This window comes from Natator depressus, chromosome 2, assembly GCF_965152275.1.
Source record: "Natator depressus isolate rNatDep1 chromosome 2, rNatDep2.hap1, whole genome shotgun sequence".
Classification (NCBI taxonomy): domain Eukaryota; kingdom Metazoa; phylum Chordata; order Testudines; family Cheloniidae; genus Natator; species Natator depressus.
The window spans coordinates 100,976,483-101,048,571 of NC_134235.1; positions in this window are offsets into that span (position 1 = coordinate 100,976,483).

Genomic DNA, 72,089 nt, shown 5'->3' on the forward strand with positions numbered 1-72,089 from the left:
CTGAGCCTGACCTGTCAAGAGAGGTTAATCTAATGACTTCCCTACCTCCAGCTAGCACTAGAATAGAGCTGGATTTCTTCTTTACTACTGTTAAAAGCCCCCTTGTCTTCCAGGTTCATCTCAACTTATTAAAAAAATAAAGATGAGTCAGATGACAAAATGGACAGTGGCCAGAGCTAGGAGACTAGACATACCGTTTCTACTGATAAGGCTCATACAAATAGAGCAGCATCATATCTTTATTATGGGAATCTGATCAGTTAAGCTTTCCACTCTGAAAACATTATCTGAAATACAGCTCTGAAGGGCTTAATTAAGGATTGTTTGATAGTAATAACAAAGGGCCCAAATGTTTATTTTAACCAGCAGGTCTAATTTTTAAAAAAACTAATATTGTTTACGGGGAGGAGGGGTGAATCGCTATTGAAGTAAAACAACAAAACAAAAAATCCCGAACGAACCAAAAATATCATAACCATGTAGAGATGAGTTGTTTCTTTCCCATCTATTTTAATATTTAAGTTTCTATCCCTTTAAATAAGTACATGTGATGAAGGATATTGCACAATTTATTCTTTATCTAAGGTCCTTCTTATAAAATATTGAGGAGTACCTTACAGAGAGAATGACACTGAAAATAAAGAGAAGGAGGATGAATTCTGCTTGTGGCTCTGATGTAAATATGGAGTTATGCCAGTGTAACCAAGATCACAGTTTGGCTCACTGTGCTGTACAAAGAAAAGGGGAAAATGCTTTGCAGAAAGAGTTAGAACAGAGAGGGAATGATTTACAGAGTTGGGTACAGAAGCTTCCATACAGACAATAAAGGGAAATAACCTATTAAGATGCAGTGCTACAGCATACCCAGTCTTCCTCCTCACCAATAGTTAACCTGGCATCAAAAGGTCCTACAGGCAAGGCCATGCTACGGTGGCAGAGCTTTGTATGGACTCCAGCCAGAGCTGAGGAACCTCTGAATGTGTTCACTCTGGTCATGTTTTTCACTGTAATTTATTTCATTAAGCAGTGCTGTAGTATTCAACAAATAGAAGAATGCGACTTTAAAGCCTGCCCAAGTGCTATTTTGTTCCACTGGTGCTTTGATTTTTTTTTCTTTTGTACTTAGAGGCAGATCAGATTAATTTTACTGCAGCTGAAAATCATGCAAATATAGTTTAGAAAGAGGCATTTAATTTTTTATTGCTCTTGCACACAACACAAATAGCACCTCCAGTACTAAGACTGCTAAGTGTTTTTAGTGTTATTCCACTATACAGTACATCACAATGTTAATTTTCCACATTACTTTATTCCTCCTCTATCCCATATTTTACAACAGAGAAAACAAACTGCTTGTAATTACACTGCATGCCAGGACAAATTAAGTAAACACGCATTTTTAATGCTTTTGGCTGTTAGGGTAAGAAACAAAGGGCTCTGGTTAAGGTCAATATTAGAGTTATGCAATTGCTCTGGGATACAAAAGACAAATGCCAGTGATTGAATGCTGGTAAAATGGAAACTGTCCATTCAGTGCAGTGTTGCTGAACTCTTGAAAATAATGCACTGCCTTTGAAACTAGGTCACTTCTCTACTTTATTTTCATTTTCTTTCAGAATAATACCAATACCAATAATAAATAATAATAATAAACTAATGGGAAAATCTATTGTGTCATTAGTGAAGTGATAAATCAGCAAAAAAGTAAATTAGAGAGTAAATCTGGGCTCAGCCTATTGCTGTACATGCAAACACAACCCTTTCAGTACGGTTGGGTGATGCTGAGAAAGGCTAACAGCAACGATAGAGGAAACCAAATTTTGCTTTCATTGATACTTGTGTAAATCTGACTTAAATGGAATTACATTTAGAGATGGCCCTGGGGCACAAAATTCAGATGCAGGTCAGGATTGTGAACACCTTGAAGTTTGCGGGGGTTTCAGATCCCAGGGTTTTTGCTCAGCCAGTTATAGAGGTAGAGACGTGATCCAGGCTTTTGGTTCATGTCCATCTCTAATTTAGTGATAGATTCACCATTTCTCCTTCATTCCAAGCACAAGGCACCTACTTTGTCAACACTGCCTTTACTAATGAGGACACATAGCATAGGTCAAAAAGGAAAAAAAAAACCTCCACTTCATATTATCCTCGGGGAGAGGATGAGAGACAGAAAGAACTATATGTGATAGATGTTAGTCACATCACTTAAAGCACTAGTGGAAGGAGGACCAATACCATGGTGATGGGTCTGGTATCAAAACCTGAAGAAGCTGGGTGGAGGATTCTTTTGTAAAATTTTGGCAAATAGACCATTAAAACAGTCAAGGTTAAACCTCTAAGAAATAGGGAGAAACAGGGCTGTACTATAGGGCAAAACCTGTCCTGGACTATGTAAGTGATTCTGTTGCTGGAGAGATTCATTCAGCACCAGCCCATGTTGCCTTCACTCAGCTCTTCTTCCTTTTCTGTGTTTATCATACTACATCTACTGCTAGTTTCATGACATATGAGAACATTCAGGAGAAACACACAGCTATGCATCTGATCCAGCTCCTCTTAAAAACTGGAATGGGAGCTGGATCAAAGCTACTCTAGTAGGGTCTGCATTCTGAAATATAAATTCTGTTTTCTCCTTGATGAGAAAAATAAAACAGGCTGTCTAGTAACTCTGTTATCTTCTTTTCAGATTATATTCTCTTGCAAGAATAATTCAAGATACTAAGATTGTCGTGCTAAAACATTATGGGCCAAATTTTGTCCTTGGACATGTATGTGCATGATGTGTAATTCTGTGTGTCACTCCCATTCAGTGCAACCCTTGTGAGTGCAATTGAGGTTGTTGATCATGGTGAATTTGTGGAGATGGACTAGGAGTTTCAAAGGAAGCAGGAGAAGGAAAGAAAGGAAAAGCATGTCTGAGACACGGGAATAAAGTGAGCACCCAAGAGTTTGAAGTCAAGGTATGAGAGAGGCCAGGATGAAGAAAGACTGGATAAGAGGTGTGGGTCTTGACTGGGAGAAGGTCATAAGTGGGAAGAGGGCTAATAATGTGGTGAAGAAGATGACAACATAATATGACCATGTACTCGGATCCTGGGTGCTCCTACTTCTGTTAAACAAAATGTATTGGGCATAGATAAATGTTTGATAAAAAATTGCTGCACCATACCCAAATATTATCAGTCATTTTTAAATAGGAAAGTCCTTGGTGCTTGAAAGGAATTGCTGAAAATACTATTAATATCACCTATTGGAAATGTAATTGCTATTTAGTATTCTTACTGCCACATGTCATAATGTTAACTATAATAATATCTTATATTTATATAGCAGCTCTCAGCCTGAATAATTCCAGCAAATCAACATGAATCACTTCACACACCACTGAAATGCAACCACCTTTGCATATGTTTGCTAGCACAATGAAAATACATTCAATGGCTATGGTATTGATCCTAATTTAGTAGCTGAATATATTTCCAGGGAAGAGTCGTTAGTCGGCTAGCCATATTTCAGGATAGAGCATATTTTCTGTTGATGTGGGTGTCTCTAGATTCATTCATATAATAATGCATTTCTGAATGATATATCATATTTTGTTCTGCTATGTTAAAATCTGTACCACATGCACTGGCTAATATTGCATTCTATTTCATAGCAGTGTGTCTGTATATAAGAAAATCATTTTAATATATTGTTCACTTTAGTTTGCATATTGACCTCCCCATTTTTCATATCTTTATACATTTGGACAATTTGCATCATATGATCTTAGACTTTGCTGAATATGCAATCTGGAAATTTGCAGTACTGCATCACTAATTTTCTGAATGGAAAAGCTCTGTTTTCTAGAATCAAAGGCCTTGTAAAAGTTTCGTGAATAGGGCCCATAACCTATTGATCCCCTTGTATTTAATCCAATTCATTTTAGTCAGTGCACACAGTAAATAATGATACTGGTGTTACGAGGAGCTTTCCTTCCTTATGAACAACTATTCACTTGTATCTTACTATAATGATGTCACTGATTTACAAAGGTTGCCCAAGTTACCCTATTAATTAGAAGATGCATTATGTCTATTGCAAAACATTGTTCTGACTGTGAGCTATCACTGACCAAAGACCTCTAAACCACAAAGAATTCCATTTTGCAAAATCTAGTTAACATATCAAAGAGCAGTAAATGTGTAAATTGCTGTCATAAGGAATCTTTTATTGCTTTTCCTTTTCATGATGGCACCCCTCCCCCATCCCTTCTATTCTATCCACTTTGACGAGGTTACTCATTGGAAAGAAGAGCAGCTATTTATGTTCTTCAGATGTTTACCTTCCGCAAAAGACACTTCAAAGAGTGCTTATGGGACTCCCCTCACCCAGCAAACATTTAAACCCCATTGTTGTGATTGATGGATCCTTCCTGCAGATTTAATAAATATAAGCAGAAGCCAGATCCTTTTTTAGGCCAGCTGTCTGAATACTAGGCAAATAGCTCATGGGTGGCCTAGGTAGACAGGACTCTTAAAGAAATGCCTAAATGATTGTTAGATGCCTTCTTTTTGTGTGTGTGTTCTACAAGTGTGTTCTGGGAGCATGCCCAATATTTTATTCTATTTTCTGCTGCTGTAAATGGCATTGATCTCTTAAGTAACTCCCACAATCTTGTTTTGGTATTTTTGTGTACAAGAGTTGAATAAAGAGACAAGACTGCCTCATGTCTATTGAGATTGAGAACTAGGCTGAACTGGTTCAATGAATTGTGAGAGCCTTCAAAGATGTTATGAGGAATGTAAGTAGGTAAGGATTTTCAGAAGTTGATCTGAATGACTGGTCAGGGCACTGGTACTTAATTAAAGTTATTTCCAGAAAAAACCCCATCAAGACAAAGCATCATTTCCAACAAGGGCCTCAGAGCATCAGCTAATACTAACTGGATAATATAATGGCATCATGCTTGCATGGGAGTACTACGACTTGCAAGCACTATTTACTGAAGCAGCTTAACAAATGACTGTCTCTTTTGTTCAATACACCCTGGCCTATAACAGAACGAGATAGTTAAGGACAGTCAGGATGTTGGGTATTTCAATATGGGACCCATTCTGATTTATATATATATAATATATATAAGATGTGTGTGTTTGTGTGTACATGATCCCGTGTCTATGTGTGTGTGTTTAACCAGGTAACAGATCTGAAATCTCTTTTTTAATTTTTTATGTGAAATGAATGTAGCTTTCATAAAAAGAAAAGGCTAATAGCACTGACTTGAGTCAGGCATTCTACAGACTTCCACCACAATTGTGACACGTCAATGTCCTACTACAACCCTATTATTCAAGCCATGTAGCTCGTTGGAGTAAAGGGTGTCAGATGAATAAAGATTCACTAGCAAGCAGGATCTGATCACCAAGCTTATATATAAAAGCTCAGTTGTAAAGCTACTGCTCTACCCACTCTGCCATGTTTCCCCATGAAATCTAAATTATGTATTGCGTTTTCAGGTCAAATGCAAATTATTACAACTAAATTTTAGATTCAAATGCACTGCTGCTTTTCCTCTTTTCATGGGCAAACTTGCACAAGGTCTGAATATTGTGGGCCGAAAATGCAGTCTAAGGCATCCTGAGGTGCATAGAAGCGTAGCCTGTCTTCCAAAGCTGGAATGCAGAGTCACTCTCAGGACTGGATTAACACAGGATCCAAGAATCTGCTGGTCTCGGCTCTGAGCTTGAAAGGGTCTATGGAGTCGCCAAGTTTAGAACCAGGGCGGGAGGCACATTGCCAGAGAGAGCTAGGAGACTCAGGACCAGGAGGGAGCACTTGTAGGGCAGAGAGCCAGGATTGCGAGCTGCTTCCTGGTGCTTGCCACGCCTTATAGCTTCTTCACCGATCTGATTCTGGCCCTGACTGCTCTTAAACAAACAGCAGCAGCTGCACTATGAGATTGTGCAGTCTGCACGCCACATCCCTATCCAGTCCAGCACAGTGAAGTCTCCCTCCCACTTCTATTGGCCAAGCAAGCCAGAAAAGGAGGATGGGTTATGGCTAGTACCGTCTCTACCCTATCTCAGGTATTTGCTGTGACCCTGGTTACTTCACATCAGAAGGGTGCATCAGTCAGCAGCCAGCATGTGCCTAATCTTAAAAGGGGAGGGATCACAGCATATGTAGTCTTTTCTGTATGCCTCATGCTCTTTGCCCTCTACAGCCAGAGGGAGCCTTAGCAGCTATTGAGAAGAAAATGCTATGGCATCTTTGTCACACTGGACCTGGTGTTTCCCCTAAGTGACAGTTTTGCATTGATGTCCCAGACTTAAACCTTTACAGTAGCAACGGAATATTATATACTGGCGGTGCAAAGTCAATAAATACTGCAACTGTGTGAAAAGGTGCTGTTTGGGGCACTGGTTCTCAACCAGGGGCACCCTGGTGGGCCACGAGCAGATTTCAGGGGGTCCACCAAGCATGGCTGGCATCAGACTCACTACAGCCAAGGGTAGAAAGCCAAAGCCCTGCCACATGGGACTGTAGCTTGGGGCCCGAAGTCCCATCACTAGGGGCTGAAGCCGAAGCCTGAGCAACTTAGCTTTGGGGTGCCCCCTGCGGTGTAGGGCCCCGTGCAATTGCCCTGCTTGCTACTCTCTAACACCGGCCCTGGCTTTTATATGCAGAAAAACAGTTGTTGTGGCATAGCGGGGCCATGGAGTTTTTGTAGCATGTTGGCGGGGGGGGGCTCAGAAAGAAAAAAGTTGAGAACCTCTGGTTTAGGGAAAATGAATGTCTGCTCATAAGAGGTTCACCCTGGAGTGGATTAAACCCCTATATTCATTTCTTAGTTTGTCTGTGTATCGTCAGAGCCCACAATCCCAGACTGTCCAGTAGAGATGGGCCTGGGCTCCAAAATCCCAATTCAGATCCAAACTTCCCCAAAATCTGAGTAGGTTTGGATCTGGTGTTGCAATCTGGATCCACCTTCTGCTTCTCAGAGAGATTCTTCTAAGCCACTAGCCAGCTTCTTGTGCTGCCTTGAAATATGCTAGATGAAAAGGGCAAAAAGTTCTCTCTTCTGCCTGTTCCTCTCAAATATGGATTAAAGAGAATATGTTATTCTAATGCTACGTACCAGCCCTCAGCTGCAACATTTCTATCCATCTGGATCTGAACTTTCCCAAAGTTTGAGGGTATTTCCATCCAAGATTTTGGTTCACGCCTGTCTCTGTACTATACACAGATATACATCAGTCTCTGCGATTGCTATGAAAGCCTAGTGAGCACAGGTACCTTACGAACAAAACAAAACAAGAAACAAAATACGTTAGATTCATTTGAGTAGCTTGACTTTTCCCTGCCTCTTCTGCTTAGATTTTCTCTTAAACTATAGTTTAGTATGGAAAATGTAAGTTAAAAAGGAAAGCCCTGCAGTTTTTACAGATAGAGGGTTCAGGTTGTATTCCCCAGGGTGATAGCTAAGATCAGACTATTGCTTACTTGCCAAAAGGGGAAACCCTAGAAACAGGGATATCAAGGAGGTTCCTTTCTTGGTTTCTAAGAATGAAAGTTCAAAGCTCTGGTCATCTGACTTTCTGCAGGGAGTGCCACAGAGACTGGACAGACTGAATTCACCTCACCCAACCTGTAGGCAGGCTGCAATTCAGCCTCTCCATGGCTGCTATTCCAGTCTGTATCCTGGAACAGTGGCCTCTTCTCCTACACAGCCTACATGAGATGCTGGGATTTCAGGCCCTTTGATCGGTGTAAGTACAAATCCATTAGCTCCATCCACAGTCTATTTAAGGCCAATGTGCAAGGGAAGGGGTGAGGGAAGAAGACCTCCTGCCTGGCTGCTCACCCTGCTTCACACAGAGAGCTTAAGTAATGAAGAGGGCCTTGTGCATCGCCTACAGACTTGGGTGAATTTCATCCTGAGAGAATACTCTGTGAGACTTATGTATGTCAGCTACTTGTTTACATCTCCTCCATGTAAATTATGGAACTGTTTAAGGAAATCTTCCACAGGATTATTAAGACTATTCCTCTTTTGTCACTAACAAGAAAACAACAGCATGTATTGTATTTAAAGAAGTTGAAATCCATCTTCAAATAATTCCTAATTTCTTTATGCTGCCCCTCTGAAATTACATAGTGCATCAGTAGACGTGCGACAGGAAGCATTAAAGATGTTCAAGATTACTGATGTCTTGTTATCTATTTTGTTGGTTTGTTTGTTTGTTTCCCCTTCCAGTATGGAAAAGTCCTAGAGTATTTAATGGAGAATGAAAACCTTTCATTACAACTTTTAAAGCAACCTACAGAATGTTATAGCTCGGATATCATTCTCTATTGAATACCATAGAATGGTTTTAAAATTATTTAGAAAGGATAGTACTGTCTATTAAATTCAGTTAGTGTTTTAGTAAATTTTGTAGAATTCTATTCATAGTCTATAACACTTTATGAGTTCTATGCTTATTAAATTCTGTAGGATTTTTTTTCATAAAGGTCTCAAGGAACTACAGTCCTTTCAGAAAGGGATATAATGGTCCACAGTCCTGTTGTGTTACATAAACTCCCAAGTCTTCAGATTGAGCTTGAATTTCCACAATATTAATGCATCAGAGATCACAGGCATTGGGGTCTTCTAGAAAAGAAGAAGTCAGATACCTAGTAATATTTCTACTTAGACAGACCTGGATTCTCTTCTTAATCATAGCAAAATCCCATGAATGATCAGGGCATATGTACACTTTTTAAAATTAAAATGTGTCCTCTTTACAGTTTCTGACCGAGAGCTTTGAACTGCATCTGCGGGAAAATGAAGTTACAGCCTAAGAAGTTTGTTTGTTTTTTCAGTACAAGTATTGAAAATTCCATAAAGTCACAATAACAACTCTAAGCACATTCAGCTCACTTAAGTGGAACCTGATGGAATCAAAAACAAAACTGCAAAGTCACTTTCAGAATTAACTTACACTCTTTTTTTACTTTTTAAATACAGTTTTTCCAAAATTGTGTTAAATGAAATCATGAGTGCAGAGACTACAGCACCTCAGTTGGCAATTTCTGCTGATTAGGGGAGAGGATATGTTTATTTGTCACAGGAAGGGCAAACCTTTCTTTATGATCGCTGGTAGGACTCATGTTTTGTTTGTTTGTTTGTTTTTACAATCTGTTAAAATACCGCTGATTTTTATGTGCAATACTTACGACTGAAAGAACAATCATCCTTGGGGAGCAAAGTCCATGAGTGGGTGATGCAGTCTCACAGACTTTGTGAATGAACTTTCTGATAATTGCTGTGAGGATCTGTTTCATGCATTGCTGCTTAAGTTTCTTAACCACCTCTTTATTTAAATATCATATAATGTTTTAGACACTTCGTATTCTCTTCTCTCCCTTTTTTTGGCTGTTGAAATATAATTTTTTGCAACCTAAAAGCTTAGTATAATCACATACCTAACAAGACTACTTTGTTTTTGTCTTCATTCATCCATCTACCTGACTAGAGGCAAGTTCTGAGAGGGTCCCATTAACATCAATGGGACTTGCAGGTGGTCAGCACTTGACAGGATTTGCCTGAGGTATTTGTACAGCGCTCGGGACCATAACATCTGAATGCCTCACAGATAATTACACTTCTTGTTTTTAGGAACTGGAAATAGATTATTAGAGCTGGCTGGAACCAGAATGCTTTGTGGAGATGTATCAGTTTTGACAAAATTTTCAGGAAGAAGGGACAGGCTCTTTAAACTGGTTATTGAGCTCTGGCCTGGAATGTGGGAAACCCACTTTCAAGTCCCTACTTTGCCAAATTCAGTGTGATCTGGACTGAAAACTGTGCTCTGAAACCTTGAAATTTGCTGCAAAATGGAGTATTTGTCCTTGGGCCAGCTGTATATATTCCAGAGAGTTTATCCTGTAAGATTTAAAAATACACAGACTTATTATAGAAAACAATCCTCTACTGCCAGGGGGATATACTAAATGACCTAATAGGTCTTTTCCATTTCTAATTCCTCCAATGCTATGAAACATGCTTCTTTGATTGTTTAAGAGCATAAACTTTTTTCTCATTAAGTTCTGTCTTCATACTTGGACCTCTGAAAGGGAATTTGTCAGATCCCATCACACAGTGGAATCTGTTTAGAGTTGGGGCAGTACAACAAACCCATTGAGCTCTGCAAAAGTTGTAAGTAGCACTGATGGAGCTGCAGGATTTACAATTACTGGGCTGGCAAAGCCCACAGTTCCAAAACACAGTACAGTGACAGCCACCAGCACTCTAAAAACAAACAGAAGTGTTGAATGGTGAATATTTAAAAATAAAAATTGCACTGTGCATGGCTTCCCTACTGTCAAAAGAATGGAATTCCCACAGTGATGTGTAAACAACCCATCAGACAGGGGTAATAGGAGTAGTCTGTAAAATAGCTTTAATAAATTGACTAGTGATTAATGGTATACTGGCATGAGTGTGTGTCTATGCATATGCATTCATGCATGTCATGTATATTGTGAATACAAAGTCCCTATGTCTGCGGCTATGCACCATTTTTCTGGGAATTCATGTGTACAGAGAGGTATAGTGTCAAGATCGCCAGAGTGGTTTCTTGACACAGCAGGAAGATAGAGGAATAAGGCAGGTTACACTAATTTGTTAGGATTTACTGTGAAGTAACAAAAACTTCAGCACTCTTCCTGCAGGGCTGAGCGTTAAAAAAGTGTCAATGTTTGTTTCGTATCTCAGACATCAGAAGAGCATCTGCCTTTCATGGTAATGGTTAACTCTTGATGAAACTGAAACTTAATGCATTGTGATTAAAACCTACAGATATTGAGCTAGATTCCATAGTAATGCAGGTGGGCACAAGTCCAATTGGTTTCAATGGTGTTATGCCCACTTGTACCATTGATAAATTTGGTCCAATTAACAAAAGCACTGACTATTTTTGGGCACCTCTCAGCCTTAAACTCTTGACTGAAATGAATCCTGCACTACAGGTACAGTGTGTATTTATTTGCTGAAATTTCACCTTGTCTTTGAAAGAGCATCAAAGAGCAGTGCACCATTTCTGACAACTCCATAGAAGAAGTCGACTGAAAAGGGAGATTTTTCTCTTTTAAGCCTGAAAGAAGTAACTGTTCATTTCAGTCTGTTAGGCTTCTGTTTTGATCAGTCAAAATGTGTAACTCCTTCCTTCTGGATGTATTCCCAGAAAGCCATTCCGGACTGATAGCACAGAGGCTGGATCCTACGCAGTGCAGACACATAGTGCTGCACACATAACATCAAGGTAAAAGGGGATGAGTGTATTGGAATACTCATTGAGAGTAACGCATTGAGAGTAACACTTCATAGCCACCCAATTACTCCTGTCCAGGGACCAGGAAGAAGCCTACAAAGAAGCTATAAATAATCACTTCATTCATGTCTGTCTCCTCAGATATTCGCAGTCTTCTCCCACACCTTTCTCCTTCTTTTACCCCACTCTCTTCAGCACGAGGGAATGGGCATGCAAAGGGCTTGTGTTGTATCTTCTATGGAGAAGACTGTATCTTACTGCTTAACCTTACCAGCTCCTGTGTGTAGCTTCTTACACTTGCACTCCCTGTTACATACCACACAGACTTGCAAGGTCAAGTCTCTAGAGTATAGAGAATAATTAATAACGTTCCATGGTACACTTATAGTTACACTATAATTATTATCACACTGGCTGTTCATTTTTGTTTGGGGGTTTTTCACTTTGTTTACATTTAAACCTTGTATCCATCATCAATAGCATTACTATCACTATCTACTGCACTTTAGCACCAAGGAATGTTCAATGTGTGAAAGGGTATTCTAAATGAGCAAGGGGGTCAGATGAGCTGCTTTCTTTCTATGTCCATTTGGTTACAATAAGCTTGCATAAAATAGACATGTAAAACAGGGTGTCTGGGTAGAGCTGGCTGGAAAACAGAAAACATTTTCACTGGAATTTTCCCCTGCTATTTTTGTGCCAGTCCCATTTTGATGGAAATTCTTCAACCATCTCTACCTCTGATGTTATTTGAGTTAATTAGAGATGGACTCTATTTGAAGCCCAGATCCAAAACTTTCCAAATAGTGGAAATGCCTGGATCCAGATCTGAGTGTTGCTACTCCAGCCTATCCTTATAATATGCCTAAATCAGAATCCAAACCTTTCTGGATTTGAGGAAGTCGAGATTCAGATCATTATCTGAATCTAAATTTTATGATTCATAGGATTAACAAATAATTGGTTTCACTGTTGCAAATTACTTCCTCTTTCTCCCCCAATGTAATGAGCTATCATCTAGGTTTTTTGCTAAATAAAAGGCAAACAAGGCCACATTTTCAAAACATGGCCTCATTTATGTATGCAAATGATGGTGCTTGCAAAAGTATTTGCAAATCGCCTAAAGCTTGATTCTGTAACTTTTATTCACTTTGAGAAGCATTTACCTCCATGAGCAATCCCACTGAAGTACTCACATAAGGAAATACAACTCCATTTACATTTGGATTGACAAATCAGGGCTGTCATAATTTGGACGTACAAATGAAAGTACATAAAGAATTGTAAGAGTAAACGGTTTGGCACCCAAACCAAATCTGCACAATTTTGGAGGCCAAGGGGTGGCCCCTTTGAAAATTTGCCCCATTATGTTTTTATTTTACTTCAGCTCAGCTCTAGGGCAGAATATGAACAAAAGGCTGCTAGGCAGCTCTCCAACACCACTTTCTACAAGCCATTACCCTCTGATCCCACTGAGGGTTACCAAAAGAAACTACACCATTTGCTCAAGAAACTCCCTGAAAAAGCCCAAGAACAAATCCGCACAGACACACCCCTAGAACCCCGACCTGGGGTATTCTATCCGCTACCCAAGATCCATAAACTTGGAAATCCTGGACGCCCCATCATCTCAGGCATTGGCCCCCTGACAGCAGGATTGTCTGGCTATGTAGACTCCCTCCTCAGGCCCTACGCTACCAGCACTCCCAGCTATCTTCAAGGTACCACTGACTTCCTGAGGAAACTACAATCCATTGGTGATCTTCCTGATAACACCATCCTGGCCACTATGGATGTAGAAGCCCTCTACACCAACATTCCACACAAAGATGGACTACAAGCCGTCAGGAACAGTATTCCCGATAATGTCACGGCAAACCTGGTGGCTGAACTTTGTGATTTTGTCCTCACCCATAACTATTTTACATTTGGGGACAATGTATACCTTCAGATCAGCGGCACTGCTATGGGTACCCGCATGGCCCCACAGTATGCCAACATTTTTATGGCTGATTTAGAACAACACTTCCTCAGCTCTCGTCCCCTAACGCCCCTACTCTACTTGCGCTACACTGATGACATCTTCATCATCTGAACCCATGGAAAAGAAGCCCTTGAGGAATTCCATCATGATTTCAACAATTTCCATCCCACCATCAACCTCAGCCTGGACCAGTCCACACAAGAGATCCACTTCCTGGACACTACTGTGCTAATAAGCGATGGTCACATAAACACCACCCTCCACCGGAAACCTACTGACCGCTATTCCTACCTACATGCCTCCAGCTTTCACCCAGACCACACCACACGATCCATTGTCTACAGCAGCTCTGCGATACAACCGCATTTGCTCCAACCCCTCAGACAGAGACAAACACCTACAAGATATCTATCAAGCGTTCTTACAACTACAGTTCCCACCTGCTGACGTGAAGAAACAGATTGACAGAGCCAGAAGAATACCCAGAAGTTACCTACTACAGGACAGGCCAAACAAAGAAAAGAACAGAACGCCACTAGCCATCACCTTCAGCCCCCAACTAAAACCTCTCCAACATATCATCAAGGATCTACAACCTATCCTGAAGGACGACCCATCACTCTCACAGATCTTGGGAGACAGGCCAGTCCTTGCTTACAGACAGCCCCCCAACCTGAAGCAAATACTCACCAGCAACCACACACCACACAACAGAACCACTAACCCAGGAACCTATCCTTGCAATAAAGCCCATTGCCAACTGTGTCCACATATCTATTCAGGGGACACCATCATAAGGCCTAATCACATCAGCCACACTATCAGAGGCTTGTTCACCTGCACATCTACCAATGTGATATATGCCATCATGTGCCAGCAATGCCCCTCTGCCATGTACATTGGTCAAACTGGACAGTCTCTACATAAAAGAATAAATGGACACAAATTAGACGTCAAGAATTATAACATTCAAAAACCAGTTGGAGAACACTTCAATCTCTTTGGTCACTCGATTACAGATCTAAAAGTGGCAATTCTTCATGAAAAAAACTTCAAAAATAGACTCCAACGAGAGACTGCTGAATTGGAATTAATTTGCAAACTGGATACAATTAACTTAGGCTTGAATAAAGACTGGGAGTGGATGTGTCATTACACAAAGTAAAACTATTTCTCCATGTTAATTTCCTCCTCCCCTCCCCGGCTCCCTGTTCCTCACACGTTCTTGTGAACTGCTGGAAATGGCCCACCTTGATTATCACTACAAAAGGTCCTTCCCACCGCCGCTCTCCTGCTGGTAATAGCTCACCTTACCTGATCACTCTCATTACAGTGTGTATGGTAACACCCATTGTCTCATGTTCTCTGTGCATATGAAATCTCTCCACTGTATTTTCCACTGCATGCATCCGATGAAGTGAGCTAAAGCTCACAAAAGCTTATGCTCAAATATATTTGTTAGTCTCTAAGGTGCTACAAGTCCTCCTTTTCTTTTTGCAGATACAGACTAACATGGCTGCTACTCTGAAACCTCACATGATTTTGTAATTTTAGAATCTGTACAATGAAAATACTCACCGTATAATAGATCTTTGTGAAAATGCTGCCATTTAAGCATGGGGGCCTCTTACTATTCTGCTGGTGGCTTATTAACAAACCAAGTAATTGGAATTGCAAAAACAGCCTATTTGGGAGTGTTAACTAACACTCCTTACCCCTGTCACTCTCCATCTTCCCTCTCTGCCCCAACTTCCCCAGCAGCTGATGACAATTAAATCTATGGATGTAAGGAACTCACCTCACACCACTCTGCTGTAATTATAACTTTGCTGCCGACTTCCAGATCTGACAGGCTCCGTCTTGTCTGCCCCTTGATGCTGTGGCATTTATTTACAATCTCAATAACATCTTGCAGAAAATGAATTGTACCAGTGCCAGGGATCAGTGATTGATATATTGTGAAATGTTAATAGGAGCAAACATTGAAAGACAGAGAATGAGGGACCAGGATAATGGACAATTATGCAAATTTTTCAAAGAACTTTAAGGAGGTGAAGTCCTTTGCAAAATAAATAAATAAATAAATAAACGGTTGGCATTTAACAATGAAACGTAAAGCACAAAGAGGAAAGGAAAACAGAAAGCTCATTGAGCTTTTGTCCAATGACCACTGCATTTCCTGTGCAAAAGTGCTGGGCTATTGTACGCTCAAGCTCGTGTGCATGCACATATACACAATGGAACCCATTTACACTGAACTTCTGTACAAAGAGAATCCCTGTGAGGGAAAGTTTAAAATTGTTTCAAGGTGCTCAAATGCCAGGGTGATGGGTGACTTTATACAAACAGAGAGTGTGAATTCCAATTCACTTGATAGTGGACCACCGTATTCTGTGAACAGTGTGAAGTTACCCGAGCCCCATTCTCTCTCTCCTACTCCTTCCCAGAGGGTGTGTACTGGTCCAGGAACTGGTGAAAGTTCACCATGTAGAATGTTTATAAGGTGTCCTTCTTGCTGAACACTGAGAGGATTTGGGGGAGGTGCAGTGATCTTTGATTACAATCCATGGGCTAAGCCACACATTTGTATAAGGAGAGCTGTATCTGCGGAGTGGATCTGTTGCTCCTGTCCATCCCGCTGTAGAGGTTCCCATCTCCCGTTCCCTATTTCCTGCATAGCTCGTTAGCACACGGCCCATTTACTCACACAGTGCACAAGGACCAGGATTATTTGGCCCTTCATAATACACCATGTGTGTTCAATACTGTGTATATAGTGTGTGTATCAATCAAAACGGTTTTCTTTATTAATAAACTTGGTAATGATTTTTAAAGAAAGTTGATGTGTGTACATTATTGCTTGTATGTGCATTGCTTGTTTTTGCTTTGCATTGCTTGTATGGGATACAGTAATACCAGGGTACAAAATATGTAGGAATGACAGAATAGGGCACACTGGTGGGGGAGTGGCACTATCTGTGAAAGAAAGCATCGAGTCAAATATAGTAAAAATCTTAAACGCATCAAACTGTACCATACAATCTCTATGATAGAAATTCCATGCTTGAATAATGAGTATATCAGTAGGAACGTAGTACTGACCACCTGACCAGAATGGTGATCATGACTGTAAAACTCTCAGGAAGATTAGAAAAGCTATAACAATAGAAAACTCAGTTGAAATCCTCCATTATTACTATCCCCATATTAACCTCAGGACAGGATGCAGAAATAAAGTTTCTAGACACCAGTAATGACTGCTTCTTGGACCAGCTAGTCCTGAAACCCACAAGGGGAGAGGCAATTCTTGATTTAGTCCTAAGTAGAACACAGGATCTGGTCCAAAAGGGGAATATAACTGAACCATGCTGTAACAGCGATCACAATGTAATTAAATTTAACATCCTTGTGTAGGGGAAAATACCAAAGAAGCCCATCACAGTAGCATTTAACTTCAGAAAGGGGAACTATACAAAAATGAGGAAGATAATTAAACAAAAATTAAAAGGAACAGTTATAAGAGTGAAATGCCTACAAGCTGCATGGAAACTATTTAAAACACCCATAATAAAGGTTCAAATTTAATGTATACCCCAAGTTAAAAAGAATAGTAAAAAAAATGCCATCATGGCTACACAACAGAATAAAAGAAGAAGTTAGAGGCAAAAAGGCATCCTTTAAAACTTGGAAGTCAAATCCTACTAAGGAAAATAGAAAGGAGCATAAATTCTGATATGTCAAGTGTAAAAGTATAATTAGGCAGACTAAAAAGAATTTGAAGAGCAACTAGCAAAAGACACAACAACTAGCAGCAAAAAAAAATTAACATCAGAAACCAAACAAACAGTGGGGCCACTGGACAATTGAGGGGCTAAAAGAGCACTCAAGGAAGATAAGGCCATTGAGATGCTAAATAAATTCTTTGCATCTGTCTTCACTGCACAGGATATGAGGAAGATTCCCACACATGAGATTTAGGTAACAAATCTGAGGAACTGTTCCAGATTGAGGTGTCAGTAGAGAAGGTTTCAGAACAAATAAACAATAATAAGTCACCAGAACCAGATGGTGTTCACCCAAGAGTTCTGAAGAACTCCAATATAAAATTGTAGAATTACTAATTGTAGTATGTAATCTATCACTTAATTCAACCTCTGTACCCGATGACTGGAGGATAGCTAATGTGACATGATTTTTTTTAAAAGTCTTCAGAGGCAATCCTAGCAATTACAGGCCAGTACGCCTAGCCTCAGTACCAGGCAAATTGATTGAAACCATAACTAAAGAACAGAATTATCAGACACATAAATGAACATGATTTGTTGGGAGATTTGTTTGTTGTTTGCAAAGCGAAAGCATGACTCACCAACCTACTAGAATTCTTTGAGGGGGTCAAAAAATATGTGGACAAGAGTGATCCAGTGGATATAGTGTACTTGAATTTTCAGAAAGCCTTTGACAAGGCCTCACACCAAAGGCTCTTAAGCAAAGTAAGCAGTCATGGGATAAAAGGGAATGTCCTCTGTTGGAAAGGTAACGGACTAAAAGGTAGGAAACAAAAGGTAGGAATAAATTTTCCTAATAGAGAGAGGTAAATAGCAGGGTCCCCAAGGGCTCTGTGCTGGAATCAGTGCTGTTCACCATATTCATAAATAATCTGGAAAAAGGGGTAAACAGTGAAGCAGCAAAGTTTGCATTTAGTAATACTAAATTACTGACATTAAGTCCAAAGCTGACTTCAAAGAATTAAAAGGGATCTCACAGAACAAGGTGACTGGGAAACAGAATGTCAGATGAAATTCAATGTTGACAAATGCAAAGTAATGGATATTGGAAAACATAATCCCAACTATACGTACAAAATGATTGCGTCTAAATTAGCCATTACCACTCAAGAAAGGGAACTTGGAGTCATTGTCGATAGTTCTCTGAAAACATCTGCTCAATATACAGGGGCAGTCAAAAAAGCAAACAGAATGTTAGGAACCATTAGAAAAGGGATAGATAATAAGATAGTGAATATCATAATGCCTCTGTAAATCCATGCTATGCCCACAACTTGAATACTGCATGCAGTTCTGGTTGCCCTAGCTCAGAAAGGATATATTAGAATTGGAAAAGGTACAGAGAAGGACAACAAAAATTATTAGAGGTATGGAACAGCTTCCATATGAGGAGAGATTTAAAAGAGTGGGTCTATTCCACCTGGAAAAGAGATAACTGGGTGTGTGTGTGGTGGGGGGGGGGGGATAATAGAGGTCTATAAAATCATGAATGGTGTGGAGAAAGTGGATAAGGAAGTGTTATTTACCCCTTCACATAACACAAGAACCAGGGGGTACCCAATGAAATTAATAGGCAGCAGGTTTAAAACAAACAAAATGAAGTACTTCTTCACATAATGCACAGTGAATCTGTGGAATTCATTGTGAGGGCTTATTGTGAAGGAGAAAACTATAACTAGATTTGAAAAAAAATTAGATAAGTTAATGGATGATAGGTCCATCAATGGCTATTAGCCAAGATGGCGAGGGATGTAACCCCATGCTCTGACTATCTCTAAACCCCTGACTGCCAGACGCTGGTACTGGATGACAGGGGATGGATCACTCAATGGTTTCCCTGTCCTGTTCATTCCCTTTGAAGCATCTGGCATTGGCCACTGTCAGAAGACAGGATATTGGTGTTTTAGTACCCTTAACCCACACTCCTCCTCCAGCAGGGTCATTGGTCTGACCCAGTATGACCATACTTATGTTCTTAGATCAGAATCAGGCCCTATTGGTTCTCTCCTTCCTTGTGCATCATAGAATATTCTCTCCCCTCTGTTTAAAACCCCTTGGGTAGCTGTATCAGCCGTGGGAGTGAGGTGAGTTTTTTTCTATTAGAATTTGTTGAAGGAAGCTAAAGAGTAATTCCTTTTTCACTCAACTTGACAGCAAGTGTAGGGTGATCTCAAGCATCTCCAGTAACCACTGATGTAAAAAAGTCTCCACCCACAAGGTGAGAGAATAACTCCTGGGGGAAAGAGTCCTGCTGGAGAAGTGGAGAGTGGGTTAAGGGTACTTCTTAAAGTGAGGTCAGAGGACACTACAATAACCAACCACTGTAGGAACGCTATTTGTTCTGAATCCTGCTGAATGCTCTCAGTCTCTGCTGTTTGCTACGAACACCAAAAACAAAAACAAAAAACAAAAAAAAAGGAGAGAAACGTAAAGGAATCGAGGTAATTGAAAGTGTTAATACATGCCAAAAATGTACAGTGTTCCCAAATAAGCCATACCAGTGCTCTTCTGAATAGAGTTGCCCACTGGATTGGGACCAAAATAATTCCCCCAGGTTTGTTTTTTCTCATAAAGCGGCTGCAGTTTTTAAGACAAAGCCCATGAAAATCAAATCCTGCTCAGATTTTGGAAATTGATTAATGATTAAACATATTTAGATTGGTCCCTTGCAAAGTAGTAAAGATTTGCTGATGACACAGTTGCATTCTTAGGGGAAATGGATGTTAATTACTGTCTAGACATTTTATTACTACAGTGGGGCACTGGCCGTTGACCATCTCTCTCTTTCTTTTTTTACACAATAAACTGTAGGTCAGGCTAAATTGTTTGTTTGTTTCTGCAGAAGATAACAATATGGTTTCAGGGTGGTATGTAACTGAGAACTTTGAGAGATACCAATCTCATCTGTCCTGAGAGAAATTCAACAGGCAAATGTGCATGTGACAAGGACTGTATCTATTTTATGAACCGTGACTTGTAAAATAAAAGTTCATCTCCTGTAATTTTGAATAGATCCCACCCCACCAGCTATGCGATGTCATGCATGCATTTGGTAAATGTTTTGTTTTGTTTTTTTCCCCTTTGTCACTTTTATAACATAGTGCAGTAACAGTTTAACTACTTTAAGTGGTGGGTTAGAAACTATGAGTGTACTCACAAAATGTTACAATATACAGTTAAGATTCAAGCCAATGTCATATGTGCAGAGATGATAGGCTAATCAGTATTAAATCTGTTTGTGTAGCAAGCAAGTGGTTAAAGATTAATTCTGATGAAATGTACAACCAGATGGCTCCCTGTTATCAGAAGTCTTCTCAGAGGCACATGAATTAACTCACTGAGCCTGATTCTGATCTCACTTACCCCAGTTTTACATCAGTGGAAATCCATTTACTTTTGTTGATTTAGTCCTGATTTACATTAGTGTAACCAAGCCCACTGTGTCATAAAAAAGAAGAATGGGCACACCAGATCAGACCAATGATGCATCTAGCCCAGTATCCTGTCTTCTGACAGTGGCCAATGCCAGGTGCTTCAAAGGGAATGAACAGAACAGGGAAATTATCAAGTGATCCATCCCATTTTCCAGTCCCAGCATCAGAGGCTTAGAGACACCCAGAGCATGGGGTTGTGTTCCTGACCATCTTGGCTAATAGTCATTGATGGACCTATCCTCCATGAACTTATCTAATGATTTTTTGAATCCAGTTATAGTTTTCATCTTCACAACATTCCTGCGCAATGAGTTCCACAGGTTGACTGTGTGTTGTATGAAGTACTTCCTTTTGTTTGTTTTAATCCTGCTGCCTATTAATTTCATTGGGTGACCCCTGGTTCTTATGTTATATGGAAGGGTAAATAACATATCCCTATTCACTTTTGCTATACCATTCATAATTTTACAGACCTCTATAATATCCTCCCTCCCCCGATGTCTTTTTTCCAAGCTGAACAGTCCCAGTCTTTTTAATCTTTTCTTATATGGAAGCTGTTCCATACCCCTAATCATTTTTGTTGTCTTTCTCTGTAGAATCATAGAATCTTGGGGTTGGAAGGGACCTCAGGAGGTCATCTAGTCCAACCCCCTCCTCAAAGCAGGATCAATCCCCAACTAAATCATCCCAGCCAGGGCTTTGTCAAGCCTGACCTTAAAAATAGAAACTGTACCTTTTCCAGTTCTGACGTATCTTTTTTGAGATGGGGCGATCTTAACCGCATGCAATATTCAAGATGTAGGGATAGCATGGATTTATATAGTGGCATTATATTTTCTGTCTTATTCTCTATCCTTTTCCCAGTGGTTCCTAACATTCTGTCCACTTCTTTTCATCTGCCATTTCATCTGCCATTTTGCTTCCCAGTCACCAGGTTCTGTGAGATCCCTTTGTAATTCTTTGTTGTCAGCTTGGGACTTACCTATTTTGAGTAATTTAGTATTGTCTGCAAACTAGCCACCTCACTGCTTACCCCTTTGTCCAGATCACTTATGAATATGTTGAACAGCTCACGTGCCAGCACAGATCCTTGGGGGACACCACTATTTACCAGTTTCTATTGTGAAAACTGATCATTTATTCCTACCCTTTGTTTCATATCTTTTAACCAGTTACTAATCCATAAGAGGACCTTCCCTCTTAACATATGACTGCTTAGTTAGCTTAAGAGCCATTGGTGCGAGACCTTGTCAAAGGCTTTCTGAAAGTCCAAGTATGCTATATCAACTGAATCACACTTGTCCATGTGCTTGTTGACCCCCTCAAGGAACTTTAATAGATTGGTGAGGCAAGATTTCCTATTACAAAAGTTGTGTTATCTCACTTAATTCATTTAATTCATTTAATTTCTCTGCAGTGTCTTTGTCTTACGTGAGTACTCCTTTTACACCTCGATAGCTCAGTGGTTTGAGCATTGGCCTGCTAAACCCAGGGTTGTGAGTTCAATCCTTAAGGGGGCCGTTTAGGGATCTGGGGCAAAAATTGGGGATTGGTCCTGCTTTGAGCAGGGGGTTGGACTAGATGACCTCCTGAGGTCCCTTCCAACCCTGATATTCTATGGTTGTCCAGGGGCCCCACTGATTATTTGGCAAGCTTCCTGCTTCTGAAGTACTTAAAAAGATTGCTTTTAGTTTTTGTGTCTTTTGCTAGTTGCTCTTCAAAATCTTTTTTGGCCTGTCTTACTATACTTTTACACTTCACTTACCAGAGTTTATGCTCCTTTCTATTTTCCTCAGTAGGATTTGACTTCCAGTTTTTAAAGGATGCCTTTTTGCCTCTAACCATCTCTTTTTACTCTGTAGGTTAGCCATGGTGGCACTTTTTTGGTCCTCTTATTGAATTTTTTTTTTCATTTGGGGTATACTTTTAGTTTGAGCCTCTATTATGGTGTTTTAAAATAGTTTCCATGCAGGTTGCAGGCATTTCACTCTTGTGGCTGTTCCTTTTAATTTCTGTTTAACTAGCTTCCTCATTTTTATGTAGTTTCCTCTTTTGAAGTTAATGGTTAGTTTCTTTGGTGTTTTCCCCTCTAGAAGCATGTTAAATGTAATTACATTATGGTTGCTGTTACTGAGTGGTTCCTCTTTTGGACCAGATCCTGTGTTCTGCTTAGGACTAAATCAAGAATTGCCTCTCCATTTGTGGGTTCCAGAACTAGCTGCTCCAAGAAGCAATCATTAATAGTGTCGACATATTTTATCTCTGCATCTTGTCCTGAGTTGAAATCCCCCATTTTAATGGGTTTCCTGGTTAGTAGCCTCTCTAATCTCCCTGAGCATTTCACAATAACTGTCAACACCCTGGTGAAGCAGTTGGTAGCATATTCCTACTGCCATACTATTATTATTTAAGCATGGAATATCTATTTTGATTGATAGTTTGATTCATTTAAGATTTTTACTATATTTGACTCTGCCTCTATCACATATAGTGCTACTTCCCTACAAGCAAGACATACTCTGTGATTCCTATATATTTTGTACCCTGCTATTACTGTGTCCTATTGATTATCATTGTTCCACCAAGTTTCTGTGATGCCTATTTTATCAATATCCTCATTTAATTCCAAGCACTCAAGTTTACCTAGCATTTAGATTTCTAGCATTTGTACAGGCACTCCCTACAAGCCTTACCTATGGTGAGAAGAGCCTCTAATTAACCCTAATCAAAACAGATGCATGCTCCACAAAAGGGGTGACAGGAATTATTACAGTAGTGCTCTAGTTGTAGTTTACCATGAGCAAGATGACTGAGGGAAACCTTATGGTGGCTTGGAAAGAGAGCAATTACAGAGCACACATTTGTTTTCTAGTTCTTCATAAATGTTCACACCTGTTGAGAACATAAGGATGACGACAGATGCTGTATCACCCACCTGTTCCAAATACCTTATTGTATAGTTTAAGCCTGTGAATCTTAAACCTAAATTTTTTTAAATACTGAAAACATAATAACACCTAGCTCTTATCTAGTGTTCTTCATCCTTAGGTCTCAAAGTGCTTTACAAAAGAGCTAAGTACCATTTTACAGATGGAGAAAATGGGCTACAGAGGGGCGAAGTGACTTGCTCAAGGTCACCAAGAAAGCCACCGGCAGAGCAAGGACTAAAAGTCAGGTCTCCAGCATTCCAGTCCAGTGCTCTGTTCACTAGATCATACTGCTTCCCATGTTGGTAACAGCTAAGCAAAAATTAGAAGAAAAAAATTGAAAATAAAAAAAGAGAATTACTTGTCTCAGAGGAGAACCCATCTCCTTCTTAATGGCACATAAGAAAGTTTAAAGAAAATTCAAGACCTGACACAACAGTAATCTGCTATTCCTACCACAAGGGATGACAATGGCCTTATCGCAGATGCCCAAGCCTGTGAATTCAAAACTGTGTTGCAGACACTTTGTGCAAGCATAGTCACACCACAAAGGCCTTGACTTTATTTTCAATACGCACTTCCTCTCCTCCCCCCAAAGAAATCACCCTGGCCAGACACCCCTTCCATCACAGAGCCAGTTCCCAGCAGCCCGAGACACAGAGCAGAGACTGCAGGAAAACAGGTCACAGGAGACAGGCAGTGCATCAGGGGTGGGAGGAAGCATTGCTGGGACAGACCTGTATCTCTCTGCCATGAACTCCATGGGGACTATAACAATGGGGAATACACATTATAGCAGTTCCAGGCCTATGCTAACTTCCACAATGCTCCAGACCAGCCCCCAAAGCCCCTGAACAGGAGATGCATAAATCATCTCGTCTCAGTCCTGTTCTGGGGCTAGTACAGGGATGAATCTAGGCCATTGTTTGGTCTTTAAAAATTAAATCTTTGTTCCATTGACTTCACTGGGATGCAGGGCATGACTCAAAGATTTTAAGCTGTGAGATGTTGTGGCCTTGCCTTCCAAAGTGTGTGTGTGTATCTGTACATACACATTACAATATTTTATAGCAATGCCTCCTTGCCCTAAAACACAATAGCTTGCAATAATTTCATGGCAGCATTTGGAATCCTTAATACAATATATTTCTGTTTGTTTTGTTTTAATGGAGGCTATCCCCAAAAACTTTGTGAATTAGAGTTGATCAAAATTCCTTGAATTTTCAAAATTTTGACAGAACTATTTTCTACCAAAAAAAATTCAAAACAGTCTACTCCCCCCCCCCCCGAAAATTCCCCATTTTGAGCAGCTCTCATGTAACGTCATTTGCATATGTTGTCTTCTTATATTCATCTTTTCAAGGCCCAAACTTCAATGAAATCTTGGTGAAAATTTCTTGGGAGGCAGTTTATTCTAGTGGACCTTTTCCCTGTTCTGCCATTGACTTGCTGTGTGAAGTCGGGAAAGTTGCTTACCCTCATTTTATCCATCTTTAAAATGGGCATAACCACACTTACCTACATTCTAGGGGTATTGTGAGGTTCAATGGTTGTAAAGCACTTTTGGGTGTATGTAAGATACCACAAAAGTCTGAAGTGATGATGGCATTATTTTCAAAGCTGTGTAAAACATCATGAAGTTAGCAAAACAAAAAAAGGTGAAAATAAATTCAAGTCCTTCCTTACAAAAACCTGCAACATCCTTGCAGAGACAACACACTGTAATAGAGAGATCTGCAGGATATAACAGGGCCTTGTCTGTGTTAGAAAACTATAAATGGATCTAGTTAAGTTGCTGCAGATCTCTAATTTACACACCTAAACCAGTTTAACCTTTGCTTAAATTGGTTTAGCTTAATTCAGTATTTTAACAATATAAGCTAAACTGATTTAAAGGCTAAACCAATTTAAGTATGTTTACATTAGAGGTTTGCACTGGTTTAATTAGATTGATTAAATTATATTTAGTTAAACCAGTGCAACATTTCTTGTATAGTCAAGGCCTAAATTCCTTCTCTGGGATTCGACAGGAAAGGACTAAATTTTGTTGCAGATTCTTTATTCTGTGGATAAAAGTTTGGAGGTCAATTCTTTTCTGTTCTGAAAGAACAACAGCTTTCAGACCTCTCTGTTCCAATAACCCAAACAAGCACGCCAGAGCTGCTGGTGCTAACTTGTCACCTCCTCAAACATTAAACAGGATATCTATCTATTTCATTAAAAAAGCCCTGTCAGGCAAGGTATAAACTTGTTTTGACTGGAAAATGCCAATCGTTTGAGGTTGGGGGAGGGTGGTGGAAGAGATTGATATTCCTTGGATTATCTGTAAAGTGAGGTTTCCTCTTTGACTGAGCAGAAGGCAAAGAGGAAGTCACAATTTCAGGCAGCTTGCACAGATGGTGACCACCCTCAGTCAACATTCTCGTAAAAATGGCTATGTACTTTTTTCCTCAGTGTATACAGAGAGAAATATAAAAAACCCTCAGTATGAAAGTGCTTAAAGAGGCAATTTGTGTGATGAGGAGAGAGAAAGTCACATGTTCCATTTGCTTTTTGGCTTGGTCAAATTTTAGTTTCTCCCAGGTCTCACTGGATTCAGCTTTTCTGTCATTTGTGTTCTGAGTGATCAGCAGCTAAAATTTTACCTGCAAATACTGGACCAGATTTTCTGCTCCATCTGAGTTGTGGGCAGCACCGGGGCTGTGAAGCATGAGGTTATATGCCACCTTTGTGATCTCTGGGTCCTGGGGCTGACAAGGGACAAGTCTAGTCCCTGGTCTGAGCTAAAGCAGCCTGAAAGTTTTCTCGTTGCTTTGTGTGGCCAAAGCAAGGGCCAGAATCTGACCTACTATTTCAACACACTGTCTGGTATGTACACACAGGCTGTACAGTTCATACACACACTGTACAGACATAAACACTCTTATTTATTATTTGTTCAGCTACAATGTTACACTCAGTGCTGTACAAGGCACACACAGAGACAGCTGCTGTGCCATGAAACTTAGTCTTAAAAAAAAAGAGAGATGATGCTCTCAGAAACTGAGGGCTGGGAGTTAGTTCAAGAAGTTTCTTTGTGGTAGAATGGGGAGTAGGCTGATTGGATTAGCGTTTGTGGGTCTTGCAGAAGAAGTGACACTGTAGGGAAAGAGTTTAGTGAGGAGAGAATAAAGACTTGCCACACTGAGATTGGGAGTATGTTCCATGCATAGCAGCAGCGTGAAAAAGACATCAAGCCAGGAGTGGGAGGAGACCACACAAGGGGATATGCTGAGAATGGTGTATTTGGTAGAAGGGATGGGGATGGGACATAAGAAATGAGATCCAAGCTGTAAATGCCATGAAGGTAAGAGAGGTTTCAGTTTGCTAAGGTAGGCAGGGAGAGTGATGTGGTCTGATTAATCATCAAGGAAGAGCATTTTAGCAGCTGTCATTTGCACAGCCAGGAAGATTTCTGATAGAGAGGGTTCCTTAATCTAACAGACAAAGGCATCACAATGTCTAACAGATGGAAGCTAAAAAAAATCAGACGAGAAATAATGTGCAAATTTTTAACAGTGGAACAATTTACCTAGGGACATGGTGGATTTTCCATCACTTGGAGTTTTTAAATCAGGTGTGGGTACCGTTCTAAAAGAAACACTCAGACTCAGTCAGAAATTATGGGTTTGATGCAGGAATTACTGGGTGAAATGCAGGGGGTCATCAAAAAGGATCACAATGGTCCCTTCTGGCCTTAAAAATCTATCAATCTAAATAAAAGACTGGAGGGGATCAATAGGTATATAAGTGAGGACACAGAGTATGAGGTTACAGTAGTCACACAAATCAGATATAGGGCACCGTTTCCATGTATGGCGCACTCGAGACAAAGTCTCGCTTAACCAAGGGTAGCACAGCAGCATGGTGTGTGTTAGAGCCACAACTGAAAGTCCTGACAGTGGTATACAGTTTGAAATGAGCTTAGAAGCACTTATTCTTAAAGCTACTATGAAAAGTCTCAATCATACCATTTTTAAAAGGATACTTTATTTACCAGATACCAATGTTGTATCGATTCCCACATCCTTTCTGGATACTGTTTTGAAATAAGCTTATGAAAATCACTTTTCTTTTCACACTACCTCCTTAACAGGTTGTTTTTTTGTGCCATATACAAACATAGCTGCATTACAAGACATTGTTCACCAAGGCTTGCTCATACACAAAGGAGGCAAGCTTATTTTTAAACATATCATATGATAGTCTATCAGAAGAACAGGAATATCAACAGTTCACCCTCACTCTCATACCAGCCAAAACGAAACAGGAAGTTCTCACACAAACTGAAACAGCAACAATGCTAGGATTTAATTTTTACTAAGGCCTTAAATTTGTCAGTGTTTCAAAAGGCATTTCCTCAAACCCAATATAATCTTGTATAGTCTATTATAGATTCCTGATGGATATAGTATTTAATCCTTTATTTATTTATTTATTTTTGCAATTTCTTCTCTCCAAAGTATGGAAGTTACCCAGCTACCAAAAGATAATTTGAAGCAAGATACCCAGTGACTGAGTCAAATTAGGGGACAGAGAGGGGAACTAGCTTTATTTTTGAGGAAGAGCAGTCCATGTACTTGAGTTGCTTCCTAAAAGGAAGGGCTTTATTAGAGGGTGTCTGGTACATATTTGCAATGTTGTGTCAGAAGCCGACAAGAAGACTTGCGTGAGAAAACTGTCGTGAGCTGTGTGGTGGTGTTTTGTTGCCACAGCAGTTTGTTCACACATACCCTACTTTTCTTTACTTCTCACAAAATATACTTTCAATTGAAAGATTGTCTTCTACAGAGAAGCCAGTTCTTGTGTAAGCTATTCCTGTCCAGTTTGCAAAGAAAATGACTGTCAGGATGGCACGAGCCTGCCCCACTACCTTTCAGGTTTCGCTGTCAAGTATTTGCAGGAAGTATGAGAGTTTTTAATCATTAAGAAACTTATTATTACCCAGTACTTGTCACCTGGCGACTGGCTAGTTTCCAGGATTTAGTGGGGAGCCCACTGATGTGCTACGGAAGGCTTTTTGGGGTTCCAAGGAGCCTTTTGTTAAAATGCAGCCACCAAACTGAAGGGAGGTTGGAATGTTTTCACTGCTTTTTATGGAATGCACCCCCATTCTGGACAGTGTCATCACTGCCAAAGATGATTTCCCTGGGGCTCATAAAATACTTTCAAAGGCCAATTTTATCACCATTGGTATGGACCAAAAGGTGGCTATTTAAAAAAACTTCTTTGACAAGAACAACCTCCGGAACCCTAAAAGGTCTTTATCCTTGGACCCTAGTTTCCTCTTCAAACAATAGAAGGTGCACACTGTTATGCAGTTCTATACTAAATATATTTTTACTGGGGAAAAGTATAAATATTTTCAATAAAATGCAGCTTAATAGATGCTTGTTTGCTTTGTTGTGCTGCCTCCATCTCTGTTTATAGCATTTAGCAAAAAGATTTTGGGAGTGAGAGAGATCGTGGAGAATAAATACATGCCCAAATCCCTTATTTTTTGCCGGAACACATGGGGTTTGTTACAGGCTAAAGAGAATCAATTTGGGGTGAGACCCTTGTCATCGTATTGGCAGTACTGCACTAGGGAGCCACGAATGAGTGCTGTATGATAGAGGGTTTTTGGCTGCTGGAGCCATTTCTGATCTGACCCATCTCCTCTTGCCAGGAACAACTGTCCTTTGGCATTCTGATATGACCATAAGGTTGTTACAAGGAGGAGGGAGAAAACTTGTTTTTCTTAACCTCTGAGGACGGCACAAGAAGCAATGGGCTTCAACTGCAGCAAGAGTGATTTTGGTTAGACATTAGGAAAAACTTCCTGTCAGGGTAGTTAGGCACTGGAATAAATTGCTTAGGGAGGCTGTGGAATCTCTGGCATTAGAGATTTTTAAGAGCAGGCTAGACAAACACCTCTCAGGTATGGTCTAGATAATACTTAGTCCTGCCTTGAGTGCAAGGGACTGGACTTAGCAGACTTCCCTTCCAGTCCAATGATTCTACTCCTCTTCTGGTTCCCAACCTCTTTTTCAGGGCAGGAACCAGAAGAAGGAAGGTAAAACGGTGAGGATTTTAGACCAGAGGTAAGTAAGAAATGGATAAGACATTAGATGAGAGCCAGGATGAAGTCTGATGGCTGAGAGGAGCCGGGAAGGCAGCATGAGACTCTTGGCCCCATTCCAAGAGGGAAGAGCTCATATTTCTCCCCATCAGGAGCTTCTGTTCTCCCGTCTCATAACACAAGAACAACAGGACATTCAATGAAATTGAAAGGTGGCAAATTTCAAACTAATTAAAGGAAATACCTTTTTTTCAAACAATGTATAATCAGACTGTGGAACTCATTGCCATAGGAAGTCATTGAGTCGAAGAATTTAGTAAGTTCCAAAGGGAATGAACATTTATATGGATAACAGGAACATCCACAGTTATAACTGTTGTTAACAAAAATTCTAGAAGGAATGTGAAACCTTGTGCTTGAGCGTTTAAGCCTATCTTTAACTATTACAAACTAGGATGAGACCTATTGTAGAGGGCACATTGTTCCACATCTGCCTACTGTGGGGTTCTTATACCTTCCTTCCAGTGTAGGCCACTGTCAGAGATGGCATAGTGGACTAGATGGCCCTCTGGTCTGATCCAGTATGGCAATTCCTGTATTCCAATACTTCATGAGGTAGAAGGCTGAGGGAAGGAAAAGGAAGAGTTTTATTTTGTTCAGATGAGAGAGTAGGAGACACAGCAGCTGAGGGGTATTATTTAGGATGATTCAACTTACTAGGTATAATGGGATGAATTTCAAAAAGGGGTGTGTAATATTGGAATATATTTCAAAACGGGGTGTGTAATATAGGCTGTGTAACATTGGAAAATTTTCTGATAGTTTATTTCACTGTGGAATAGTCTCCAAGACAAGTGGCTGAAGCCAAAACTAGATTGTCCAAAGTCTTCAAGAATATACTGTAGGGAACCATTCTGCAACGGAAAGAGAAGAAAAAGATCAGAAGTCCTAATAGCTCTCTTCCATCACTAACTTCTCTGATTCCTTAACTTTCTTTTATCCTTGGCAGACAATACGCAGAGAGCATATAAAAGTCCTAAAAGCTGATCATTCCTTGTCTGCGGTGTGTTGGTCTTGCTAGAGTACAAAGCATGACATAAAGAACACAGTTCCAAACATTTTACTGTCAAAGAACTAATGTGTGTCACTTGCAAGATGCACCTGTTTCATTCCTTGTCCATGGACATGTTTTATGTTTCTGCATTGGATTTAGCATATTACCAAAAAAACACTAGTGGACACCACATGACTTGGTGGAAATGTAATGTTTGTAATGTTGCACAAGAGTCTTTAGTGCATTCATCCCACAAGTCACCTGTGCATCTAATTTTTCTTTTTTTAATTAGCAGTATTAAAGATATGGGGCCAAATTCTGTCCTTCTATGCTATCCCATTGTATTTATTCTGGTGAGCATCTATACTCAATGGACTATAATCACAAGATGGTTCGCAAATGGCTGCAAGGTGACATGACAATGGTGGCAAAAAGCAGGCACCATAAGGACAAGTGATGAGCAAAAGGCACCTTCAGATGAACATTGGTCCCTTTATCAGAATCAGCATTACTCCCTCACAAGAATGTTGTCTTAGGTTCTGAAGGGAGTTCACCTACCTGACCTGACAGCATCTGGTAAATGATGTACAGATAGCACAAACATACCCAGATAAATGCAAACAATATAAGTGGATATCTGAACTTTCTCCAACTGGTTTCACCAGTTTCTAAGTACAGATGCATGATAAAGTATCTTTTTAGTTTTTATTTCACTGGATAACTCCCACTTCCTGAATTATAGCTGTTTCAAGCCCTCATCCCACTTCAGGGTTTGGTAGTCTACAATGTAACATTTACTTTATTGTTAAAAGCAAATAACTCACAATGCCTTATTTATTGCTAACTGAAATTTGAGCCGGGATTTAGGTAAGACAGCAGCCTTCTGTTCCGCTCGCTAACAGTTAATGGCCTTGCTGTGAACATTTGTAAACAGACTGGGCTTTTTTAAGCCTTGTCACTGGAGGATCACAATCTTTATTTGATTAATATATGTTCCCTTCTAGGCCTTGGGAATAATACCAGGGGTTACATTGACAACTTGTCAAAGGTTTTAAGGCTCTGGTAGTAACACATACTCCTTGCAGTTCTACAGCTTCCAACTCTGGTGCCTGCCTCAGAAATCACAGCAGCCTTTAGTACCTGGTGAGGGTAGGGGAATTAAAGAGAGGTCCAGAAGCGAGGACTTCATGGAATCCATGGACCGAGAGATGAGGGTGATGGGTCCAATGAGCAGTTCTTGATTGGGGGCAGGAATCCACTGCTGCTAGCCCATGTGGATACCTTTAATTGTAGCAAAAGGCTACATCTCTCTTTCGCTTTCTCACATGCATGTGCACATAGGCAGGGGTTGAACTGGAGAAAAAGAGGGAGTGTTTCTGCCCACAAGCCAAGACCCACCTACTTGAGATGTTAAAATGAGATATTGGATCGTACAGTCTAGTGGTTCCTCTGTGTTCTTTTATGTTCAGTATGCAGTGACATCAGCTGATTATTTTTCATTTCTAGCATGTTTATGTAACACAATGTCCTGGATTGTTCAGCAGCAGCGCAGATTGGACCCTGGATCTAAAAGAGCAAGCCTCGACTGCCTGAATTAAAAGGCTTGTTCCCTCAAAGACTATACAGACCCATAAACCTCTCCGTGGTCCAGCCATTAGATGGAGACAGAGAGCCATGATGAATAATCATGCATTATACTTGGATCAGTAGTGAACTAGTTTACATGTAAATGGTCATTATTAAGCTTCAGGGTTAACAGCACATTGAGGTGAATAGTCTTTATTTCAGCATTATTATTTCAGGCTGTGTGCACACTCTGGCAGGCATCAGTTCATAATTTGGAGGTTATTTTTACAACTATAAGGGCTAAGAGCCTTGTTTCTTTTAATGATCGTTCAGAGGTTGGAGTGCAAAGATGACGTTTCAGAAATACTGGTTCATCTACCCACCACAAAATATCCCAATTTGACACCATAATTAGGAAATTCATTGCCAAATTATTTAATTTATTTAGTTTTTATTTTCTTGCATTACTGAGATCTTACCACTTCTTAGGCAATTATCCTCAGGAGCACCGGCTTCAGCTATTGAGAGATTTGAGATTTTGACCAGGGGAAAATAAGAATCTTTGTGTAAATCAAAAAAAAAGCTTTAACGATTCCCTCCCTCACCCCCCCACCCCCACCCAATAAAGTATGTCTGAGAAGCATGTAATCTGTCCCTCTGTCCTACACCTCTTTGCCTGAGAAGAAGAAGAAGAAGAATTAGACAACTGGAAAAGAATCAACAAGCTGGAAATTACCTTAATATCTGTTTCAGAACACCCTACATTTAGTGCCATTTAGCTCATGTGGTTAGTCTCATGCTGAAGTGAGAAAGGTCACTAAGGACCCATTTGCAAATGCTGTGACTATTCGGAGTCGAAGTCATGTTTACACTTGCACTTTCAGAAACATTTCCAGGCTTGTTTGTCTTTCTGGGAAGGCATAAAATGTTGTGTTAGCTTTAGTTTGCTCATATTTAACATTGCTATTTATTGCTTTACTGGCCATGGCTGTTACACAGAACTAATAAAGTTGAAACCTTGAGCATCAAAGGAGTGTGTGTGTGTGTGTGTGTGTTTGTGTACAGTATGTCTACAGACATTTGGATGAGGAAGTATAAAGCAAAGGGCCAGATTCTGATCTCATTTATAATCTCCTTTATGCCAGTGTAAATCGAGAGTAACGCCACTGAGGCTGATGGAATTATATTGGCTGTGTTAGTAATATCGGTACCAATGTTCTGAAACTCAAACCCCCACATCTTTTTAAGATATTAGTCTCTTTATTGCCTGTGTAATTCCCTGCGTTTGCTTGTAGCTCAACAGCTTGTTTGTTGTCAGTCAGGATATTTGTGAATCTATTTTTTTTTAAATGGGAATGTGCATAATTTGGAGGCAGAACTAATGCGCACAGAGCTTTTGTATTTTTGATTATCAGAGGCATAAAAGGGTATAGCTGGGCAAGCCAGCATGCACAGAGCAGTGGGATTGCATGATAGTTTGAAAAAGGGGCAGGGAAAAAAACAGATATTCATTCTGACATCTACACTTCAGGCAAGAGAATGCTCCATGCTACCTGTGGCTAGGCCAGCTTTCACTCACCTCACCTCAATGGCTGCTTGTGGGGAGGGGAATGCTGTTGTTGTGTGATTCATTCTACTCTGTTATCATCTGAGGGACTCCTGGGAATCTTTTCTTTAAAAGAATATGGGTAATTATTGAAAAGAATTTGTCCCTACAAAAACAGCACCTGTACACCGATTTTTGAAGTGGCAGTGTGCCACATGCACAGTTAGCTATCACAAACAGACTGGGACTGGAGCTAGGATTTGGCCTGGTACATAGCCAACAAAAGCCATTTGTGTCTTTGGGGCAGCCTTTCCCAACCCCTGCTCTGCAGTTTTCCTATCCCATACACATAAAAATGTTATGTATTGATTGCTTGGCATGACAATTAAACATCGTTCAATTTTAGTGGAAAATCCACTTGAAAAATGTCAATTGGTTTCTATGTCTTCCAGTTGCCAGCTAGATTTTTGAACAGAACAAATACATCTAATGTTCTGATGGTTCCCACCGTTATTTTGGTCTTCCAATTCAAGCCCGCAGAACCCAATAGAGACTAGTTAAAGGTGTCTAATGGAACCTACTGGAATTTCCACTTGAGGGACCAAAAATAATATTCAGTGATTTTGGTAGCTACATTTTTTATTCTCTGGTTAAAATTAATATTATGTTTCACATTTTTCTCCATAGATCCCAGTGCCTTTATAGATGGGGACACTGAGACACAGAGAAATTAAGAGCTTGGCTTTCAAATGTGCTGGGAGATCACTGAAGGCAGTGGAAACATTTCTTACACTCAAGACCTAAAGACCCTATCCAAAGGCCACTGAAGTCAATGGGAGTTTTGCTTGAAGTCACACAACTAGTCAGAAGTAGAGTGGGAAAAGAACCCCAAACTTCTTCCATCCACGGCACTGTGTTTCCTCTCCAAATAACCAGATTAGAACAGTGCTCATGAAATACATGGATGTGTCCATGTGCATTAAAAAATCTTTTGACCCCTGTTGACAATCCAAGATTTATCACACACTTTCAGTGACTTGTTTTCAATTTCCAATCTCTTTGTCTGTCTCCATGTCCTTTCCCCTTCCTCACACCCTCCGCCCCCAAAACAGGCACAATGACTAGACTAATGAGGATTAATGCCTTAAGAATTTCTGCCTTAAGAAGAATGACTTTTTTGAGTTAAATGAGCAGGAAAGACTTTTTTTTAGAACATCTTTTTAAGATACAACAAATTAAGCATCCAGATCTGCACTTCCTCAAAGTTAAGAGGTGTTCAGGTCTAGGGTTTTAGATCCTATTCATCTCTACTCTTTTAAACAATTCTCACCAATCATTTCTCTCAATAATACTTGTACGTCGAGTGACTCCCATTTAATATTAGTGTCACACATACATACTAAGGGTAAAAAATGGGAAAACTTTTGAAAAATGTGTGCGTGTTACTTTTCCTTTTCTAAAATTCCTATATCTGTTGGGCCTTACTTACAGTATATTTCAGCTCAGAGTGAATTATTATTGCAGATTTAACTTGCAACAATTCATAACTGAATGCTAAAGATGACTCTCCCATTCAAAGTGAACTAGAAAATATTCTTCTCAATATAAAAAGTATTTGTTTTAGAAATGCATACCCCAGTTTTCAGTCATTAGCACCTTAATAGGACCTCCTAGTCCTACACTAGAGCATTTAGCTCAAAATAACCACCTAAATGCTCATTTTACCTACCACCATGTTACTTGGAGCATCCAAATGTTTGGGAGTCTTATGTAGGTACCCATATTTGAAAACTTTGCCTTGTCTTGTGCTTTCAAAAGGCCAAATTCTACCTCTAACTGCAAAATCAGTGGGAAATTGTGCATACACATCTGAGGTTGGAATCTGCCCCTTAAAATCTTCTAGCAGTACATCCAAGAAGTTCTGGCTTCTAAGACTTTCAATTCTTGGAAATCAGGTATTTCCATAAAAGGCATTCTCACTTTCTAAATCTTTTTGATTTCTCTATCTGATATCTCTCTGTGTAATGTCTGACTAACAACAGTTGCAAATTGTTTCTGAAGAGCTACAGAGAAAAAATGGCTTTGATCCAATAGAAACACACTGATTCAATAGCAGACGGATACCTTTTATTTTCCACTGTTTTAAGATGTCCTTCAGTTCACAAACGTACGCACATGCACACACGCACACACACACACACATATACACACTGATTAAAAAATCCTGTTTTTGTTTTTAGAAACAGGGATCCTACAACTTTAAAGTGTGGCAAAGCAAATCTTCTGCTGGACTGATCAAGGAATTAGGCTATTGTCCTGCCTTTATATTTTCCACAATGCATCTGAGTATCACTGTCCTTAATTGTTCTTTCATCTTACCCATTGACTTGAAATCAGCATTGCTCTCCAGGAGTAGCATTAACTTGAGAACTGGGAAAGAAAAGCAAAGAGGCTTAGCATACCTCAGCACTGCAGATTAAGAGCCTGTTCAAAGATGTCACCCCAGATGTGGCAGGCAACATTCCTACTTTCCCCTGGCAACAGCTGTGAAGTCACATCAGTGCTACTGCCTTATGTTGTGGAACATTATGAGAAAGAATAAAAGCTGCTTTTTTTAATGGCTCGGGTTTGTATTGGAGGCATAATTTTCTGTTTACATTACAAAAGGGCAAGCCTTGTGTGTTTTCACTACTGACAGATAAGATAAAGATGAGCTGATGCCCCATAATCTGTGCTTCCTTTTGGGGGATATTTGATACTGCTCAGTATATCAGTTTAGTTCATCTTCCTGTGTAGTGACCAGCGGTATCTCTCTCAACTGTGATCACAAGTATTTGCTTGTAACTCCAATGCCTATAGTAGGTGTCAGAATTCGTATATTCTGCTTCTTATTTAAAAAAAAGATGGTGAATTGCTGGATTGATGGCTCTAAAGTCTTCTGTTTATCCACAGAGGCACAGTACCGTCAGCAGTTTTTCAGACTTCCATACACTATCCAACCAAAAGTGCAGAAGACAGAGTGTATCAGTAGTGAGAGAAGAGTTTAGTCTCCATGCTCATAGAGAGGGCCAGGCCCCTGTGCTGAGATTGTCCTCAGAGATGCACTGAGTGCTAACTGTGGGATTGGGATTTTTAGGGATGTGGCTATCTGCATCTACTAAGAACTGGACTGAGCCCACCAAACTCATTTCATGAAAGCCACACAAAAACCATCAGATGGTAAAAACTTTTGGTCACTACTGACCTGGACTGGATTCACACTGGTGACCTGGAAGTGAAAAACTGTGTATTACATCACCAGTCCCCTGAGCCGTCCGTCATCTCTGTATTCTAGGATGTTTGCACTTTTGAATATACATTTCTAGTAAAAAAATAGATTAATATTAAAATATCCATACTTTTGGTAGCCAGAAACATGTCAACTGTAGTACCCAGCAGCGTGTCAGGTTCTCAGGACATTCAATTTGTAATATGATACAAAGTTTTCCACTTCTGTGTGACTGGTTCAAAAGCTATCTCATCTGCCATTCAAACCACAATATTGTGTTTTAACCTCTGCCCTGGCCCCGATGTATGGAATCAAGCTTAAGATTCTTGTCCTCATCTTGTAGAGCCTGCAAAATGCCACACTGGCCTACCTCTCATGTCCTATTTCATCCCCTTTGCTTTGCCAAGGACAGACCAGTACCATCGCTTCTTTTATTTCCTTCTCCCATTCTTTTCTTCATGCTCCCTCTATCTCAGAGTAGCAGATTCCCATCCTCTCTTCATTCAAATCCAGCTTGAAAACACTCTTCTCACATTAGTCCTTAAAACTCTAACCCCCATCAATACAAAATACTCTCCCTGATATACCTAAAAGTTTCTAAGTTGCTATCCTCTGGGCATCCAGTGCATCGTTAGCTGATCCATGTCTGCCTTTCAGCTTGTGAACTCCTCAAGCACCAGGGCTTATTATGAATCATGTGCACCCCAAAAAACATTGTCAGTGCCTGCCTAATAAAAATATATCTGGTTTAATGCTGATCAAGCTTTGTTTTCTGTTTGAAACTAACTGGTGGATTTGGCCCAGTTCCTCGGAGACAAGTGTCCACAACACAAAAGCCACAGTCACATTTGGTACCCACTTGTGGGCAGAAGGGGCAGCAGAGATGCTTAGGACTGAAGGGCTCTAAAGAATGAACCATTCCTCACTAATGTCCAGGTCAGCATTATGGCCCTGCATTACTGTTGCCCAAGCTATATGTGTTCGGTAGAGAGGTAGAGGACTGCAGCCTACGTTGCTTTCAGTCTAGCATGGTTACAAATTGATTGATATATGTATATATTACACACCTATCTTAAGATTTGCCTTGGTGACAGAGAGCGAAAAAACCAGGAGGTCCGTGTTCCCCAGAATTGATTTGTACTGTACCTAATGAACAAAATACAATTTTGTTTACAGAATATGTCGTCTATAAGTAGATCATTCTTAACTAATAATCTGCCTTTTAAATGGCATCAAGTCTTACCTATTTATTTAAGAGACAAGATATAATCTAAAAATAATTTGGTACACGAGTAATAGTTTAGGACACTCATTCTCAAGCTATTGGCCACAGTGCACTTGCTGCAGAGAACTGTTCCTACAGGGGCTGGCTCCTCTTCCTCCACTTTCTGCAAACATCCAGACTTTCATTACAAAGAAGAGTCTGGATCCCTGGGATCCCTGGCCTATCTGCCTTCAATATAGGCATGCATGGGAGAAGGAGCAGAAACATGGGCAAGGGAGAAGGGTAAGAGAAAAGATTGGAATAGATGGGATGGAGAAAATGTCATGAAGAATTAAGACAATCACTGTGATCAACACATTCAAAAAGGACAGAACACTTGTGTTGTTAGGCAGTTAAATACAGATCTGTTCCTGGCAATATTCTTCTGTGTTAACAACAGCAATTACTGCCACAGGTATGTTGTGACGGGCTCGGGAGAAGGCTGTGTGATCAAAAATAGGAGTTTGGGTAATCTACAACATTATCAATCTTTTAATATATTTTTAAGTTTGAGAAGCCCTGATTTAGGAGCAATGTGAGTTAGCAAATTGGTTTTGACGCAGATGAATTCATCTATAGAATTACAGAATGAGCCAAATTCTCTCTCTCTCTCTGATATTTCTAAGGTGCCTGTTATCACAATTTTCAGAGTAACAGCCGTGTTAGTCTGTATTCGCAAAAAGAAAAGGAGTACTTGTGGCACCTTAGAGACTAACCAATTTATTTGAGCATGAGCTTTCGTGAGCTACAGCTCACTTATCACAATAGTCTCTGAGCATGAATGTGAATGTGCATACTCAACAAACAAACAAACAAAAAACACACAGAAAACCCCATAGTAACATCAAACTTCATCTAAGACCATAGAAAGTTTTCCACAACAGCTTTGCCAGCAGAGCAGCTACACGAAAAGAATGTACAGGACAGCCATGATGACTGATGTGGGAATATGAGCAGAAAGTTGTCTGACTAGGAGTCCACACTTCCTTGCCTACAAAACCGTGCCTATTTTTCTGGCATGTACAAAACTACCCAATTCAGACAATTTAAGCATGCACGTGCATTGCAAAATGCATAATCCATTTGCATGTTCCTCCATACAAAGTAGGCGATTGCTTGGGAAAATAGCTAATTTGCTGCATGTGCCTGCATAAGCAGTAATTGTCCGGGCAAATTGGGTGCATAATCGTTCATTTAAACTACAGTATCTGGAAATATACTCCAAACTCATCAGCAAGCAGCCTCTTTTTACACTTGAATGAGCTACAGCCCGGATATGAGAAAGCTGCTCTGGTAGAGTGCAAAAATGATGTGAAGGAAGCTTGAAGTGCCTCTATCATTTGCACTCTGTGACCTCAGCCAGTGATCCCAATGGAATAATTTTTAAGTGAGTACTTTTAATTTAAAAATATAGGGGGTTATGTAACTATTCGGTACTTTAAACTCTGTTTAAAATAAAGTTCTGCCTTTATATGCACGCAATTCCCATTGAAGCCCACGGGTGTTACAAGTAGGTTGGTAGGGATGTCATTTGGTGGTAAGGATTTGATTTACACCAAAAGAGAAGAAATCAGCAGTATTGAATCAGCAGCATTACTGAGACAGCTCATCCTGTTATGCCCTAACTGTTGCTGGGGTCTCAGATCTTCCATACCATATGAGCTGTAATACCTAGACACAAAAGGATTAGTTAAGTACAGAATGTTAGCTTGGACTGTGAATTCTTTTTCCTTTGTCAGTTCATACCAGACCTTTAATATTACTTTACCACAGCTGTTTTAAAATAGATTGACCTACAAATATCTAACATGCATTTTATGGACCTATAATTAGACATATTCCAGCCACACTATGGGTCAGATTTTCAAAAGGGTGGCATTATTTTGTGCCAGCAAAACATTCACTCACTATGCTTTTGAACCCAAAGTTCAGTTGTGAGTACAAATCTGACACTGGTTACACCCTTATGTGATTAACATCCACAACTCAGGTTAGTTAGTAGGTAACTCTTCTCAGATTTCTGCGTGTAATTCATTTTACAGACACCAAAATGCAGATTTAAAATGTGGTTGCACATTTGTACCCTCCAAAAGTAAGTCCAGGTCTCAGCCCAGGTGAAACTGTAACCTTGTACATCTGTCTGAGACTAAAGGAAACCTACAGAAAATGTTAACAGATTACATAGTGGGGGAAGTGGCATCAAACTTCTTCAGAAAAGCAGAGGAAATTCAAAAGAATCCTCCTGTCCTGGTAAATAACATTACCTTATTTGCCTGCAAAAATGATAAAATAAAAGGCACTGTCACACATATATGGAGATGTCACAAAAGAACCAGAGCCCATCAGAAGGAACTCTTTTGCTTATGGGCGGACACAGAACCGCAACTGGGAAAAATAAACAAGCCAGTGAAGAAGGCAATAATTATGGGAAACACAGAACGCAAAAGCAGAACTGTGCTGAAAAATCAGGAATCAACTGCACAATAAATTAAGAAGTCCCTCCCAGCAATAAAAGCATCCATAGGTTCATCTTGAAAGATGTGGGAGGGGGTGGGAAAAAAACAATTCCCTCTGCCTCTTATCTTACAGAGACTCCTATTATGTGTGCCTTACTGAATAAAGTGCCTTGAACAGCATTGATAAGAACAGTGTGGCTTGGCTTGACTGGATTTCATATGCCAAATAAATAACTGAACGCAGTGTACCTCTTCACCCACCCGGGTATAGTCAAAGGCCACAACTGGGCACAGACAAGCAGAAAAACTGTAAGAACAAAAACTCAATTTGATGGGGAACACTGTGTGCTAATATTACTAGCGTATGGGATTTCCAATTCAAATGTTATTGATTTCTCCCCCATAAGGCAAAATATGAAAAATCAGATAATCCCAGGAAGACCTGCAACATCTTCAGTCTCTGGCATAGGGAATCCTTCTCCTACCAACTTGCCTTGGGAAAACAATCTCTTACATGTAGAAGTGCTTAAGGTTTTAATCTATATAATATCTATATAAAGCTTGAACATGCTTCCTGACTCATCATTGACCTTGGCCACAGAAGTGTCTCCAACTTCCATGGTAACACCTATCTCTGCAGCAGGAGGCACTGCAGCGATGTGTTTTTAGTGGCTAATAGGGGTCAATCAGCAAGCACACTTTGTTATTATGTTTATCCTTGCACGAAAGCTATGTTTTAGATCTGGGATGAGGGAGGAAGAAAAGAAGAAAAAGTGTGGTGGGACAGTAGAAGACTACACAGAGGGAAAAGAGGTGAGCAAGAGGAAGGACGGGTGAGAGAGTTCAGTGCAGCAGAGGAGAAAATTATCCTGTGTTACAAAAAAAGTGACCTCGTGGTGTACCATGATGTTGCATCAACAGGCAGAAATTTCTTCCCTCATCTATTTTAAGAATTTGTTGCATTCTTCCACCTGCCCTTGCATAATATAACATGTCAGCAGCCCACTAAAATCAGGGCTGCCATGTCATTTGGGATGGCTGACAATCCTAAGAGGGTGCAGCCAGCAGAAGAATAACAGGGATGAGAAAGTGAAAGAAAACCAGAGAACAAAACAAAGGTGGAATCAGTGGAAAGAAGCAGCAAGGGAAATCAAGATGATGTCAAAACTGAAAGCGGAGGGGAGGAATACAATGGTGAGGTGATTAGAAACCATTGGGATGAGCCTGCAATAGATAAGAATTATAAATGTTCTTTACTCTATCAAAATCAGCACCTCTCCCCAATTACAGGCTGGAAGTGCTCTTTTCAGAAAAGCTCATTTTGAGGTGCAAAAACAGTGGGCATGAAAGGCTCAAATCAACTGATCTCCTGTAGCAGGGCAAACTGATGGATGTTGAAGAGGAGAGGAAGAAGAGAACACAGAAAGAGGAACTAAAGGGAAGTAGTTCCCAATTGTATCTGCTTTCCAAGAAAATTTACAGGGATGGCTTCCCCAGGGGTAACAATCTCCATTAAACTGTGGCCTCATCTAGGTATAGTGCCAAGCCCTCCTAGAGCCGAACCAGCTTATACTAGCAAACGCCCCCAACTGATGCAGTTTATACTAGTTCCACAAACAAATTCTCTAGATCACCAAAAGCACTTTTATGTTGGTAGAAATGCATCTATGGTAGGGTTCTGTAAAAATGTCATTAAAATCATGCTGATATTATTATAGCTGATATTACTACACCAGCAAAATTTTAAGTATAGATCTGGCCTTAGATTTGAGATGATGCATGCGGCTTTTGCAAATAAACATAAAGAAAAAGGGTACATCACATTTTGTAAACATCCATACTGAAAATAATGGCCTAAATCCTCAGCTGATATAAGCCAGTGTAGCCAGTTCTATGTTAGCCCCTTCTGGCTCAACTCCCAAGTGTAGAGATCTTGCTGGGATGGGAAAGGCTGGGGTCGGAATGCATTGCAATCTGGCAAGCCTTCCCAGAGTAATGGCATTATAATCTGGCGCAAGTTAGAGCGGTCTTTAGGGTGCTCTAATTTGCACTGGCTCCCACTCAGGATAGAAAAGGCGGGGGAGGAAAGGTGTATTAGGGTCGTTACCTCCCCCTCACCAGCTGCACTAAATTCTAATCTGACACATCTGAGTATTTAGCCCAGTGTTTCTAAATGTTGGTAGTGAGAAATTGGTGTGTATATTCCTTCTACTGCCTTTTTAAAGACTCGATCCTGAAGGTGTTTTACGAGACAGTTGAATTAAACTCATAGTTGTATGGGTCTGTTGAGTTTTAATCAGCATCATTTCAAAAGACTTTAATTATGCGCTCATTAAGTATGTGTGAGGGTTTTTTTTGTGTGCGTGTGTATTTCTCCTTGTCAGGTGACAGACAATTATATGCCCCTTAGTTAACACATTGGACAGTACTATAAAGTCTTGTGAATATCACTTATCACCAAGGAAAGAACTTCTGGCCCTTCCCAACAAAAGGGTATTTTCAAACAAATTACCTCTGCTAAATTATATATATAAAATAGTGTGTGTGTGTGTGTGTGTGTGTGTGTGTGTGTGTGTGTGTAATTGTGTTTGATTATCATTGTACACCTTGCTTGCAAGGCACATTTGGTAGGGTCATCACCATGGCTGTATTTCAAGGAAAAGCCCATGCTTTTGGCAAGACCATTGTACAGCATATAGGACATTAAAACAATTCCAAAACATATTTAGGGCTGACACACACCACAGTGTGGCAACATTACAAAATAAATCTCATATGATGTCATAATGCAACAACTTTGTCCCAGAGGACAGTATTAGTGAGTCTAGAGGCTGTCCAATGATAATTTTAATTAAAACCAAAATATGGTGACTCCTTACAGAACATAAGGCAAATGATAGGCTGTGGATCTGTTTAATTTCTCTAAGCAAGATTTCATACATGTTTTCATTCATCAGGCCAAAACTGCCTGTACTGCAGTATCTTGTTCCACTACAGAGAAAAAACACCACCAGCCACACACACACAAAAATCTTTTTCTTTCTTTCTTTCTTTCTTTCTTTCTTTCTTTCTTTCTTTCTTTCTTTTCTTCAGGACCACTTTGTAACCTTTAGTCCTTTCATTCCTACTTTGGGCTACACGGGTATAAAAACTGTAATTAACAACTTCTTTATTGCCTCCACAATAGTAATTGCCATGTATACCCTTGAGGTACTAAGAATAAAAAATCGTTTTCCTAATCCCCCCACCCCTCCTACCCATATTTAACTAGCACTCTGTAGTTATTATTAGGATCTTGCCAACACTTCACCTTTCACAAGAACCTTGTGATAAAAGTGTAATCCCCACACAGTGACCTCTGCATGCAGCAATCAATACTTATGCTGTAATATTTCCCCTTCTTGCTGTTTCAGAGCAGCCTTTAAAAAAACAACCCTCCAAACACAGGCTGGGAAGAGATTAGATTATCAATTATCATGAAACTGTCTGAAACTTCAAAGGACTGCAGAGCAGGGGAAACCATAGTTTATCAGGACTGTAAGCGTCCTGCAATTATCTCTCATGTCACCCAGATGTAGAGCAGTAGTTGGGGGAATAACTCGGGTCTGTGGTGGGAGACTGGGCTGCTGGAAAAATATAAAAGCAGCATTTTCTTTGGAACATGAATCATTGGTTTTGGGTCAGATATTGACAATAAGTTGGCTCTTGAATGTGTTAACCACGAGCAGCTCAATCCAATATACTCATGTATCTATGCAGCGTGAGCATTTTATCGATAAGCAGACATGGGATGCTTTCTTTTTCCCTGAAACTCCAATTTTTACGTAGGTCAACAGATTGTTAATAGTCTGTCAAAGAATGATGCATTGATAGTCAGTAAAACTGCAAGATGTTTGTCCTCAGTCATTCGCACAAGCATCACGCCTATGGGTTCACACAGGAAAACAGCTTCACAAGTCAAGTTAAACATAGAAGTTTGGAAGCAAAACTCCAGCTGCTGTCGTCACTTCCCGATGAGACGTGGCATTTTTGTTTGGTCTTGTTTTCCAGTAGGATCAATGAGACTCTAGCTTGACCCATGGTATGTTTAGGCCAGGAACAATGGAAAATTAATGTAATGTTTATTAATACAAAGAAAAGGCCTCTGGCTATAAAGAAAGCCTAATAAAAGCAATTAAAGTACCTTGTAGTCACAAGTCTAGTTAATGAGCAACTTTCTGTATCAGGATATGATATGCTTTACCAAAATAAGTTCATAAAGGAGCTGGGCTAAGTTATATTCCACCCAGTTACCCCTCCCACACACAATATAAATACCGTACATTTACCCTTGAACATGACCACACAAGCACAAAATGGTAATATTAGCAAAGCTGGACAATTTTAGTTACTCTAAATAAGGCTAGTTTTTCATGCTTAAAACAAGGGTGCAGAAGCCTAATAATTAAGGCAGAAGCCTATTAACTTAAATAGCATGCAAGGATCTCAAACTACTTCACAGCCATTCATGAAGGGAAATATTATTTATTATGTATATTACAAGCAGTGCCTAGAGGCCTCAAGAGGGCCTGAGATTTGTTGTTCCAGGCACTTCACATCAAAGACAGTCCCTACTCCAAAGAACTGAGCTTATTAAAAAAAAAAGACACAAGAGGAGAGAGAGAGAGAGAGAGAGAAATGGACAGTGAGTAGGAGAGTGGGGTAGCAAAAATTGTTTTCTCTCTCCCCTACTATTTTTTTTCCAACTAGTTTTTCTCTGTTATAAAATAGACATTTCTTGGGATATGACAAATTCTTCCCTCTCCACAAGATTACCTGTCACCTGGTGGGCCAGATAATTCCCAACCTGAGGCCAAGCAACAGACCTGGACTTCATCATGGTGTTAGCCAGTCAAAGCATAACAGCCAGAAGAGCCAATTCTCAATGGAACCATGAATAATATGAAATGACAAATAGCCAGATGAGTTGGGCTTTTTTGAGATTCTGATCCTCATTATCTTTGGTAAGGTCAGACGAGGGCTACACACTGAGGTTAATATTTGTCATTAGATTTTTGATACAGAATCTGGATGTGTTTAGATACATAATCTGACCCCTCATAAGGATCAGATGGAGAAAAATTCTTTAAAGCCATTCTCCGGGAGTGCCCTTGTCCCACCAGTCTGAGTCTGGTATCTGGACAGGGTACCTATACCTCAACACTTTGACTTCTTGGGTGGCCTATTTGGGGATTTATGGGCCCAGAACAAAAAGTTTGAAATAAATAAATGAAACCTTCTATGAAGAGATTTCACGCTATCTCCTAAGACGTCAGGAATATTTTCCGCAGCTCCCGCATAGCCCATTGCTCACTCCCTCACTGGGGTCTTGAACAGTTGGAGCCTAAAGGAAAGTATAAAAGCAAGCGAAGCTCTTGTGTAGCGCCCTGTAGTTCATACTCCTGGAGCTGTCATTTCATCACCTTCCAAGGCTATGTCTACATGACAGAGCCTGTGTCTCCCAGCATACATGCAGTGTATACTACCATGAGTTTTTCCTGCCGGTATAGGAACACCAGCTCCCCAGTCAACATTAGCTTTGCCACCAGAAGCCCTCTTCTGTCTCCACAGATGCATCTCTCCTGGGAGTTTTGTTGGCATAGATATGTCACTGGGTCACACTTATGACAGTTGTAGATATGCCAAGATAAGTTTTAAATGTAGACCAGGCCCACATTTCCACCTTTTTCTCGCCAAATAAGTGGACTGTGGCTGAAATCTAATCACGTAAATTGTCTTGGAATTTTAGGGCAAAATCCAGCCCTCATGTAAGCAGGTTACAGCTCTCGTGAACATGTACATTTGGTCTGAATTTGGTCCATAGTCAATGTCTTCTGGGTCAGCCAATGTAGGGAACATGAGACATTCTGTAATAACATTTGGTCTGGATTGTAAGGGCCCAACAAATGTTTGATTAGCTCTTCTTGGATAATAGGGAAATGCAAGGTTTCAAAGGACTCCAGCTCAAAAGTGGTAGAACACAGGGGTCGTTGCTTGTATTTTATACTTATTCTGATCCTATTACGAATAGGATTGATATTTTTCTCTGACAGCTCAGGAGAAAAAAACATTTTCAAGGGTATTCAGGCTCAAATATAAAATGAAGCATATCCTCATATCCAGAGCTAACTTTTGACTAAAAATTCTTACACCTACGATTTTTTATACCAAATGAAACAATTTAAGATGGGCCAAGATTAAAAATGTTTGTCTCCTACAAATATATAATGTGATCCTGGACAGTGATGTCATGATGCATGATGATGTAATTTCCGGGGCCGGGGGGAGGGAGGGGAGGAAGTGCAGCAAATCAATCAGTTAAACCAATTTTGGAATTAACCAGAGCATTTTATTGTCAGATTAAGCCCTTTAAAGCCTGTCTGTTCATTTGCTCATGTTAATACAGGGATGTATACTCAATCTTTTGTGTGTATTTCAGATGAAAAGAGGGAAAGATTTCTCATTTGTAAAACATTATTACACCTTGTTTCTGTTGTGGAAACACAGTCTGCCCTTAGTTGGGGTAAATCTCCTTTGCCTTGCTGGATAAGGGCCCTCAATGAGGCAGCAAGGTATAACTTAGACACACACATACACACACATGGCTGAGTGCTCTTTTCTGTGGTATATAACTAAACATTTTATGTTTAACATTTGCATGACTCAGAAGGTCAGCTCCCTGCACTGGTTCTTAGAATGTGATTAAAGAAAGAGAAGGGGAATCAGCGTACTCATAAAGGATCAGATTCTGCCAGATAGGCACAGACAAGGCTAGGGATGATCAGAGCCACGATGCACCATGAGAGTTCAGGGAGGGATCATGCTTCAGGAGACACAATCTCTCTCTCTTTGTTTCCTGGTGCGTGAGGAGCATGCACATACTGGGTCGTCTCAGATGAGGGGGACTGGGGCCATGGCCCAGCTTCGCTGCTCCCTTGTGTGTAATATGCATCCCTTTGGGTTCAAGGAGAAATCAACCCCTGTGCTTGCCTGAGACTATTAATTTACTTTCTCCTTGCATAGGATACATGAAGGGAGAAAGACTTCTTGCACCTTACTCCACTGTGCAACTGCTCTAGGATCAAGCACAATCTGGCTCCATATAACTATGATGATGGAATCTAAGAATACAGTCAGATGTATAATGTTATTGCATCTCTAAGCAATGAACACCTTGTCAGTAGTAGTCAATATTTATAGTATTGTAGTGCCCAAAGGACCCAGACAGTACTGGAAGCTCTTTGGGGTAGGAACCATCTGCTTGTTAATCATTTGTACAGTGTCTACAATAAGAGGGCCCTGATCCATGCCTGGGCTCCTAGGTGTTGCCATAATACAAATAATAATAATTGTGCTGGGCACTGAAAAGAGACAATCCCTTCCCTGCAGAGCTGTCTGAGTAATAAAGAAAAGGATACTTCATACACAGACAGATTTGTGTAGATATCAAGAAACAAATCGAGTTTCCAAGCCCACACATTCCCCTCAGTTAGAGACTTCATGATCTACGTTCTTGGTAATGAAATGATCTTTTAGCTAAAAGTGTGTTAAAATAAAGCCAGAAACAAGTAAATGATTTCAGTATTCTCAACAACCAGGAGAACATAAGGGGAAAAAGAAAATTTAAATCTAGGTCAATTGCTCAGCTGGTAGAAGTTGCCATAAGTCCCCTGAAACCAATGGAGCAATGTTAGGATACACCTAACAGAATGTGACCCACAGGCTTTTGGTCATATATCTACCCTATGCCTTGGTAAACATGGAGAACATTGGAAATGGTTTTAGTTAGAAACAGTTCTACTTAGACATGTAAGTCATGTGGGCTGAAGCCCTGGAGACTAGGGAGCTCTCTGTTGACACTTGTTTGGGAATAGCAAGAAGAGCCTCCCAGAGCTGCTTAGGAACTGCAGATGGCAGGGGCTCCACTGGCGAGGGAGCTGTCAGAGGTATCTGTTGGACAGGAAGGGGAATTGACCGAATGGCCCAGGCCTCATGTACATTTCAGTTATGGGACAATTTGGTAGATTTTGATTAAAATACAGTTAATGTTTGAGTTTGGTGCTATTGACCCTGATGGGGTCAAGGGACCTACACCAAATGTGACTGCAGTTAGCACAGCTGGATAAGGGACCTGGAGACGGGGAGGTAGAAAGAGGAGGAGCTCTTTCCCCCCCTGCTAGGATTGCCTTTCTGGTTGTGAGGACTCTGTTAAGGGTCCTAGATACAACTGATCCCTCATGGAAGAGCTGAGCTGAGACTGCTGCAAAACAGCAAATGGTGCTGACTTGGCGGCAGAGTAGCGGCTGAGTCAGAGCAGCGATAGCGTGAGCTGAAGCTATAGGAGAGAACAGCAGCCTACCTAAGGAACTCTGGTGTGGGCCTCCCTACCCAGCAATTAAAGCTGAAATCACCATAGCTGGGTTAGGTGGTATAGACCTAGAGCAGGCCATGCAACACTGACCTGCCAGAATCCTTGGACTTCATCAACCTGGGACAATAAATTGTGAATGAGGAGCTGGAAAGAGGAAAGTGGCTGAAACACATTGACCATTCACCACTGCCAGAGGAGGACTGAGGTTAAGACACCCTGGAGGCTGGAAGTTTAATTTCATAGCATTTGTTAATTTATTAATTATTGGTTTTCCCAGATTCATTCTTTTCCCTCCCCATCCAATAAAGTTGTCTTTGTATTAAACCCTACCTGCCAAACACATTTTAAGAATATAGTACTAGCACATATTTATATTTCTTGTATCACCCGTACCTACACCACACAATAAGATTAATGACGAACACATTACCAGTTCACATCTGACAGTCTGCATGACACCTTTTAGATATGGATTATGAGAGCAGTAAATCGGGGTACACTGAGCTGGTCAGGCCAGCTAAGGCTCACTGCTGGATACCAGAGAGCCTCTTGCCCTCTGGAATTGGGGTGTTCATAGGGTCACACCCATGGTAGAAATCCATGGTGCACCCACACTTTGAATACTGTGCCCCACCCCATTTCAAAATGGGTATTGGAAATGGTTCAGAGAAAGGCAACAAAGATGATCAAGGGTATTGAATGGCTTCCATATGAGGCGAGACTAAAAAGATTAAGGCTGTTCAGCTAAGAAGAGACAACTAAGGGGGGGATATGATAGAAGTCTATAAAATCATGAGTGGTGTGGGGAAAGTGAACAGAGAAGTGTTATTTGCACTTTCACACAACACAAAAACCAGGGGTCATCCAATGAAATTAATAGGCAGCAGGTTTAATACAAACAAAAGGAAATACTTTTTCACACAACACACAGTTGACCTGTGGAACTCATTGCCATGGGATGTTGTGATGGCCAAAAGTATAATTGGATTAAAAAAGAACAGGGTAAGTTTATGGAGTATAGTTCCATAAATGGCTATTAGACAAGATGGTCAGGGATGCAATCCCATGTTGTGGATAACCCTAAACCTCTCATTACCAGAAGCCAGGGGCTGAAGACAGGAGTGGATCACGCCATAATTGCCTTGTTCTGTATGCTCCCTCTGAAGCTCTGGTGTAGCCACTGTCAGAGACAGAAAATTGGGCAAAATTGACAATGGTCTGACCCAGTATGACAGCTTTTATGTTCTTATTATCTCCATTTTATAGCTGCGGAACTAAGGCAAGGCAAGAGCAAGTGACTTGCACGAGGTCACCCAAGGCTTTTAGAGGAGTTGTGTGTTCCTAAGGTTCCAGTGTACAATATATATAGCAGTTTTCAGTATCAGAGCTCTACTGATTGACTCATTATTTTAAAAATATTAATTTAGCCAGTGTTATTTATATATGCTTCACCATACTGTCTCCGAGTATATTTGTATAAAGTTCTCTACATTAAGGAATGTAGGAACCAACATCATAATTACTATAGAATTAAGCACAGTGACTACAGAACAATAAGGCAATAATGTTTATGAGCAGAAAATGCTAGGTTGTAGCAGACTGATATATTTACACCTGTGCACTGAAATGTCACATTTACATATTTCTATTTTTAATTATATTTACTGTACAGTATTTACACTTCAGGGATTCAGAGTAATGGATGGGTGCTTTAAATATAAAAGGAAAGACTAAAATAAATAAAGTATGATTTTATGATTGAGGAAAATAATAGTTTCTGAAATTGTACATAATCTTCACAAGTTAATAATTTAGATAAACAGGAACCTTCTTACTTAATGAGCATCAAAACTCTAGGAACTGGCTCATTAAGGGCCAAATCCTCCTCACTGAACTCTCATATTCAGGTCCCTCCTTGAAATTCTGGCTTCACTGATGTCCATGGCAAAACTCCCATTGATTTCAGTGGGGGCAGGATTACCCCCCCCCCCCACACACACACACACACACACTAAGAATCATGTCAGTTAAAGCTTTGGACCTCATTCTCCCTTGCTTTACACGTTGTTCAATCATATACGCCAGTGCAAAGTAGGTATAAAATGCTACCATTCTGAGTTAGTAGTGTTTTACACTCACTCCAAACTACCACCAATAGCTACACAAGGTGCAGGGTAACAGAGTATAGGACCTTTTCACCATAAAAGGTGGGTGATGGATCTGCTAAGCAGGGGACAACAGCTCCTGTCAGTGTCCCTCCCCCTCAACCCCCAGTGGGAGCAGCAGCTTCATGGCTATCCAGAAGCAGGATGCAGAAAGGACCTACTTCCCTTCAGGAACTGCGTGAGGAACAGGGTGTAACTTCTGGACACTACAGCTGGCTGCAAGTCTGTGCGGGTCTTATGGGTGAGCAGCAGTGGCTGGACTGGGAGCCAATGCAGAAGGGTCCCAATGAGAAATGCTAACTGAGCCTGGCCTGGAAAACTGCAACCTCCTATTTGCTTGAATAGAGATTGGACTGGAGTGAGCATCCCAGGCACCAGGCCTGTAGAGCCCTGACTCTCAGTTGGACTGCCCCAGAGGCCAAAAGGAGAACCACTATTGCTGATTTTGAACTCTAACTATTCGAGCCTCTGTACCTAGGATATTTGCAAACTTTTGCTTTCCTGCTAGCCCTTGTAAAATACCCTTTCACTTAGCCATATGCCTGAGTGGTAGCTGGGAGCCACCAAGGTTAGCACCTATGTGGCTTAGCTGCTGAAGTGCCTACGGTCATTGCCTTCAAGTCATGCTGCACCTGGCACACTTTTGGCACTTTAGGAGTTTAGTGTACTCCAACACTGAGTAGCCCCAATAATTACAGGGGGAAGAGAACATTCAACATTCTATTCGCTATGAAGGGTGCCAACATTTAGATTTTGCTTGTGAGACTTTGACTTACACCGGGGGAAAATTTCTGTTCTGGGGGTGTGGGAATGTGATGTACGTTGGGAGTTTTCATCTAACAATCAGTACAACAAGAATGCTAGCTTCCTTATTCTGGCTGGATCCTGCCCGGTGTCCATGGAGGCAAAGAGGTTCCCTGAAATTTCTTCCCCTCTTGTCCTCCTGTCCGCCACTGCAGGAAAAGCCAGAATATAGTCCTAAATGTTCTAATTACGTTTATAACAACACTTTGTATTTACTATTAGATTTTAGCACAGTATGTCATGAATACATAATGTATTCAGAGTCACAAAAAAAATCTAAAAAGCTTTGTTCTACTTAATTTTTTTTAAAGTCATACTGATAGATTTTTAAAAGTTAAAAACCAAGTCTCTTTTAAAAAAAAAAAAAAAAAAGAAAGAGTGAAGTCCGTATCAGAGCTATTTTCATGCCAGGCCATGTTGGTGTGAACATTATCAATTGATCTAGGATTTAAGTGACCTGTCTGGAATGCTTGACAAACAAATTTTTCTCATGAATTATACATATTACTGAAAACCATACTTAATGGGAGACTGGAAAGAGGGCAGGTATTTCCATCACCTAGGGGTGAAAGCCCTGCAAATTAACAACAAGACGGTTCATTGAAGCAGGTAATGGATTGGTCTGTGAAAACAAGAAATCTTTGTGGGAATGAGTGTGATTATTCATATAGTCTGTCTGCTAATTATTGCTAGTATGAACATTATTTTAACTGCTTTTAAGAACCCTGAAACTGATAGGCCTAGTCAACAGTGAAGTGAAATACTGTAATATGTGCCATAAACTTAAGCAGGGCAAGTTCATTGCTTAGAAAATGTGTTAATTTGTGAAATTAAAAAAAAATCATTTCTATATCTCACTACACTAAATGAGTGTATGTGTGGCTAATAAAGGAGAGAGACAGAAAATCCTTCAAACACTGCAGGTGCCCAAAACAATAAGGTGGTGCCTGAACAATCAGCTGCAGGAGAAGCCAATTCCCTTTTGGCTAGCACACAAGAAGAAATGTTCTGTATTATGTATGTCCGTTATAAACATTTCTCTTTTTACTTTGTATCAGTTAACAAGTGTAGCCATTCAGACTCTGAAGGCAACTTTGGTATTGAATACTTCCATGGCTAGTAAAGTTCTATTCCTTCACCTCAGTTCTGCAACTATTTTTTTCAAAAACCAAACCTAGCATCCAACTACTATGATGTTCCACTTTTGGTTGCTACTTTCAGCCATTCTCATAGCTTGTTGAACTTTTCTTTTACTTTTAAGTATGGTTCATTGAACTCTGCATTGACAGTATTTTTTGGATTTTGCCAGAATGTTAGCTGATTAGCTATCTTTAAAATGTACATCACCACAGTCTCTCTTTCCTCGAATACATAGTTCTCAACCAGGGGTACATGTACCCTGGGGGTACTCAGAGGTCTTCCGGGGGTACATCAATTCATCTAGATATTTGCCTAGTTTTACAACAAGCTACTTAAAAAGCACTAGTAAAGTTCGTACAAACTAAAATTTCATACAGACAATGACTTGTTTATATTGCTCTATATACTGTACACTGAAATGTAAGTAGTATATTTATATTCCAATTAATTTATTATAAAAATGAGAAAGTAAGCAATTTTTCAGTAATAGTGTGCTGTGAGACTTTTGTATTTTTATGTCTGATTTTGTAAGCAAGTAGTTTTTAAGTGAGATGAAACTTAGGGGTACGCAAGACAAATCAGACCCCTGAAAGGGGTACAGTAGTCTGAAAAGGTTGAGAGCCACTGCTCTAACATAACTCAGTCTTGCCTGGATTTATTTGCAGCTAGACATTCTTTCACAGATTCATAATTTTAAGGCCAGAAGGGGACCATCATGATAATCTTCTCTGACCTCCTAGCTAACACAGGCCATAGAATTTCACCTAGTAATTCCTACATTTAGCCCATAACTTTTAGTTGAGCTAGAGCATCTCTTTTAGAAAGACAACTAGTCTTGATTGAAAGACTTCAGGTGATGGAGAATCCATCAGGCCAAGTCAGGGAGGGTATTCCACAAGTAAGGATAGAGTAGAAGAAAGCACTAGGACATTTGTAGAAGAAGCAGGCAAACACTGTGTCAAGGTTGGCATCAGTGGGGGAGTAGTGAGGATATGAGGTGATGTCAAAAGAGACCAGGGTGGATAATTAGGGAGTGACAACTTTATGCAGGGACTTAAGGCAGAGGAAAGGAGCTTGAATTTGAACTGCACATACCAAATTTGTAGTATATTCCCACATACTAAATAGCTGCAGGATATCTCAGTGAATTAGAAAGTAGTAATTAAAATTGCTTCTAATAATCTTTTACTTCCTCATTTTTCTGTTTACAACCAAAGTGTGTTTGACTGGCAACCATTTCACCTTGGAGAGTGACTCTAAGCCCAGAATGAGTGGATGGATCCTTTTGTTTTAGAACTGCAATTGTTCTATCTGGTGCCATCTGTCCTTGACATGATATTTACCCTTTGTAGCTCATTTGATAGGGAACATAACATTTATTACCAGGAAATACTTCCCTACATTTGAGAAAAATAAAAATTCCGTCTGTTTCAGTCCCCTCGATACCACCACCACTTGCCAGCCACAGACTTCTTGCCATGTCAACCAAAACAAATGAACTTTGTGTTATATTCTTTGCTGTGACACAAATACTATGATGAGGGCTATATAAGAACCTAGATGGACAGACTAATCCTGGATGGTACTGCTGACGATAAAAATAATACACTTAGAAAGATACAGTGAAAATGTGTATCTTTTTTTTCCCTGATTGACAAGAGAAGCGTATTCAACAGAGGGAAGACATTAAACCCCCTTATTTTGACAACCTCTGGGTGGAGTTTAATCCCTATGGTGCTGATACAGCAAGGGAATTGAGCATGTGCTTAACTTTAAACATGGGAGTAGTCCTATTGACTTCTCCTTACAGGATACTTCAGTGAAAGTTACACACATATTTCAGTGCTTTGCTGGACTGGGGCCAAGTACTTAAAACTATTTTCTATCTAAGCAAACCCTAAGCCACTGACCTGCTCCTTGGAAGATCTAGTGTTCTGTAGCATTTTTTCCCCCTCTGATGTTGCAATATTTGTAGTGAACCCAGTCCAGTGGTCCAGGGTTAGAAGATGGGGCACAGATTCCTTTTTTTTTTTTTTTTGAGTCCACAGCTGTGAGCAGCAAATTGCCTGCATATATGTTTCATTTGATTCATTCTCCCTTGAAATTTACCACAGGCATGCCTTTCTGATATCTTATTTGGTGATCTGGTGCCCATCGCAAGTAGTCTCTTCTTTTCTATCTGCCATTTTTGCCTTGAGTATTTGTAATGTTAAATCTATGGAGGCGCTGCAAATGCAAGTGAAAAGGAAACTCAGAATAAAAAATTTGGAGAATAAAGTCACTAAGACTTTCTGACAAACATGATAATGTGAGATGCAAATCCATGTATAATACCCACACTTCCTTCACGCTTAGTATGTAATTAATTATTTTCATTGAACCAGGGGTGCTTGTGTTACTTATTGTAAGTTACTTGCATGAATACCAAGTGTCATACTGTAATTGTTGACAATTATATTGCATGTACATTTGTGTGATAACATTACAGTTCTTCACTTCTTCAGAAAATATTAAAACCAATGATTGAAAAAAAATCAGGCTACTGCACGTAAACCTGATATGCTTCCCTCTCAGTTGCAAATCTTCCTGACAGGAGGTTGCTTGTAAAATCTGATTTCTTCTGTGGCTCTGTATAAAAGTTTTACCAACTTAAAAATGACTGACTTTACTCCTGAGATGTCTACAGTGGCATGTAAGAAATCCCACATTTATTTTGTCAATGGTCTTTTTATCTTTGATTGCGAAGGCTGCCAAGGTTCCTGCATGCCACTAGCTTTTTAGATAATATTCAGTATTTTCATTGTAGTTCTCAATTCGTAGTCATTCATTTACAAAGTTTCCTTGGTTTGGGCTAATAATCTTACAGATCGTATCCTGCAGCCTGTCTGCTAGAATTTTTGCCAGCAGTTTACAGTCCCAATTAATTAGTGACAGGAGCATAACCTCCTACTGGCTTTGAGAACCCTACCCAGAATTCTATCCCACCCGTCCTAGTTTCTTGAGTGTAGTAAATATTTCTTTATCCAACTGACCGTGCAATGATGGAAATTCAGTCTTCATCCCTACCATCTGGATGCTTATAAAGAAAGCATTTTCACAGCCAAAACTTACTTGTGCATTTTTAGTTGCCCGGAAAATGCAGAAGCAATCTGACTGGCTGTATCCTAGTCTGCATACACATGCATTTATGAGCCCCTACAATATGGCAGCAAGTTATCAATGCAAATCAAAACTACTGTAACACAACAAAAGTCTGACATAAGCAACATTTTACCATGTCCCTAAATGGTTCGCTAAACAAAGTTTCATGTCTGTACAGCACATGGTTAATAATCATTTAATAACTGGTGAATCTTAACTATGTACCGTCCCTGCTAGTGGCCTAGTCAGGCACATGGTCTGGTTCTTTAACTGGCTTGAGATATTATTCAATGTCGATAACTTTTTAGACATTTTGCAGTGTCATTGGGACACTTAATCATGCCACTATAAATCTAATCTGTTCCCCCACTCACCGCAGTGCAGTTAGACACAATATACTTTTCTGTGAGTCTGACCTCTGAAGAGTCTCTCCCTTATGTATAAGCGACCTCAGAAGGCTTCCCTGCCTATATCCCCTGGAAGCCATGGGTTAGTCTGAAATGCCTGTTGCCTCTTTTGCTGGACATAGCACTTATGCCATTGATCATCATATCTACCATGGAGAAGCTATACCTAGTTTGAGGGAGAGACCAAAGACTTGCTCTCCTTCTGACATGAGCAGAGTATCCATACCAATTTGAATGCAATCAGAAGAGGTATCAGATGATCCAATTACCTTGTAGCCTGCCAAGTAGGGCCAAGACAAAATAGTCTATTAAGGTTAAATACAATCATTTGCAGGACTTAATTTTGAAGGGATGGACCATGTAGTAGCAACCAGGCCAACCGGTGAATCCCATAGATAGTGGAGGGTTCAAACCAGGAGTGCTGGTGAAAGAGTTAAAAAGAAGAAAATATATTGATAAAGCAGTCTGACAATAGGACAGGGAGGTGCCTGATTCAGTTACTGTATGACTGTTCTACCTGGTATAGACAGGCCAGGGGAGGGGATGGTAATAGATCCATGGATCCTGTTACATTCACATCACTTTTGTTAATGTACTGGCAAACTTTCCTCAGGTGAGGGCAGAAAATCTCTTCATGCTACTTCTGCCCTGCAGTGTGCCCAATCCAGCAAACTGTTTCCCGGGCACATCCATGATTTACCCAAAATTGAGGGAATAATTAGTCATTTTAAGTCTGAGCTACAGTAATAAACCCCCAACCCCCTCCAAAAGGCTCACTGAATTATGACACTGAATACTGAGCACCTCTGGTTCCCATTCCTTGTGCAGGCAGAAGCAGAGTCTGGTAAGGGCTAAATAATCATGATATATGAATTATGCGATGGTCTCACCACTATTACATGAATACAAATAACATTGTTTTTAGAGACAGACCTAAATCAAAATCTGAGGTTTCAAAATCCCTCAATTTGGGGGGCATGGAGGTTTGGATATTGTGGACAGTCCTTATTTTACAATGAGTCAAACCTCACCTCTAAAATTGCATAGATGTTGGGAGGGAGGGGAGAAATCCTGATCTTTGGGGCTTAGTTTTTTCCTAGCCCAGCAAGCTTCTGAGTCAGATTTTGAATTTCAAGTCAGAAATGTTTGGCAAAATAGGGAGCATGGAGATACACACATGGTTACAGTGAGGAGTGGCAATTATTACACTTATCTAATTTCTACAATTTCTAATTTCCCCTGAAGATGGTTGGAGGTCAGAGACCAAAACTCTGGGTGCTTTAGAACAATTTTCAGGTTTCTCTAATATTGTTCACGTGTAAAAATTTTTCAAGCCTCAGAGATAATCCAAAAATACTTTAGTTTCCTTATTTTTACATACTATTGAGAAGTTCTATAATCTCATATGTAAGTGCTTAGATGCTACTGTGAGATAGTACTGTGATGGGCACTATAGAAATGCCACAGATACATAAGAGCATTGATTCTTCACTTCATTCAAGCTGTACTCAGAAGAAGTGAAAGGGGCTGCAGGATACCAGTTGAGGCTTCTTGATTCAGGGCCATGCTGCATCAGGGCAACCCTAGCTTTTGCCACCAGCATAAAGTCGCTCAGGGAACTTCCACCAGTGGAGGAATTGGAATTAGGCAAGCTCAACTTCACTCCACCAGACCCGTCCCATCCCTGTCCTGCCCATGTCTTCCCACACCTTCTACATGCCCTCTTTCCCCTTTCACTGGGGGTGGCAGGTGGCTGGTACATGAGGAGGTGGAGCCACCTCCACAAGATTTCTGACAGCAGAGAGTTCCCCATCACAGGACAGTTCACCAGTTGCTGCCTCTGGCTGGTTTGAGGCCTCTTTGTACATTTTGGACGGCACAAAGTGGGCTTAATGGATTGGAGAATCCAACCAAGACAATGAAGTCCTCCTATAGAAAAGTATATTCCTTCTTTCCTCTATCTTGCTTGTTCAGCTAAAGCAGAGAGGGATGAGAGGAATGCAGTAGCCTGAAGAGGGTTGTTGTTTTTTTGCCAGGACAACCTATACAATTTTCAGTCCTACCAAGATTGTTCAGAAAGTTATGGGCCTGGGTCAAATGAATCAGATGAGTCTTATTAACTGGCTTTATGGAGAAGCCTTTGAAATATCAGGATGAGCTTTTCTCAGTGGGTCACCAAGACACATGAAGCAGGTAGCATGAAGGATGATGGGTTATATTTGCTAGTTATAGAAGAAAGTAAACGTTCAGGGATATCTAGGTAATAAACTTTGGTCTAAGCACCAACACATTCATGACAGAAGTGATGGCCACTCTACCTTTTGAGGATCCCAGGAAGGGGAGCTCATAGAATGATCAGACACCAGGCTGCTATATGGGACATAACCTTTGGATCCTATATGCTTTTAGGCCTACTGGGCCTAGGCAGCATCCAAACACTACCTCTTAGTCCAGCCTCTCTGACACAGTCCTGGGGAACAGATACCTGCCTAATTCCCCTATGATTGGGGTGTGGGACATCATAGCCCAGCTGCCCTAAACCCCAAGTGTAGTTCTGACTCCCAACACTCCCCAGTAGTTTAAATATTCCCTACCCAGAGCTCCACTCTTGAGGGCACTCCAGTTTATTATTTAACCTTTCTGAGACCTCATCATGAGAGTTTAAATAAGGGACTGCATACACTTTGCAAATAAACTTCTAAACCACACACACTTTACTCATAGACAAATCAGAAACATTACAGATCTAGGCAAACATAACACATACCAGACACAAAACTCTTCCCTCCAGTCTCCTCATTACAGTAAGAACTTTTTGAGTTTTGGTTAGTGTCCTTTCAGGAGCCCAAAACCTCCTGCACCCTTCTTCTCTCACTCAGTCTTCTTGTTTGTGTTGCTGGATGGCCAGAGAGAGACACACCTCAAGAAGATCTGGCCCTTAAATAGAGTTCTGGCTTCCTCCATCAGATAACTTCCTGAACAACTTCAAAACCCTTCTCAGGTGATCAGTTGCTTAGATCAAGCCCCCATACCCTTCCACTTAGAGTGACTGGAGAAAAATGTTTTGCTGCAGATTGGAGCCCAACTATTGTTCTAGGGTAGACCTTTTTGAATGGAGGACCATCAAAGTGGAGGACTATAAATGGCTTTCCCATTGTTAGCCCCTCTGATAGATGTAAGAAATTCACTTATCATCTCTTGAGTGTCCCAGGTCAAGATGGAGGCTACAGTGCAAAAGTGAAGAGTACAGTACGGTTTATAATCAAAATGGCGTTCACAGAATAAAATGAAGATTTCAGACTGATGTAGACACATTCAGACTTATACTAATCCATCACAAGGTCTCTTTCATTTCTTTTCTTAGAGGCGAGAAAGGGGTTGTTTAGGAACACACACTGTTAAGGGGTTTGTATGTTAAGTCAAAGTGGTAACACAAGTGCCCACCATTCGCCTTCTATAAATGTCTCTCTATAGGCCAGATAACTCTTCTTCTATTTTTTTTTCTCTAAGGTGGTCGGTAAACCTCCTTTTTACAATGGTAGTGTTCTTATAACTGTATATGCAGCAGCCAATAATAAGAACGTAACACTGTATCTTTAAACAAGTAAAGCCTCATGGGATACCTGCTATATCTATAAACCCTATGTGGTCAAAATATGCTCATGTAAGTAAGGGTTGTTGATCAGTGTAAGTCAAGAAGTATTCAAGGGGGAAGCTTGGAATAGAAATACTGATATCAGGGGGAAATGGGGATTTCATTTGTATTTATTTATTTGCTGTGTTTTGGATTTTGATTTTTGTTTGTTTTCTTTAGTGTTTACAAAAATAGAATTTTTGATTTTTGTGTACAAATTCTTGCTTCTTCCTGAGTTGCTGATCTGATCTTTCCAGAAGGTTGACCTGCACCTCAACACAGATGGCTAAGGATCGGGGGCAAGGGGAGGAGGTGGGAAGCATACGATTATAACTGTTGTGAAATGATCAGCCTCTTAGACTTAGACGACTTAGAACTAAAACCCAACTAGTCCAATCTCACCACACATTTTCTGTGTCTGTTTTTATGAAATTCTACAACTTGTTAACCTTATCATATATGCAGTAAGGCCATTTGACCACGCAGACAGACACTTCATGCTGTTACTTTTAAATTAATTTAATGTTGGCTCACGCTGTATCAATTGACTCACAATGCTAAGCAGTCACACTGTGACATCTATTGTCACCTGCTATCCATGTGATCAGTTTTAGAAAGCTGTATGCAGTCAGAGTGTCTACTTGTTCCTCCTCATTGTACATTGTGTCTAAAATCCTCTGGCTACTTGCATTCCTAACTGCAGAGAATTTTAAAGAATGAATTTAGAGCTATTAGGAAAGGGTTTTTTTATTAACAGGGCACTTTTTCTATTTTTTCCCCTAAAGTGAACAATTTTGAATTGTAATAACTGTATTCCAATAATGCTTTATTCTGACAAAATGGAAAGCTCTCCCCCAGGGCCACATTACTATCTTCTTCTGCCTAGGAATGCAGCTGTTCCAGGGCATGTTCTGAGTAATGTCTCTAATCGGCAGATATACAGATATTCAGAGTGCTTAGGCTAATTATGTAATAAGGGAATCACTCCTAAAATTTTATAAACGTTAATATAGACATTTAACTTCAATTTCTTTGAAAGTTGAACAGGAAATGAGAATTCTACTAGTACTAGTACCAAATGCTTATTTTTATACCGAGGTTTTAAAATGTAGGGTATTGCTGATCTAATGCTGTATTCAGGCTCCAAATTACTCTCTTTGGCATTGAAATATTGCTGCAATTAAACCTGCAGTAAAGTATTAAAAGGCAAAAAAAAAAAAAAAAAAAAAGCATCTGACTGCTTTTACACAAAACAATGTGGATCTTTGGGGTACCGGGAATTTTGAAAGATGGACCACTGAATTCCACTATTTCATTTTTCATACAGTCTTCAGTTGTTCTCAAATATCTTTCATTGCTCATTATGATTTCAGTGCTTCCACATGAAAGCTAATGCTGTGTGAGACCTATCTAAGGCAGCTTCTTTAATGCTGTTTGTAATGTACAACTCTGCCTTGTGATTATTCATTTGTCTAGGTATATGTCTTTGTTTCTACATTTATATAACCCAATGAACCATTCATTTCAATGAGCGTCTTGTTTCAAGTATTTGGTAAACAAGCCAAATTTGTTTTCAGTTAAAGTATCTGGGGAGGAAGGACAGTTGGCAAATGGCTTAGACCAAACACACACACACTCGCTTGCTCTTCTTCCTATCTCTCTCCTGGGAAGTGTCCACATTGCAGACTGATGGAGGTCCATAGGCAAGTGAGACAAATTCCCACAGGTGCTAAAGTCCATCCCAAACCTGACCACCTTCCACTCGCAGGACACACTTCTTCAGCCTTGCCCTTTCTAACAAACACCCAGCAGTGTGTACGTTTAAAAAACCAGAACACGGCACGCACAATTCTTCCCCTGGGGGGAGACTGAGAGAGGGAACAAACCACACCTGACATATGTTAGTCGTGTTGCTTAATGCACAGCTGAAAGGCACTCAGAGATCATGATAATGAGGGCAGTATAAGAAGCTATATAGACTAGAATAGAAGGTAGAAGGATAAATACAAGATCACTGTTGGGAGTGTTTGGTGTTTCAAGTAAAACCCAGGAACCACCATAATCTTCCACAGGAAAGTGTTGTTCAAAGTACAGAGAAAACAAAAAACTATATTTCAGTTTTGAAATGTGGCTTTCCTGGAAAGGGGCAAGTAAATTTCCAGCAGAGTGCATGAGGTGTAGCTGGACAAGTCCCGTGTACTGCCATAGCAAAGCAGTTGTGTCAGGAGGAGACAGTGGGAGTCTGGAAGGAGGTGGAATTCTACGTGAGGTGCTGCCTGCTGAAGAGGCTGGCGAAAGAAAATGAAAATAAAGTGAGCTTTTTCCTGAAGCTGTGGGAGCCCAAGTGGAGGAGGATAGAGACAAACTGGATTTTCTACAGAAAATCCCCTCCTTGCTCAGTATGTCACAGGAACACCAAAAGTGAGGCCCTACCGCAGAGATGGCTCAGCTGGCAAACTCCCATTCCCAGCACTTCCAACTCCTTATCTTGCAAATAGCTAAAAACTTCCTGTGAGTTGCTCAACTCCCAGCAACTTGACTTCCCAGTGAAGTCAATGCTCAGCATTTTTGAAAAGTAGGTGTTTAAAATATGGATTTTAGAGGCCTAATTTTACGTTCCTATTTTTGAAAATCTTGTATCCTGCAAGCTGCCATTGCATGACAAGGGAGGGATACATGAAGATGAGCAGGGGTGGAAACTGTGACTTGGATCCCCCTCTTACAGACTCAAGGGTTGAACTGCAACCACCATTCCAGCCTCATAGGTTAGGAGCTACATGACTAATATGTCTTCCCACTTGCACATGCCTCAGCCAGGGAGATATAACCCTTGTCCCAGTGTCTGAAGAGTCTACCAGCTCACAATATCCACAAAAGAAAGGAAAAATGTGCATTAAACCTTACATTTGGAAGCAAAGTACATTTGAGGCAAGGATCACGGTCTCCCTCAAATTCAGAGAACCCCAAATTACTAGTGTTACAAATTGGTCTCAGTGACATGCAGTGAGATACAGACTGTCCAGTACTTAAGTGGGCTTTGCGCTTAGTTTTTAGTAATTTCTCCACATCCTTTTCAGCATCATTTCCTCTCATACTAATCATTGAATCTTGTATTACCATTTGAATATTCGATTAGACTTTACTAAGCAAGATAAAACTTTTGATTCAAAAATTGAATAACTCAGTTAATCATGGAAGTTCAACGAGACAGCCTTAGAGACTCATAGAGATAGCCCTACATTCTGAGGAAAGAACACATGACATGATCAATACTAACCTACTCTGCTGTTTTCTTCTCCTTTTTATTCCTCGAGATGCCACAGATTGTATTTTGACTATAAAAATTACAGACTTAGCTAGGCATACCTTTTGATCAAGTGGAGGACTGTATGGTGGCGTTATAGCTACCATTCAGTTAGGAGCACTGGCAGTTCCCAGATGCACAGGGGAGCATAGTCATGTAAGGTGAGAATGTAAGGATTGCGGTTGTAACCAGCTTCTGCATGGGAGCATAAATTGAGAGAGATTCCTTCCACTCTAATCCCCTTATGCATCCACACTTTACCCAGCCAGATTCTCTGTAGTCTTAAGCTTTCTGTAGTCAAAACCATAGTAAATCAGAATGTTAGACTATTCCATCCTCTGTGCATTAAGGTAAATGACTGCACCAGGGGCAAGGCAAAGAAGCATCTGGCCCAGAGCTCTAATTTCAGAACCATGAATACAGAACAATATGGCCATGAAGCTATAACTATCCTGTATTTATTTCATCGCCACATGCTAAGGGTTTCTAATTATTGTCTTCAAGACAGCAAGTGAGTGTGGACTGAGTGGTGAGGTTTCCCACTACTGTTGAACTTCTATTCATATTTCTAAGTGTGCTGTTCAGAAATGTAATTTCAGAAAAAAGTGCTTCTACTGAGCTTGTTGTTCTTGGGTCCTGCACAGTTGCATACAATTAATCCTGGATCACCACATAAAGCGCCTACTTGAACAGCTTCTCCCATCCATAATCTTCTCAAGATTTACAACCCAACAAGGACTGAGACTGCTCCCTGTGACAAGCAGTGACATGTCCCTCGGCTCCTAGACAAAGGGACGGACACAGGGGCTCTGTGCACTGCCCCCGCCCCAAGGGCTGGCTCTGCAGCCCCCATTGTCCAGGACTGACAGCCAACGGGAGCTGCAGGGGAGGTGCCTGAGGGCAGAGGCAGACTGCAGAGCTGCCTGGCTGTACCTTCACCTAGGAGGCAAGGGACATGTTGCCACTTGCGGGGAACCACTCGAGGTAAGTGCCGCCCAGAGCCCGCACTCCTCACCCGGTCCTGAGCCCCAGTCCCCATCTCTGAGCCCTGAGCCCCCTCCCACACCCAAACTCTGTCTCGGAGCCCACACCCCCTCCTACGCCCCAACCCTCTGCCCCAGCTCGGAACCCCCTCCTGCACTCCGAACCCCTCAGCGCCAGCCCGGATCCCCCTCCTACACCCCAAATCTCTCATCCCCAGCCCAGATCCCCCTCCCGCACCCTGAACTCCTCATTTCTGGCCCCCACCCCGGAGCCTGAACCCGCAACCCGGAGCCCATACCCCATCCCACACCCCAACCCCCTCAGACCCACCCCCCCAACCCCCTCCTGCACCCCAAGCACCTCATCCCTGGATCCACCCCAGAGTCCACATCCCCTAGCCAAAGCCCTCACCCTCTCCTGCACCCCAACCACCTTCCCCTCCCTGGTGAAAATGAGGGAGTGAGTGAGGGTGGGGGATAGCGAGCAATAGAGGGAGGGGCCATGGCCTCAGAGAAGGGGCGGGGCCTCAGGGTAGGGGCAAGGCAAGGATTGTTCAATTAGAAAGTTGGCAAGCCTATTGGGGCTACATTCAAAGACCACTGAAAATCCTCATCTCAAACAGATAAACTATTCTGACAAATTAACTAAGATGAACAGACAAAAAGCAGTTTAGTGGGTGCAAATGTGGATTCTTTGATTCATGGACGTTTTCTGCATTCAGATAGCAGCTTCTATCTTTTAAAAATGGAGAATAATCATAATTTTTATAACACCTTTCATCTGGGGATTTCAGAGCATTCTGAAAACATGGATTAAGTCTCTCAGAATTCCTGTGAGGTAGGTATTTTAATCCCCATTTTACAGATGGTTAGCTAACGTGAGCCACGGAAAGGTTAAGTGACTTAGTCAAGGTCACACAGTAAATTAGTGGTAGTCTATCAGAGCCAGGAATGGATCCCAGGAGTCTTGATTTCTCTTCCTCTACCCTCATCCGTACTCAAGCCAAACTTCCTCATATTTGGCCCTTAGTGTTTTTAAAGTCTTTATATAGAGAACCAAGTGGAGATTTAGCTGTACAGTAAGAATGCTTTATCTTTGTGTGATCTTTTTAGATACTATCTTTGATTATTTCATCAATAAAACAAATAGAACAGTCATCTTGAATTATTGTCCAAACGTAGCAGCAGCACAAAATACCAGTAATTGAGTTGCACTTACTGAAATCAGAAATTAATCAAAACCATATTACATTTCTTGTATATAAGCCAGAGAGAAAGAGCATAAAATGTGTTAAGGGTTAGAACTTTGGGCAAGGTCTTCCACACAAATCCAGGCCCCCGTTCCATTTCTATGTTACTAAACTAGCAGAAATGCCATGAACTTCAAACAATAATGTCAATTTGTCTTTAGCAATTTATTTTATCAAAAAATTAGTCTTTATAGATTTTGTGTGTTGGCTAAACCAAAGGCCTGATCAGTGTAGCAATGGCTAAGGATTTCTGAAATCATGTCTTTTTTAAGAGAATCGAAGTGAGGCTGAGAACATACAAACCCTGGGGGTTAATACACATAAGTAAATAAATAAATTAACGTGTTGCTTGCAGCATATGACCAAATGTAGCTGTATAACTGATATGCCATCATCCTTTCCTTGCTTTGAGACATTCTGTTTAAGGGCTACCTTAGAGCAGGACTCACTGAAAAAGAGAGAGTCCATATTCCAACTATCAACCCCAGCTTTTAGGGATTTATCACTTGGCTATAAAACTACATTCTAGGGTAAGCCTTGGCAATCAAGGTCTCAGCTTGACAGCAGTGTTTTTATTACATTATTTTAAAATGAAGTGGCCCTTTTAACCTAAGGAGGATGCAAGTTGCATGTAAGTTAACCAGTTTCAGGTGGGTTTCTTCTGCTTCTATAACTCAAAACACAGGCTGCTTGGTTTCTGTTGTTCTAAAACGTGTGTGTGTGTGTGTGAATTTAGTAAAAGGCACTGGATTGACAGGTCTGTGGTATAGACCATAAAGAGGTATAGACCCGACAGCACCAATGCAGATTTCCATAACCCACTCTGGCAATCTACATCAAAGCTGCACAGCATAAAAATATGAAACAGTTGTAATTAAAAATATTATAAAATGCATTTTTAAAAATCCCATCTTCTTAATTTATGCAAATAGAATCCAATTGAGATAATAAATAAGGGGCCAATAGCTGACTTTCTAAGAAAGGGCTATGAAAAAAAATTATTCTTAGGTCTTTATTAAAGTGGGAAGCAGTGGATAAAGATAGACAAGATGGTCAGGAGGAGTGATATGTACATCCTAGGACTCACCACAGCAATGTGATCCCTAATGAATGAGTTTGGTGAGCCCAAACCCATCACGATGAACCTTAAAGAGGATCTCCTAAATACACCCAAGATCTACACTAATGAAGGTTTTAAAAAATGTGGTACCAATTCTTCCACTATATAAGCAGCCATTTAAAGGATTCTGGCAGCACAATACCTTTCTATACACATTGTATGGGCTATGAAAAACAAGCTATAGTAAAAGTTATTTTTAAGAATGGACCAAAGCTTAAGGTCCTTACTCAGCTGCAATTTCTGACAATTAAATTTTCAAAAGTGATTAGGGATCCTGGTGCCTCCGTTTTTGGGTGTCAAACTGAGGCACCTTAACCGGCCCTGATATCCACGGGGCTGGCACTCAGCTCATTCTGAAAATCAGACCCCTTTAAAGTGTCTCAGGTTGGATGCCCACAAACTGAGGCACCTACAATCATGAATCTCTTCTGAAAATGTAGGTCTGAATGATTATGCCATGTGGTGCACATTGCAGTAATCTAACTCCTAGCAGACAACAGTCAGGACAGCGGTATGAAGGCTGCAGGTGAAACAAAAGGCTACCCAGGCTAAGTCAAGGTGATGACAAATTCTATATGTTTGAAATGTAACGTTAGGAAGAAAGGAAACAATTTATAAATGTGCATGTCACTTATTCTGCCCCCCTTTTATATGAATAGCTGTATGCTTATGCAAGATTTTTGTGAATTAAGGTAATACTCAGAGTTTACTCCACATAAGCCCAGCAGGTAGCCCCCCCTAAAAAGTAGCACTAATCCAAACCAGCTAAAATCCAAGTTATTCACAGGTTTCAGAGTAGCATCCATGTTAATCTGTATCTGCAAAAAGAACAGGAAGACAAAAAGAACAAAAAGAACTTGTGGCACCTTAGAGACTAACAAATTTATTAGAGCATAAGCTTTCATGGGCTACAGCCCACTTCATCGGATGCATAGAATGGAACATATAGTAAGATATGTACAGATAAGTTTGAAGTTACCATACAAACTGTGAGAGGCTAATTAGTTAAGATGAGCTATTATCAGCAGGAGAAAAAAACTTTTGTAGTGATAATCAAGATGGCCCATTTAGACAGTTGACAAGAAGGTTTGAGGATACTTAACTTAAGGAAATAGATTCAATATGTGTAATGACCCAGCCACTCCCAGTCTCTATTCGAACCCAAGTTAATGGTATCTACTTTGCATATTAATTCAAGCTCAGCAGTTTCTCGTTGGAGTCTGTTTTTGAAGCTTTTCTGCTGCAAAATTGCCACCCTTAGATCTTTTACTGAGTGGCCACAGAGGCTGAAGTGTTCTCCTACTGGTTTTTGAATGTTATGATTCCTGATGTCAAATTTGTGTCCATTTATTCTTTTGCGTAGAGACTGTCCGGTTTGGCCACTAGCAGCTAGAGCCCTTGCTCTAAGTTTGTGCATAAGATACACAGGGTTTAAAAATGAATCTCAAACAATGCAAAATGTTGGAAGAATGCACATGCATGTATGTAATGTGTGTGCGCATGTATGTGTGAAGCCTGCCCGAAATGTTGCTGCAACTCGAATTGGCCCTCGGATTATTGGCCAAGCTTGCAAAGCCTTGCACTCAAGGGGATGGGCATTGCTCTGTCCGTAACACGATAACTTCTGACTACCAAATCTAATCAATTCCAAAATGTCAGGGTGTAGTTTAGGCATCAGTGGACAGAACCCTATTGATTTTTGGTGAAAACTCGAAAACGAGAATGGGGAAATGGGGGACACACAGAGCCACTAGCACATGGGGAGAATAGGGGAATGCATACAGCCCTTCATATTTGAGGGAAAAGGGGAATCGTGGGGGCACGCAGTGCCCTTGACATGCATGAAGAATAGGGGACCTTCATATGAGGGATATGGGGGGACAACAACCCCCAGCATCACTTAGGCAGCTCAAGTAGGTGATCTAAATTGTGGTTTCCCTTCCAGAACAGCTACAGCACCATACTGGAGCAGCTATCAAACTCCTTGCCCACATTGTACACATCACACATGTCCACTCATTAACTCACCTACGTTAAATACTCTGGGCCTTCTCCAGCTCCCATTAAAGTCTATGGAAGAACTCCCATTGACTTCAATGGGTGCAGGACTGGGTTCTCCATTAGCTATAGTAGCAGCAAAATACATGCCAAAGAAATACAAGTAGAGCAACTAAACAATTGCCTGATCCAGCTGGGACATGAATCCATATCAGTTTTACCTGACTAAACTGCCCAGTTTCTCAGGATTGACTACATGACTTTCTCCCTGCACTCTGTTGGCTGCTGATCTGAACCCTCTCTGTGTATATCTCTGCCTTTGTTTCTTCTGTAGAGTGTCTAGAAAAAGTACAGACGAACAAGGAGCCTGAGTAACAGAAGGATTGCTACTGTGGGACACTCCAGGGCTTGGTAACAACATGAATGAAGCTGTCTCAAGACAGTCCACAAAATCTGCACTGTTTAGTAATAACAATGTTATGTAGTTTATGGAGCATTCAAACAGAAATAACTTTCTAGCGCACATTCCCTGAAAGGAGGCACATTCTGAGGGGGAAAAGCTATTGGGAAAATATTCATATATACAAAGATCTATATCTGCTTGCTAGCACTAGTAGGACAGAGATACCTCCTCTTTCCCTTGTTGGATAGCTGGAGATGACATATTTTGGAAGGACAACAGACTCAAACCCAGATGCTGGCATGGTGAAGGTACTGCTAATAGAGAAATTAATGCTGTAGGTGCTGGTGCTTACTCTTTTACTGTTATCTCTAGTGACACAATTCAACATCACTTGAGGAGCTTAGTGCTTTTCCTAGTGGTATCATCATACTAGAGCATAAAATAGTTCTGTATACAGAAGAGGACTTCTCAGCATTTCACAAGTAATCATTGTGCTTCTCCATCTAAAAACATAGCACAATGGGAGTGAGTCTACACTGACTTCCATGGGACTGCAGGATACTCATCAGCACCTCTGAGGATTGAGCCCCAAAGACTCCTGGTGCTCCTGCCTGGACAATACTACCTCCCTCTCCATTGTGGATCCCAATGTTCTCTGACAGTGCTCCCCACCGTTAATCCAAACTTTGTGGGGCTATGGGCTCCTCCTAGCCTCAGTGCATGGACCTAAAGATCTAGGGATCCTGGTATAATGCAGTCCATCAGCAAGGGTCAGAGCACACTCTGATGGCTGAAGCTCTGTGCTGTGAAAAGAGGATTTTATAATCATCATCATCATCATTTATTTATTATTAATTATTATTATTATTGGTATTAGTATTAGTATTATTAAAAGCAATGTAGTTAAAATAAAGTATAAGATAGAAAACCAGGCAATAAAAACAGCACGGGCCAAGCGCATAGGAAAGAAAAACTAGACTTATAGGTACCAGCAGATAGAAGAAAACACGCATTGTGTAGTAAAATACAATTGCTGTTCATCAAGGAGTGGGCACAATTTTTAACCTCTAACAGATTGCTGTGAAAATGTTATCTAGGTGACTCTGCATGCTCCCTTACTCATTCATACCAGAATTGTTTCTGTACTGTTTTCATGACACATTGCTAGCAGTAGGTGCTTTTGAAGAACAAGAAACCCTAGTTGCTTGTGACTGATTCATCTCTTGTGATATGTCACATGCAGAATTTTTTTACCCCTAACATTGTGAAACCTAAAAAAATTGCCAGAAAGGTAGACAACTTGTGTTCTAGCCTTTTTACAAAGAGTGTGATCTGCACAGTCTCTCCATGTTTGCCAAAAAGATAAGAAATTTCCATTAACCATTAGGAAAGCGTTTGCAACATTATTATTAATTATTATTTGTATTGTGGCAGAGCCTAGAGGCCCCAGTCATGGGTCAGGGCCCCACTGTGTTAGGCACTGTTCAAACACATAACAAAAATAGTCTTTGCCCCAAAGGGTTTACAATCTACGTATAAGACAAGAGACAACAGGTGAATACAATGAGACAATACTGGTCAGCATGATAAACAATAGTCACACAGGACTCTAGCAAAAATAGGAAAGTAAGAGAAACCATTGGGTCAAAAATAAGGGCACAAATTTCTGCATTGTACAATGGTCAAAATGTAAAAAACATTTTTTCCAAAGTAAAGAATGTCAGAAGCCACAACTTCCAGATGGAGGATTTTGAACTATCTTATGTACAGGAATGTTCAGTTTCTAGGTTTGGGGTCAGGGTGTAAAAGAGGTAGATGTCAGCTTGTAAAGGTCAGATTTTCTCGATATTTTTGCCCAAAGTTCAAGGATGTTTGTTTCTGGGAGTGGTACAACTCTTAAAGAAAAGTGCATCCAACAGCAGAGGCAATACATCTGTTGTGAATTATACCAACCAGAAATCTTGCAGAATCTTTTTTCCCTGTTTAAGTCACATCACAGCTGACATCACTTCCTGTAGTGGTAATTATTCCATTCTGCTAAAAACCTAAGAGAGGGCCTGTTTTGTTTTAAACCTGTTCACACGCTATCAATGAGCCATGTCTAATTATACTTGCAATGGGAAATATGCAGATTAAGATTATTTTCCAAAGTTTGGGGAAGTGATGTAATAAATTATATTTTTATAACAGATAAGATGTAGTTTATATTAATACCCAGCAAGGAAAAAGGTTTAAGTATTTATTTCTAAGTTTATTCAGATGATTGATATCAAAACATTGCAGATTGGATTCTCCACTCACTTACACCAGTTTAAATCAGGAGTAACTCAGCAGAAGTGAATGGAGTTGTGCTAGTGTAGAGCAGGAGTGAAAGGAGAATCAGGCTCCTCTCAATTAAACCAGGGAAAATCAGGAGTCACTCCACTGAAGTCAACATGGGAATAAAACCAGTTTCAGTAAGAAGAGAATCAGATCCTATGTTTAATAAGTAGCACAGCCTTGTTTAAATGTTATTAAAGAAAACCACCAGGGTCTGCACTCATAAAAAGTATTGCTCCTACATGGCAAATCCGTAGCTTGCAAAATTCCAGAGACTGTTACACCGATGATCACATGGTAAGGCTTTTCTGCAGTAACAGATCAACA